The sequence below is a fragment of the Alligator mississippiensis genome, chromosome 11 (assembly GCF_030867095.1).
Source record: "Alligator mississippiensis isolate rAllMis1 chromosome 11, rAllMis1, whole genome shotgun sequence".
NCBI classification, from domain to species: Eukaryota; Metazoa; Chordata; order Crocodylia; family Alligatoridae; genus Alligator; species Alligator mississippiensis.
Window position 1 is genome coordinate 63,559,531 of NC_081834.1, and position 68,542 is coordinate 63,628,072.

General features: G+C 53.3%; 4 protein-coding genes and 1 long non-coding RNA gene across 6 annotated transcripts; all 5 read left to right on the plus strand.

Annotated features, from left to right (window-relative positions):
* The first annotated feature begins 2,345 nt into the window (after positions 1–2,345).
* On the plus strand, positions 2,346–7,245 carry LOC102568895 (class II histocompatibility antigen, M alpha chain). Its single transcript, XM_059715285.1, has 5 exons — positions 2,346–2,455; positions 3,908–4,165; positions 4,260–4,541; positions 6,448–6,576; positions 6,943–7,245. The coding sequence occupies exons 1-5, from the start codon at positions 2,398–2,400 to the stop codon at positions 6,963–6,965; spliced, it is 750 nt and encodes a 249-aa protein (XP_059571268.1). The 5' UTR covers positions 2,346–2,397; the 3' UTR covers positions 6,966–7,245.
* A 732-nt stretch (positions 7,246–7,977) lies between these two features.
* Positions 7,978–13,493, plus strand: LOC132244205 (HLA class II histocompatibility antigen, DM beta chain-like). The gene is made up of 6 exons (XM_059715284.1): positions 7,978–8,483; positions 9,665–9,946; positions 10,413–10,697; positions 11,124–11,237; positions 11,421–11,456; positions 12,650–13,493. Exons 1-6 carry the CDS (start codon positions 8,435–8,437, stop codon positions 12,658–12,660), a joined length of 777 nt encoding a protein of 258 aa, XP_059571267.1. The 5' UTR covers positions 7,978–8,434; the 3' UTR covers positions 12,661–13,493.
* Positions 13,494–29,717: 16,224 nt separating this feature from the next.
* LOC106739295 (uncharacterized) lies at positions 29,718–30,434 on the plus strand. Its single transcript, XR_002091518.1, has 2 exons — positions 29,718–29,766; positions 30,132–30,434. It is a non-coding gene; the product is annotated as an uncharacterized LOC106739295 (long non-coding RNA).
* A 1,058-nt stretch (positions 30,435–31,492) lies between these two features.
* Positions 31,493–42,798, plus strand: LOC109284170 (HLA class II histocompatibility antigen, DM beta chain). 2 transcript variants are annotated; one of them, XM_059715286.1, is made up of 6 exons: positions 31,493–31,663; positions 39,122–39,403; positions 40,123–40,407; positions 40,824–40,937; positions 41,135–41,170; positions 42,251–42,798. In XM_059715286.1, exons 1-6 carry the CDS (start codon positions 31,615–31,617, stop codon positions 42,259–42,261), a joined length of 777 nt encoding a protein of 258 aa, XP_059571269.1. In that variant the 5' UTR covers positions 31,493–31,614; the 3' UTR covers positions 42,262–42,798. The 2 variants fall into 2 exon arrangements, with proteins under 2 accessions (XP_059571269.1, XP_059571270.1); XM_059715287.1 differs by lacking the exon at positions 31,493–31,663 and adding an exon at positions 32,163–32,403.
* Positions 42,799–55,561: 12,763 nt separating this feature from the next.
* On the plus strand, positions 55,562–65,329 carry LOC102574471 (major histocompatibility complex class I-related gene protein). Its single transcript, XM_006274934.4, has 7 exons — positions 55,562–55,695; positions 61,044–61,304; positions 61,861–62,136; positions 62,273–62,548; positions 62,871–62,990; positions 63,995–64,027; positions 64,147–65,329. The coding sequence occupies exons 1-7, from the start codon at positions 55,608–55,610 to the stop codon at positions 64,191–64,193; spliced, it is 1,101 nt and encodes a 366-aa protein (XP_006274996.1). The 5' UTR covers positions 55,562–55,607; the 3' UTR covers positions 64,194–65,329.
* Positions 65,330–68,542: the final 3,213 nt, after the last annotated feature.

A 68,542-nucleotide genomic window follows, 5' to 3' on the forward strand; every position in this document is an offset into this window, starting at 1 on the left:
CCACAGCACGCTGATAGGCTTGTGATTACCTGATTTGACCCTTTTCCCATTTGTAAATACTGACTCACTGGCTTTCTTCCAGTCCTCTGGACCTCCTTGGTACTCCAGCACTTAAAAGAAAGTCAGCTTTACCAGTCCAGAGAGCACCTTGGCCAGCTCTTTTGCAACTCTTGTGTCTGCATTAGCTGGACCTGCTGATTGAAGAAAGCACCTGAGCTTTTAACATCCTCCCAATGTTATTGTTAGGATGGAAAGTGTCCATCCACATAGCCCCACCGTTGTGTTGCATCATCCGGTTTTTCTCTTGAATACAGAACAGAAACATTTAGTAAATGTTTTCTTCCTTTTCTGTGTTACTGTTAACAAATTTCTACCAGTTTCACTTAACAATGGACCAATACCATGGCTAGGATTCCTTCCGCCCTGCTCCCTCCAACATACTTAAATAAAGCCCTTTTCTAACTCTCCTTTCCTCTGCTGCCCATAGACTTCTTTTCTTGTCCTTTACCTTCCCTTATCACTTTTCTACAAGTCTCTGCTTCTCACTTCAGTTCACTGGTTTCCAATTATATACATTTATGCCTTAAAACTGCCGCCTCCTTCTGCTTAGGGGGCCGTCTGTCTGTCTGTCTAATGAATGGCAGTTCCAGTTCTGCAAAGCACAGCAAGTTGTGCCTCACTTAAAGCAAGCAGGGGGTCTTATTGAATTCAGTGGACCTGTCAGCAGCATTGGGCTTACACAGGACAGTTAATCTGAATTAACCTTTCAAGTGGATTGCAGGAACCTCTTATAAACACGGACATTCAATATTAAAGTGGCCCTAACTTGGTTTCATTTACTTTCAAGATTACAACAGAAAATAATCCACTAAACGGCATCTTTGAGGTTTTGTTCCTACCTGGGGAGACACTTACAATAATTATGATCAGGATAATTAGTCATGAAGATCAGCCGTCCTTTGGATAAATAAAGCTATTTTAACCTCGCAATTGGTTTATAATTAAGAGAAATCATTTACATTGAACAATTAACTGAAAGGACCAGTGGTGCCTTAGCTTCTCAATAATTAAGCCGATTCCTCAGCTACAGAATAATCACAAATGCTCTCAATGGGTTAATTAATACCTGCAACCCAGTTGTCCAAAGTCTTCTGCTGAGACCTAGCTACCCATGCATAATGAAAATACAGTTGTTCTTTTAAGATGGAAAAATCACTCGCAGGAAAGTAACAGTGAGAAATGCAGAATCCCTGGAAATTGGGATTTTTTGGGAATAAATGCAGACTAGTTGGAAATCAGGAACTTGTGGGAGTAAATGAAGGAATCCATGGAGAATCAGAAACCCCTGGAAATAAAGGCACAAAGAATTGGGAACTCCTGGAGTCAATGCACTCCTTTCCCAGTGCCCTGAGGTCTTTAATTCCTCTCTAGACAGCTTTGGGAAGAGCAAGTGGGGGTCCCCTTCCCAGCGTGCCCTGCCCCAGGCTGCCAGATGGGTAGAGTAGGACAGATGAGCTCAGACCCCCTTCCAGTAGAGGGGGGATTTGAAGCCAGGTGGCTCATGAACCACTAGCCACCTCCAACACCTCTTTCTTGCTCCAGCCCCCATCAAGCAGAAAAACCCGCTGTCTCCGGGTGCCTATGGGATGGGGAGTGAAGGGGAAAGATTCCCTAACTCTGCGGGTCAGGTGGCCCAGAGAGACCCCAATAGAGCACCACCTGCTTCCCAGCACGGCAATGGAGTACAGTGGGTAGAGCACTGGGGTGGCCCTGGGGGAGGGTGGGGCTTGGACCTCTTGCTTGGCCTCAGTTGACACACTTTGCCTCATTACCCTCTCTGCCTCAATTTCATCCTCAAGGTCCTGGCCTCCGTGGGGAAGCTATTCCAAATTAAGACCATGGGGTATAAATGTTAAAGGCCCCATGAGTTATCCCAAGATAATTATCCCAGTGGGCACTGAATCTGGGGTTGCTCCAGAGATTTCGGGGTCACACCTCCTCCCCTAACCCAGATGGGCGGGTGCCTCCACAGCCTGTCCACCTCCCTGATTTTTGGAGGCCCAGTTGGGACATTGAGACCCTGCACATGGCACTGTACAAACCAGTCATGGAGCAATAGTGGCTGAAAGGTTTTGCTCCAGGTGAGGGGTGGGGATGAGAGGATGTCCCCACCAGTGCCATGCCAGTGATCAGGCCAGGGGGACACAGGAGACCTACCCATACTCTACAGCCTTAGAGCTCATCAGTGCCCTGTGGCTCTCTGCCGGAAGCCTCTCCCTGGTAACAAGTGACAGGACGTAAAAGGGCCCAGCCATTGGCTGGAGGGAAAGAGAGTAGGGCTTGGCCTACTGGGCTGGCCCCAGAGCACAGGGATCGGGATCGGGACCCCGGAGGAGGATGTGGGGCTGGGGGCTGCTGGCCATGGTGCTGCTATGGGGGGCAGTGGCTCAAGACGGTAGGAGGGTGTGTGGGGGTGGAAGGGGTGGGTCACCTGTGCACGATTTAGGGGCTGGGGTGTGCACGGGGGCTGGGAGACAGTGTGGGCTAAGAGGGCATGCAAAGGTGTTACCGTGCATGTGCAGAGAGGTCATGTGCATGTGTGCAAAGGGGTTGTGTGTGTGTGTACAAAGGGGTTGCATGTGTGCGCGCAAAAAGGTCACAGGTAAGGGTGAGAACAGGAGCTGGGTGCGACAGCATGTACTGAAGTGGTGTATGGTTGTGTGGTTGTGGGAAGGGTGTGTGTGTGTGTGTGTGTGTGTGTGTGTGTGTGTGAAAGAGAGAGGGCAGCTGGGTGCATACCAGGGGATTGTGTGTGCATGTGTGACTGGGTGAATGGAGATTGTGTACGACTGTGTAAACAGGGATTGTGTGTGTGTGACTGGGTGCATGGGGACTGTGTATGTATGTGCGCACAGGAATTGCATGTGTGGGGCTGGGGATTGTGTGTGATTGTGTACACAGGGATTGTGTGTGTGAGAGAGAGAGAGAAAGAGACAGAGTGTGTGTAGAAGAGGAAGCACAGTGTGTATGTAGAGCAGGGACTCTGTGTGTGAGTCTGGAGCGTTGTGCATGCAAAGGGACTGCGTGTATGTACCTGTGTGTGTGCATGTGTACTTGGGATGTGTATATTAGCACAGCAGGCTGGCGCATGCATTGTGTGCCCAAGTGTGTGTCTGCAAGGGCCTGGTAAGTGTGTCTGTCTCTGGGTGCATGTGCAGTGCATGTGTAGGGGGCGTGTGTAGTGTGTCAGGTGGCTGCCCTTTGGCCTGACTCCTATGCCACATGTGTATTCTGCCAGTCAAATCCCCTGCCCCTGGGTTCATGCGTGTATGTGTGCATGTGTCTGTGCACACAAAATCCTGCTGTACACATGCCTTGGTGCATATGTGCACGCACATGCACATGTCTGCTCTGTGTGTGTGTATGTATGTGTGTGTACATGCCTGGGGAGATGCATATTCATTTGTGCACATGCTTGGTGTATATTTGTGTCTTTACATGTGCATGCACCAGGTTCATGCATATTCACATACGCAAGTACTTAGTGTGTGTTCACATATGCATATACCTGGCATGCATGAATGCTTATTCATGTGTTGCATGTGCCTGGCATTCATGTTCACGTATGTATGTGCCTAGTGTGTGCATGTGCATGTGTTCAAACCTGCTGTGTGTGTGTGTGTGCGCGCGTGCTCATGTGTGCACATGCCTGATGTGCATGTGCATGCATGCATGCTTTCATTTATGCATGTGGCAAGTGTGCGTACTGGTGTGTGCACGTCTTGCATGTGTGCATGTGTTCACATGTGGCCATGCCTGGCGTACACATGCACATACCCACACATGTGCTCCCAGGACAGGTGCTCCGGGATGCATACCAGACGCTGACCCCTTCCCCTCCCGACAGAGACACCCCACCTGCTGTCCCAGGTGCTGTTCTGCCAGCCAGATTCCCCGAGCTTGGGTCGGGCCGACACCTTTGATGAGGACCAGCTCTTCTGGTTTGACTTCCCCAGTTCGCACTGGTTGCCACGACTGCCTGACTTCGCCCCCCGCACCTCTGCCCAGTCGCCCCCTGCCCAGATTGTCGTTGAGGCTGGCCTGTGCAAGGAGCTCCTTCGTGGCCTCTCCCAAATGGCCCACGGTTTCTTGCCAGAGGCTAAAGGTACCCCCCATACCGATTTCACCACCCTGTTCCCTGCCCCAGTGCCCCTGCCCCACTCACCACCTTCTCCTGGTTCTCTTTCCCTCTTCTCCAGGCATCCCCATGGCCAACATCTTCACAGCGGAGCCACTGGAACTGGGCCAGCCCAACACGCTGATCTGCCAAGTGGGCAATATCTTCCCGGCCTCGGTGGCGGTGTCGTGGCAGCACAATGGGGTGCCAGTGACTCAGGGGGTCAACACCACACCCTACAACATCAATGAGGACCTGGCCTTAACAGTGTACTCGACACTGCCCTTCACACCGCACGAGGGCGATGTCTATGCCTGCAACATCACTCGACAGAGAGAGCGCTTCTCCACCCTCACCTACTGGGGTAAGGCTGGGGAAGATGGGGTGAGGACAGGGGGGCATGATATGATGACACCCCGCTTTGACTCCTGGTCTACCCTGACTATAAACCAACTGCCCTCGTTGTTTTCTATTCCAGTGTTTTTATGCAGGCAGCAGTGGGGGAGTTGATGGACTTCACGGTTTATTATAAATTCCCCGATTCCTGCTAATCTCTTCACTCCACAGGCATTAAATTCCCTCTCCCCTTGATATTCTGCTATTCCAACTATCCAGTCATCTGCAGTGTGGCTGTCTGTTAGCCCTTGATGGCCATATCTCTCTTCCATCGCGCCCCCCAGCAGGCTGGTTTATACCTGTAGCTTAAATAGCCTTCACTCTGTTGTGTTCAGGTTAACTCAGGTGTAGACATGACTTTCAGTGAAGTGCTGGGGGTGCTGTCTAGATGCTCAAGAAGGTGAGATTTTGTTTTAGGAACTTGAATACAGGACACATGTTCAAATGAAAACCAAAGAGAAACCAGCTATAAAGTTGTTACATGTTTTCAGGCATTAACTTGGTAGCTGGTTGGCTCTTTTTATACCTTGATGGACATTTTCATGACATGATCATTATTTTTTGTGTGTGGCTGGTCTACATTTATTGCACAATTGACCAGTGAATCGCATGAGCATTATTTTGCCCATGTGACCAGTCTACATTTATTGTGCAATTGTCTATTCATTGCCTGATAATTACTTTGCACACATGGCCAGTCTAAATTTGTTATGCAATAGACCAATTAATTGTGCAGTCATTACTTTGCCCATGTGCCCAGTCTCACTTTGCACATGTGGCCGGTCTAAATTTAATGAGCGATTTACCAGTGATTTGAATAATATATGTAACTCATGGCCGGGGCCCAAGAGACATGTATTGGACAGTCATGACTACAGCACTAAATGAGACAATATTTTGTGACCCTTTTGACTATTTTTTGCTCAGTTTGTTGTGGTTCATTTTAAAGGTTAATGCAGAACTTAGTAAATTTGTGCACATTCCACTAGATACATTTGTTTTGGGTTTCATAGATTTCATAGATTTCATAGACATTAGGGCTGGAAGGGACCTCGGAAGATCATCGAGTCCAGCCCCCCGCCCAAAGGGCAGGACGTCAGCTGGGGTCATAGGATCCCAGCAAGATAAGCATCCAGTTTCATCTTGAAGGTGTTCAATGAAGGCGCTTGAACAACCTCCAGTGGCAGGCTGTTCCAGACCTTGGGGGCTCGGACAGTAAAGAAATTCTTCCTTATGTCCAGCCTGAAACGGTCTTGTAGTAGTTTGTGACCATTCGTCCTCGTCATCCCTTGGGGTGCTCTGGTGAACAAACGTTCCCCTAGATACTGGTGATCACCCCTGATAAACTTGTAGGTGGCCATCAGATCACCCCTGAGCCTGCGCTTCTTCAGGCTAAAGAGCCCCAGGGCTCTCAGCCTGTCATCGTAGGGTCTGCTTCCCTGACCCCTGATCATGCGCGTGGCTCTTCTCTGGACTCTCTCAAGCTTCTCCACATCCTTTTTGAATTGTGGAGCCCAAAACTGGACGCAGTACTCCAGCTGTGGCCTCACTAAGGCCGAGTACAGGGGGAGAATGACGTCCCGGGATTTGCTTGAGAAGCATCTATGGATGCAAGCCAGCGTTTTGATCTCAAACTGAATCCTCTGGCATTAGAGTCTATGAGTAACACTTCTGCTTTCTCTTCAACTGGAAGAAAACAAGTGCTGAGTTATATCCCAGGCTGGAAGAGACCTGCAGAGGTCACACCTAGTCCAACCCCCTGCCCTAAGCAGGACCAGCCCAGGGAGATGCCATCTGCACCCCAAAATCTTCCCACGCACAGACTATCCCCTGGCCCTATCCCTCCCCTGTCTCATCCAGCTTGTTCTCCCCAGTGCCCCAGGACCCCATCCCATCCAAGCTGCTGGAGACCTCTATCTGTTACACCGCGATCGCCCTGGGCATTGTCCTTTTCGTTGCAGGGGTTGTTCTCCTCGTCCTGTCCCGCCGGCTCCGCAACCAAGGTGCCCCCTGTCCCCTGGGCTCTACCTCCCCCTGAGAGGGGTGGCAGGGAGGGGAATGAGGAATGGAGCCAAGATGCCTGGGCACCATTGCCAGCTCTGGGAGGAGATGGAGGGTCTGGGGTGGAGGGTAAAGCAGGGCTGGGAGCCAGGACACCTGGGTTCTCTCCCAGCTCTGGAAGGAGACTGAAGTTTTGGGAGGGTTAGAGCAAGGAGGTGCTGGGAGTCAGTTCTTTCCCGAGAGGGGATTGGGGTCTGGGGGGTTGGACCCAAGGGCTCGGGAAGCCCGGACGCCTGGAGTCTCTCCCAGATCTGGGAGGGGAGTGGGGGGTCCTCACCCCTGAATCTCTTTTGCCTCTTTTCCCTTAGATGAAGCTCAAAGCAGCTGGTAAGAACTGACCCAACCTGCCGTGAGAAGACCCAGATCCCCCCCACCCATCCTGACTCCCCACCTTTAGGACCTCTGGGCCAGCAGCGGGGAGTTCAGACTAGACACACTCGTTGCCTGCTGTGGGAACCCAGCGATTGCTGAGGAGATGGTGGCTGTCCCTACCTCCTCAATGGGGACTGGGAGAAACCCCCCATCCCTTCCTGCCTGGCTGGGCTCACCCCCAGCCCCAGGACATCCGTGCCTTGTCTTGTCCCCGTGACAATAAAGGTCTATTTTCTGGAGCTCTGTGGGTCTTCTTCACCTGGGTGTTCCCCGCCCCCCCAGACTCAGCCGCCCACCTTGGGGGACGTCTGGGCTTTGTGCCTCTTCTCTTCTCTCCCCCCACAGACTTAGCCACCCACCTAGGGGGAAGTGCAGTCTGTGGTTACCAGCTCCCCTGGGTGTGGGGCACTGCTACACGGCAAACTAGGCTAAGGCCTGAACAACTCATGACCCAGAGGGGAGCAATAGCCCTGGTGCAGGAGGCCCTGGGAGAGGACAGGCTGCTATCCCAGCCCCTCCTTGCCACGACACCATCCCCCCATCACACCCAAGGGGAAGTGCGGGTGCTGCTTTCAGCAAGCTGGTTTCACCTCCACCCCTCCCCGACCCCCCCGACATTGGGGGCCAGGAATGGGGAAGCTGCAGGGACTGTGATTTCAGCTTAGGGAAGTAAAGTAAAATCTAGAGTGGGGGAGGGTGGGAGAGATGGGGCCAAGGCCAGAGACACCTCCCCAGAGACCTGCCAGCCCACCTCCATCACTGGCCTGTGTCCCAGTTAGGGTCAGGAAGACACTGCAAGGATATGGGGGGAGGAGGGGAATTTTGTAAGTAAATTGCTTAATGATCCACTTTGCCTAATTGCAAAGGAGCTTGTCAAACCTGGAGGGGGGACGGGGAAGGGAGAGGGTAGAGCCTCCCTTGCTCTCCAGGAGCCCCAGGTCCCCACCATGACTTTGCCACTGACTCTCCCTGCCATGACCCGGTCAAATCCCTTAACAGACTGTCACAGGTGAGGTGGGGGGCTTCCTACCTGTCCTGGGGGGGGGGGTGCTGCTAGGAAAATACCCACCCCAGAGGCAGGCCAGGCCCCCTGAGGACCCAGCTCTGGTGTCCTGGGAAGACCCCCAAGACCTCCTGCTATGTCCTAACATCCGGCCTGCACCTGTCCTGAGTCCATTTCCCTGTTGAGGCCTGGGCTTAGCTGGCTTTACCTGGTGACTGATGATGCCCTGGGCTGCACCTGCTGTCATTGGGTGCTGGGTTGGTGAGGAGTAAAGTCTGGGGTGGGGGCATTGGGAGACACCAGGACAGGCAGACAGACAGATGCAGGAACAGGGGCAGGGATCCCGCTGAGAGGGTTGCTGCAGAGGAGGGGATCTCGGGGGGATTGCACCCTGAAGAGCCTGGGATCTCTCCCCCCAAGCCAGGATGCAGGTGCTGTGGCTACTGCTGGCAGGGCTGAGCTGCCACGGAGCAGGTGAGAGGCAGAGGCTGTGCAGCTGGAGGGGGGGAGGAGGGGGCCTGTACCCCACTTCTCTGGGGGGCATGGTCTGGGAGGTGTGGGACACCCCGCAGGCAATGGCAGCCACAGGAGATGCTGGCAGGGTGGGGCAGGAGGTGAGCAGCCCCCAGGAGGAGCAGGGGGCCATGCGTGGGTGGGGTGTGTCCGATGTGGAGGGGGTTTGACCTCCTGTCTAACCCAGTGATGACTCTGTCTGTGTGTGGATGGGGTCTGACCCCAGGTATAACCCTGGGCATGGGCCTGTCTGTGTGTGGATGAGGTGTAACTCAAGAGATAACCCAGGGGGTGGGGGCCTGTATCTGCATGCAGGGGGACTTTAACCTCATCTACAACCCCAGCTGGCTGGGGCTGCATGTAGGCAGGCATAACACCCTGTATAACCCTGCAAAAGTCATATCTGTGCATGGGCAGTGTGTAACCCCATCTATAACCCCAGGGGGCTGTGTCCATTTGTGGGAAGGGGTAGCCCTCTGTATAACACTGCAGGGCTACATCTGTGCATGCATGTGGGTGTAAATCCCAGCTGGAACCCAAAGGAGGCACTGTCTGTGTGTCGATGGGGAGAGGTAACCTCACCTATAACCTGAGTGGGGGGCTTTGTCCATGTGTTGTGGGCATCTAACCCCAGCTATAACCCCAGGGGGACTGTATCTGTGTGTGGAGGGACTGTAACTCTCTGTATAACCCTGCAGGGCCTGTGTCTGTGTGTGGAGGGGCTTTAATCCCAGTGACAAGTCCAGGGTGGGCTGACCACCTTTGTGTGTGGATGTGGGGTAACTGCACCTATAGCCCCAAGAAGCTTGTGTCTGTGTGTGGATAGAGTTTAACCCCAGCAATAACCCGAGGGTGGGCTGTGTCCATGTGTGTATGTTGGGAGCGGGGAGGGGGTAACCCCAGCTATAACCTAGGGAACCAATGTCTGTGTGTGGAGGGGGTTTATCTCCAGCTATAACCTCAGGGGGTCCATGTCTGTGTGTGGGGCAGACTAACCCCAGCTATAATACTGGGGGAGCTGTGTCTGTGTGTACATGGTGTTTAACCCTAGCAACAACCATAAGCTGGACTGTGTATGTGTGTGCAGGGGGTGGTAACCCTGGCACAGCCCCATTCACATGCGCCCCATGCCATTCCTGCAGGTGGCTTCATGATGCATCTGGTGACCGAGTGCCCAGTGGCTGCCAACGGGTCAGTGCTGGCCGTGGACGTCTACCTGGCCTTCAACAAGAACCGGCTGGTGTGCTACGACCCCAACAGCCACCTCTTCTATGGCTGTGACTCGGGGCTACTGCAAAATGTGGCCTTCGGCATTGCCAGCTCCCTCAATATGAACAGGACATTCATCCACCTGGCCGCCAGCAAGCAACAGGGCTGCCAGGACCAGATCCAGGGGCTGTGGGCCCAGACAGCACTCCGGAGACGTGCGTGGGACCACGGGGCAGCAGGGACAAGGAGGCGGGATGCTGGGGTAGAGGGGTCCATGCGGGGACAAAGAGACAGGAAATCAGGGTGGAGGGGCCTGTGGATGGGTCTGGGGGATGAGGAGACCTGATGCTGGGGTAAAGGGGCCTATGGATGGGTGTGGGAAGACAAAGAGACCAGACGCCAGGGTAGGGGGGCCCATGGGTGCATCTGGGAGAAAAGGAGACCAGATGCTGGGGTAGAGGGACACATGGGTGAAATCGTGAGCAATGAGGCTACAGGGTAGAGGGGCCTGTGGGTGGGTGTGGGGGATGAAAAGACCAGGTGCTGGGGTAGAGGGGCCTGTGGATGGATCAGGAGGAAGAGGAGAGCAGACACCAGGGTGGAGGAGCCCGTGGGTGGGCCCAGGGGATGCTGAGGGGCAGCCGCCACCCTCACCCATGCCGCTGTGTCCCCCTACCCCAGGCCCACCCCAGGTGCGTGTGGCAGCGCTGCCCATGCAGAGCCGGCTGGCGCCCACGCGGCTGGCCTGCTTCGTCTGGGACTTCTACCCAGCGAGTGTGCAGGTGTCGTGGCTGCGCAACGGGCACCCGCTGGACACCAACGAGACGGGTCCTGTGGCCACCATGCCCCGCGGCGACTGGACCTACCAGACCACCCGGATCCTGCCCGTGCACCTGAAGCCTGGAGACACCTACACCTGCGAAGTGAAGCACGCTAGCCTGTCTGAGCCCCTGCTGCGCCACTGGAGTAAGCCAATACTGCTGGGGGGGGGGGGCAGGCAGGGGCAGGGGCAAGGGTATAGGGGGCAGGACCCAGACGGCCAGGGGGGAAGTGGGGAGACCTCGATCTAGTAGGGTGGAAGGCACCTGGGAGCGTGGAGGGGGAAGGGGATAGAAGAGGGGGGTCTAGGTGCATGGGTGGAAAGAACGGGGCCTAGAGGCATGGGGAATAAGGGGGACAGAGGGGGAGGGGGAACCTGCGGGCATGGGGAAAGGGGCTTAAATGCATGGAGGAAGGGGGCAGAAGTGGGCCCAGAGGTGCAAGGGGAAAGGGGTTGGAAGAGTGGGGAAGGGGGGCCCAGAAGCAAGTGAGGAGGGCATTGAGATGCCTGGGGGCAGGGGGGAGGACCAGGGGGTGCAGCAAGCTCCCCTGAGGCCCCCCGCTTCCCGACAGGTCCCGGGCCATCGGACCAGCTGCTGTGGTGCTCGGCGGCTGCGGTGCTGGTCCTGGGGCTCCTGGTCTTCACAGCTGGCGCCTTGTGCTGGTGGAAGGCCCCTGTCCGCCATGGTGAGCACCGGGGCCCATATCTGAGGGGGAGGGGGGGTTGGCAGTCCCTGGGGCTGGGGGAAGTTTGGCTGGAGTCTGTGCCCCCTGGGGAAGATGGGAGCACTACTGTGGGGTCCAGGGCGAGGGAAGCTGGGGGGCTGTGGAGGCTGGACCCTGACTAACCTCCTGCCTCCCCTCCTGCAGGCTACACTCCTCTGGCTGGAGACAACTACCCCCGAGGTGAGTGCAGCTGTCCAACCATCCATCCATCTGTCCGTCTGTGACCCCCTCCTGCCTTTTACCCCCTCCATGGCTCATCCTCCTTCCATTTCTCCATCCTTCCCTATCCACTCACCTCTCTCTCCATCCATCCCCATGCACTTATCCTTCCTTCCTGCCATCCCTCCTTCCATCCTTCCCCATGTACTTACCCCTCCATTCCTTCTCCTCCTGTCCATCCATCCATCCATCCATCCATCCATCCATCCATCCATCCATCCATCCATCATCTCTCTCCCTTCCAAGTACACATCCATCCCTCTCTCCCTGTACAGACACCCCTCCATCCTTCCCTATGCGCTCATACTTCCATCCATCAATTCTTCCCCATGTGCACAGCCTTTCATCCAGCCATTCATCCCTCCTTCTGCCTCTCTCCCCCATATTCATCTCTCCATCCATCCATTCATTACTCCTTTCCTATGCACACACCTTTCCAGCACAGCATCCCTCTGTCCATCAACCTGTGTCCATACTTCAGCCCCAGCCCTCCCTCCCTCCCTCCCTCCCTCCCTCCCTCCCTCCCTCCCTCCCTCCCTCCATCCATCCATCCTGTGTCCAGTTCTAGGCACCACAATTAAAAAATATGTGGAGAATCTTAAAACGGTCCAGAGAATGGCCACAAAAATAGTTAAGGCCCTGTAGGACAAACCTTATGAAGAAAAATTAAGGGATCTGGGACTATTCAGCTTGGGGAAGAGGAGACTGAGGCGGGGCTTGATGGCCATCTATATGTATGTAGTGGGTGAATATCAGGAGCTGGGCAAATAAACTGTTTGCTAGGGCACCCCAGGGGAGGACAAGGAGCAATGGCCATAAGCTGTTAAAGGATGGTTTCAGGTTGGATGTAAGGAAAAACTTCTTTATGGTAAGGGTGACCAGGATGTGGAATAGACTTCCCAAGGAGGTGGTGCAGTCCCTAACCTTGGAAGCCTTCAAGAGGAGACTGGACAGACACCTTGCTGGGATCATTTGATCTCAGCAGTATTCCTGCCCAGACCCGGGGGGGGGGATTGGACTTGATGGTCTTTTGAGGTCCCTTCCAGCCCTTCATGTCTATGATTCTTTCTATGATCCATCCATTCATCCATCCCCCATCACAGACTCCTTCCTCCGGGTCTCTCATCCCCTTCTCACTCTCATTCCCCCTCTAGGCAACATCTAACACCAGGTCGCCAGGCCCCAGGGCTCCCATGGACTCTTCCCTCAGCTGCAGACCCTGGTGCTGCCCCTGTGCTTGGTGCCTGATCCTGGCAGTACTACGTGACCTGAGCCCAGGACAGCGGTGCTAAAAGACACCCACCCCCCGCAGATGCTCCCATCCCATATGGATGGGCATTCCCTGAATGAAGCTCTTGGGGGCCTCTATATGACCAGAGGGATCCTGAATAGAGTCCTCCATCCCGTATCCCCAGGCCATAGACGTACTGGGCCTATATAGGGATGGAGTGACCCAATTCTTGACCTGCCTTGGAGTCCACCAGCTTGTCCAGGCCCCGCAGCCTCCATAGATAGCTGGGTCTGTGTGGGATATAGAGATTGAATGCTGTCTCCACCTCAAGGCCGGCTGGCCTGTATGGACAAAGAGCTTCGAACTGTGATCCACCCCAGTCCACAGTCCCTCTAGCTTTGGGCAGCCACCGGTATGTATATCGCCCCGGCCAATGGAGGAGGCTGGACATGGACCCGCTCAGCTGCACCCCATCCCTGACTCAGACCTGACCTGCCAGTACAGACCAGCAGTCCCATATAGCAATATAGGCACTCAAATAGAGCCCCTGCCTCCCAACCCCCTCGCCCCTCTGCTGCATACCCCCAGGCTGACAGAAGCCCATAAGGGCCAAAAGGACCCTAGAGCACACCCCAGAAATCAGGGGGTGGGAAGGGTGTGGGCTGCGGGCAGCGTGCACGTATTTCAATGTACTGCACGTGGCAGGCAGGACAGCAAGATCTCGGCCCATGCCAGCTGCATGTCAATAAAAGGTGGCTTATTCCCCAGGCTCCGCGTCTGTCTGTCTGTGTGCTACACACCAGGGGAGGTGGAAACTGGGCTCTGCACTTCCAGCCTTGGCATTTCAAGGCCCCCTGCTCTCGGCCCGTGCTCTCGCCCCACTGCCCCCAGAGCTTGGAAGGGACCCGGGCATCCTGGTTCTCGGTCCCCCGCCCCCCTCCTCTCCCCGACCTCGAGAAAACCCAGGTGCCCGGGCTCCCAGCCTGAACCCAGCAGCTGTGGGTACTCCGGGTCCAGCAGAAGCAGTGCCAGGGCAGGGATTTCCAAGCCCTGAGTCACCGATGTTAGTGGGAAGGCGTGGGGGGGAAGTGAAACCCAGGCCTAGTGGGCTCAGGATGCAGAGGGACAGACATACAGACGGGGCTGGTAGCTCCCGATCGCTCCTCCAGGCAGGTGGGTGAGAACAGCTCTGCCAGGTTGATCGGTGGCAGCCGTGGGACATCTGCTGGCCACAGAGAGAAACTCCAGCAGCTACAAGGGATGGGACCCAGGAGTCCTGGCTCCAACCCACTTCACTCCGCTCCTCTTCCTGAGCTGCAGAGAGAGCCCGGGTGTCCTGGCCCCCAGCTCCAAGCCCCGCAAACCCAGTCCCCAGCCGTGGGGGAGCAGGACTCAGATGCCCCGAGTCCCAAAGCTGCAGGTCCCGAGCACGGAGGACAGGCACCTCCACACAGCCATGAACTAGGCATGGTTGGACTGAAGCCCCCTTGCCCCAGCTTCTCCAGCCTGGGAGAACCAGGGGTGCAGATTTAGCTGCATAAAATCAGGTGAACAGCTGGAAATGCTCCAGTCTGGAGTTAGCTGTGACATTCCCAGCTCCCAGGCTTCGGAGGCAGAGTCCATCCCATCTCCTCCTGCAAGCCCAGGGCTGTGGTAGAGCATACAGCCCCATCCAGCCCTGTGTCCCTGTGAGACCTGCTAGAGACCAGGGCACGGGCATCCTGCCTACCTCAAGGTCAAGGTCCAGGAAGCCAAGCATGGAGAGGAGTCAAGGTCAGGAAGTGAGAAATCAGAGCCTGAGAGCAGTTCGAGGATGGGCCCTGCAGCAAGAGCTAAAGGCAGGAGCAGGGATCCACCAGAGCCCTTTGCAGAGGGCTGGGCTCCTGCCCTGAGCCCACAGGGCACTCAGACCCAGCTGGTTGCGGTCAGTTCCTGCCTGAGGGTTATTGGGCTGTTTGAAAGGCCTGAACCCCAATGCCAACCTCCATCCCCCAACCCACAGGCGCATCTGACCCCATAGCTCCCTGAGCTTGTGTCCCCTGAAGGTCACGGGCCCCAACAGCCCTTTCCAGGGAAGTCCCCAGTGGCTTCTGTCCCCTTCTCCAGCTCTCCTTCCTTCTGCCCTGCTGTTGTCTGTTGGCTGCGCCGAGTCACATTGCTCCCATTTCCCAGCCCTACAGTCTGGTTTTTAACCCCAACTGACCCATGAACTCAAGAGTGGATGTTCAATAAGGACAAGTTCAATAGACTCAATAAGGACAAGTGCAAAGTTCTGCACTTGGGACAGATGATCCCATGTACTACTACAGCCTGGGGACTGACCGGCTATGCAGCAACTACAGAACAGGCCTGGGGGTTACAGCGGACAATAAGATGAATATGAGCCAGCAGTGTGCCCTTGTTGCAAGAAAGCTAATGACATCCTGGGCTGCATTGGTAGGAGTGTTGCCAGCAGATCGAGGGCAGTGATTCTTCCCCTCTACTCAGCACTGGTGAGGCCACATCTGGAGTCCCGTGTCCAGTTTTGCACCCCGCTCTACAGGAGGATGTGGTCACATTGGAGACAGTCCAGTGGAGAGTAACAAAAATGGTTCAGGGGTTGGAGTACATGACGTGTGAGGAGAGGCTGAGGGAACTGTGCTTACTTAGTCTGGAGAAGGGAAGACTGAGGGGGGTTTAATATCAGCCTTCAACTCCCAGAAGTGTGGTTCCAAAGAGGATGGCGCTGGACTGTTCTCGGTGGTGGCAGACAAGAGAACAAGGAGCAATGGGCTCAAGTTGCAGCATGGGATATTGAGGCTGGATATTAGGAAAAGTTTTCACACTAGGAGGGTAATAAAACACTGGCACAGGTTACCCAGAGAGGGTGAGGAATCTCCATCCTTAGAATATTTTAAGACTCGGGTAGACAAAGCCTTCTCTGGGATGATCTAATTAGGGTTGGTCTCTCTTTGAGCAGGGGGTTGGACTAGATGTGAGGTCCCTTCCAACCCTCATTTTCTATGAGTCTATGATTGTGTGATGCATTAACTCCGCTGAACATGAGCTCTGGCACAGAATCACTCACAATGAAGCACTGAGGCACTGTCCCATGCTCAAGAAAGCATTATTTTGTTTTATGAACATGAAGAAGAGACGTGCATCAAACTTGAAGGACTGCAGGACAAAGGACACAACGGCTTTGGAGTATGTTTGCCGCATTGGTTGTGTTTTTATATAGAATACCTGATAAAGCAAATGAACTCACCTGCCAATAAAGTTTTTTTTTTTTTTTGGCTTCAGTCTGAAATTGAATACTGCAGCTCTAGGCCGCTTATTAGCAAAACTGATAGTTTCTTTTTCACTGGAGAAAACTAGGTGTTGTGTTATATGGGGTGAGGCACCGTACCATCAGCACCCCCCTGTGCAGAGCCCTAGATCCACCTATGGTTCAGCATCACAGCCCTCCACAGCCCCACAACCCATGCATACAGCAGCACAGACCATCTCAGTCCTCATGGCACCTCTTCTGGGCATTGCCGCTAGCATTGGAGCTGCTGGCTATGGAGCATAGGGAAAGAGCAGCTGTGGGGTTTCAGTGGTCACAAAGAACAGCTAGGTTGCCCTCTCCTTTTGCCCAAACAACTCTGGAAAAACATCAGTCCAGAATTAGTGATTTTGGAGTTGTTCTGCAGAATGGCAGAGGAGCCAGAGTGGCCTGCAGGATCCGGGGTCCGGGAGCACAGAGAAGGGGCAGCATGTAGGACCAGGTGTCTGGGAGCCCGAAGAAGGGCTGGTGTGCAGGACCAGGGGCCCAAGAGCCCAGAGAAGGGGTGGCATGCAGGACCAAGGGGTCCGAACGCCCAAGGGGGCTGAATGCATAACTAGGCAACATCACAGAGAGAGAGCACCCACAAGGCTTGGGGCATGGTGTAGGAGAGGCATGGAGGCACACAAGGGGCCCTTAAAGTGCCAGGTGCCTGGCAGAAGTACAGACAGTCTGACAGAGCCTGCTTTCTGGGGGGCACAAGACTGTGACTGAGGGGACCCAAGACAGTCCTAGTGGGGATCAACACAGGCTCATGCAGAGCCTGTGGGGAAGGGAAGGCAGTTTTCCTTTTATGACCTTCATTAAGAGCAAGGCATGGTGGGTGAGATTCAAGGGAAGAGCTGCAGCCCAGCCTGAGCCAGACAGGGGCCACAGAGCTACCAGGGGGCATCAAAGCCACCCCTGGGGCTGTGGGCCTGCTATACCTGCTTCCCAGGAGGTAGGAGGGAGTTGTGGCTGGGTTCTCAGCTGCTGCCCTTGGCTGAGACCTATTTGATGAGCCGGCAGTGAGATGCTGTAGCCAGTCGGGCAAACAATACTCTGGCATGCATCAATCTATGCGTCTCCAGCAAAACCAAGGAAGTGATTCTTCTGCTCTACTCAGCAGCTGGAGTACTGCGTCCAGGTCTGGCACCGCACTTTAACAAGGACATGGACAAGCTTGAGAGAGTCCAGAGAAGAGCCACCACTGCCACACCGGGCAGGGGGAGGGAGCTGCTCTCGCTGCGTCAGGCAGGCAGGCAGAGGCGGGAGGCAGGGAGGGAGCCAGCCCCAGTGCAGACAGAGCGGCAGAGGTGGGCAGAGGAGAAGGAGCCACTGCTGCCACCTATGTCATGAGTTTTGCTTTCAGGATTTTGAGGTGCAGTTTTCCAGAAACCCCTGCACCTATCACCTTGAAGCTTGACATGCATCCTGCCCTCAGAAGCAGCTACCACCCCTGCAATTTTCATCCGAATCAGCCACAAAACAACAAAGTTATAGATATTGAATTTTTTCCCCATTACATCCTACAGCCGAATCTCTGAATCGCCAAATCTTTTCCAAATCTTTTCTGAATCGATTCAGCTAAATTGAATCAGAAAAGCAATTCAGATCTCTGAATCAAATCAGATGAATCTGAATAACCCGAATGCGAATTGAAAACTTGACTATTCGCGCAGGCCCAGTGGGGAGGGAGCTGCTACTGCTGCCGTCTCAGGCAGGGAGGCGGAGGGGCCAGGGGAGAGGGAGCCATCACCACTGCTGGCACCTCAGGCAGGGAGACGGAGGCAGAAGTGGGCAGCATGGAGGGAGCTGTCATCACCGCCACCTCGGGCAAGGAAGCGGAGGCGGCTGGGGAACAGGGAGTCGCTGAGATGGGTGGTTGGAGACTCCCTTCTGCAGGGCATGGAGGGATCTACCTGCCAGCCTCACTTGTCATCCCGGGAGGTCTGGTGCTTCAATGGAGCCTGGATACGAGATGTCACAGAAGGATTACCGACACTTGTCCAGCCCTCTGACTACCACCCCATGCTGCTCATCCATGTGGGCACCAATGATGCTGCCAGGGGTGACCCTGAGTAGATCAAGAATGACTTCAGGGCTCTGGGTGCAAGGGTGAAGGGGACAGGGGCACAGGTGGTCTTGTCTTCAATCCTTTTGGTCAAAGGAAAGGGCCCTGGCAGGAGCAGATGCATCCTGCAAATCAATGCATGGCTGTGCAGATGGTGTTGCCAGCAGGGATTCGACTTCTTCAACCATGGGATGTTGTTCCAAGAAGAAGGATTGCTAGGATGAGATGGGACCCACTTGACAGGTTACCAAGAGAGGTGGGGAGTGGAATCTCCACCTTGGCAGTTTGCAGGGCCCAGTTTGACAGATCCCTGGCTGGGATGATCTGGGTGGGGCTGGCTCTGCTTTGAGCAGTGGGGTTTGGACTACATATGACTTCCTGAGATCCCTTCCAACCCTCATTTTCTCTGACTCCATGGAGCTTCCACCACCTCTCTGAGTAACCTGCTCCAGTGCTTTACTACCCTCCTCGTGAAAAAGTCTTTCCTTCTTACCAAACTAAACTTCATTGCTCCTTGTCCTGTCATCTGCCACCATTGACATCAGTCTAGTACCATCCTCTCTGAAACAACCCTTCAGGTAGTTGAAGGCTGCTATTCAATTCCCTGCTCAGTCTTCTCTTCCCCAGACTAAACAAGCCCAGCTCCCTCAGCTTCTACTCAGAAGTCATGTGTCCCAGCCCCCAAACCATTTCATTGTCCTCTGCTGGACTATCTCCAGCTTGTCCACATCCTTTCTGTAGTGTGGGGCCCAAAACTGGACACAGGACTCCAGAAGTGGGCTCGCCAGTGCTGAAAAAAGGGGAAGAATCACTTACCTCCTCCCAAGGCAGCCCAGGATGCCCTTAACCTTCTTCACAACAAGGGCACACTGTTGGCTTTTACTTAGCTTATTGTCCACTGTAACCACCAGGTCCTTTTCTGCAGAGCTGCTGCTTAGCCTCTTGGTCCCCAGCTTGTAGCAGTGCACGGGATTGCTCCACACTAAGTGCAGGACTTTCCTTGTTGAACCTCAGGAGATTTCCTTTGGTCCAATCCTGGCTGAAAGTAGTCTTGGAGTCATTGCTGGCTCCAGGATGTACATGAGCCGCCAGTGCGAGGCAGTGGTCAGCAAGGCTAACCACACCTTGTCGTGTATCTACAGATGCATCACAAGCAGGTCCAGGGAGGTGATCCTTCCCCTCTATGCGGCGCTGATCAGGCCACAGCTGGAGTATTGCATCCAGTTCTGGGTGCCACACTTCAAGAGGGATGTGGGCAGCATGGAGAGGGTCCAGAGGAGGGTCACTCATATGGTCAGGGTTCAGCAGGCCAGGCCCTACAAAAATAGACTAAAGGACCTGAATCTATTCAGCCTCCACAAGACAAGACCGGGAGGGGATCTGGTGGCCGTCTATAAACTCACCGGGGAGACCAGCAGAAAATAGGTGAGGCTCTGTTCCCCCGAGCACCACCTGAGATAACAAAGAATAACAGCCACAAATTGATTGACAGCAGGTTCAGTCTTGATATCAGGAGGCATCACTTACTATTATTTACTATTACTTACTTATTATTTACGTTTAGGGCTGCCAGGCTCTGCAATGGGTTCCCAAGGGAGGTGGTGCTCTCCCCTACCTTGGGGGTCTTCAAGAGGAGGTTGGATAGATATTTGGCTAGGGTATTATGATCCCAGCATCCTTTCCTGCCCAGGGCAGGGGTCAGACTTGATGATCTGTTCAGGTCCCTTATTACCCTAGAAACTATGAAACTATGAATCCTCCAGTTTGTCTAGGTCTTTCTGAATCCTGACTGCTCCCTACCCTCCAGTGTGTCTACTACTTCCCCAGCTTGGTGTCATCTGCAAACTTGCTGAGGGTGCACTCTGTGTTGTCTTCCAGGTCATTGATGAAGGTATTGAACAAAACTGGCCCCAGGACCAATCTCTGGGGCACTCCACTTGACACCAGCTGTCAACTAGACATCAAGTCATTGACTACTACCCTCTGAGCCCGACAATCCACCAAGTTTTCTATCCACCTTACAATCCATTCATCCAACCTGTACTTCCTTATCTTGACTAAGAGACTGTTGTGGGAGACCGTATAAAACGCCTTGCTAAAGTCAAGTTATATCATGTCCACTGCTCTTCCCACATCCATAGAGCCTATCACCTCATCATAGAGGGTAATCAGGTTGGCCAGGCATGACTTGCCTCTGGTGAATCCACGCTGACTGTTCCCGATCACCTTCTTCTCCTCCAAGTGCCTCAAAATAGATTCCTTGAGGACTTGCTCCATGATTTTTCCAGGTGCTGAGGTGAAGCTGACTGGTCTGTAGTTCCCCAGATTCTCCTTCTTCCCTTTCTTAAATATATACACTTTCCTTGATCTTCCTCTTGTTGCTGACATGAACCTCAGGAGATGGTGTCCAGACAGGGAACATGTCTGTCACTCTCTGCTGGACTCTTTCCAATCCATTCACAACCTTCTTGAAGTCTGGGGCCCAACACCGGACTCCTGGGGAGACTTCTGCAGTGCTGAGTAGGGAGGAAGAATCACCTTGATTTCCCTTGAAGTCATGTTTCCTAGACCCCTAATCGTTAGAGACAATGGCAGAGATATCCCCATCCCTTGCAAGAGTACAGATTCACAGGTGATGCAAGCCTCCCCCACTGTGACACTAGGGATGGGATGTGGAGGCAGGAGGTGTCCCCTGTTATAGTGTCCCCCAACCTCTTCATCTCTGCCAGAGCTTGGTACGCAGATGAAGCTGGGCAGCAAAGAGCAGCAAATAATAGTCAACCCTAGGCTGGGAGGCTGGGGCCAGCCGGACGTGGGGACCAGCAAATGTGGGTGGAGCCACATAGAGGGTAAGAAACTCAGGAGCAGAGACCTGTGGGAGGAGAGGACTGGAGAAGAGACCTGCTGGAGGAGAGGACAGAGCCCAGCCAGTCCTCTCCTCCATGCACAGAAAGGACGGGAGGCCTGTGTTGTTCGCTTAGGTTTGGTTGTGGAGCCAAGGCTGCGGTGGCAAAGACTGAACTGTCCTGAAAGACTGGGAGCTGAGCTGCCTTCAGGCAGCAGGGAGACCAGTTTGCTTACATATGAGGTGGAGCAGGGATTTTGAGGACAATGGGAGCACAGCCTGTGAGGTGCCGCATTGCATATACCACAACCCCCTTTTTTCTCCAGGTTAAAACAAACAAGAAGCTTTACTAATATGCCATAGGCTGAGGGCTGTCTCTCTTTCATTTCAAAACAAAAATGAAGAAAACTTTATTGGCACGGGCGCTCATTTGCTAGATGAAATATTAAGTTACAAACCACAAGAGACCAGGCAAAGGAGTCCAAGGATATTGTTAGATTAGGCCTGTAATCAGAAGAATTAAATGGGCATCTCTCATACAGATTTAAATAACAAGAGCAAGCCTTTTTCAGCATCTGGACAGTGCCTCCAGTGCATCCCTGTCAGTCACTTCCACGATTGAGTTAATATTCCCCAGAGTTCACGTTACTCTCCTTGAGTTCAATTTAGCTAGGGTTAAACCCAGTTTGCAGGGCTGTGAAGCACAGGAGAGACATGGCCTGGCATAGCTAGCAGACAGCAACCGTGCAGAAGCAAGGATAACCTGATTAAGGGAATGCCACGGCCATTAAAAAGGAAAGGGGGTGGTTAGCACCTGAGATGAGCAGGAAGCAAATGCACATCACCTACTTCCACATAGATGATAATAAGCCATGAAATTAATTGACTCTCTCACTGCTGCCTGGTTAGAAACACTGCTGCCACCGCCAGGCTGTTGACTTTAAGGTTGTGGTGAAGTGGGAATGAAAGGGGGTGCAGCTGCACCACTGAAGCCCCCCTCTCCTCCACGGGACTCTACAGCTGCTTCAGCCGTCGGGGTTTAGTTGAATTACTGGTGGTGTCATTCAAACGGCAACAGCTTAGCAGCTTGTGTGGTTCTGTGTTTTTTCCTGATAGCAGTTGTGGTTCTTTCTTTGAACAGTTGTGTAACGGTGGTGTGAACATGTGATTACTCTCTGCCTCCTGATTGGAGACCTCACCTCCAAATCCAGGGCCAACAGCAGCAATGCAACACAGCTTGCTCTTCTTCCCAGCTCCTCCACCTGGGCACCCCTTCCTCCCCATATAGGCACTGAACAAATGTTCCTTAGACAGTCTGTAACAAGGTACCAAATTCAGGGGCTGAAACCTCAGGTGCAGGCAGGCAGCAGCTCCTAGGCTGCCTGGCAGGGGGGCTGGGAGCCAGCTGCAGCTCCTAAAATGGGTGGAGCTGTGCAAAAGGGGGTGAGGGGAAAGGCTGTGGTGCTGAGAAGCACAGAGCCTGGGTCGCCCTCTTAGGGTCTCAAGAAAGACCATGGGTCTTGGTGAATCCATCTGCACCACTTATTTTATTGTTGGTTTTGTTTCTGTGGGGACAAGTTTGCCCATGAAAGTAAACTGCCTGGAAAACCCAGAACATGGAGTGGAGCGGCCTTGAGAAGGAAGCCAGCTGAGTAACCCACTTAGAGACCCCCTCACACCCTATCCCCACCCCTTGGGTCAGCAGAGAGCAGCCTCCCCCACAAGTAATATCAGTGCATTGATTTTGCCTGGCAAACCCATGCCAGAGGTCATTCTCAGCTGTCACCCCTTGGCTCTGGAGCTCATGGTCCCAGTCCTTCAAAGTAGCTTCCAGGTCTGCTGTGCTGCTATCCTATCTAAGCCAGCATTTAGCAACTAGGATGCTGCCCTGGGAGTTTTTGTTGTGTATTTTATTTGAATCATCTACCAGCTGCTACAAGTGATTTTATCTCTAAATACAGGTGCCCTGAGGCTTCTTTGGGCTTTGAAGGGTGGTGTATCCATCAGATATTGAAATAAACAGAATAAATAGAGGTGTACTCCTCTTCTGTGAGTCTATGGCTCTGCCACACATTACCTGTATTTCACAATTTACTGGTTAAATGGCACAACAAATTTAGATTGGCCACCTGTGCAAAGTAATTATTATGCTATAACAATGGCTATCCAGCTACAAAAGAGCACACCTTCTATGAAGTTACTGCTTAAACATGTGTAACAGCTACTTTGTATACAGCTGTAATCTGACAGTATGGTAGGGCCTTACAGTGCTGCATCCCAGCAGGACCTTGAGGCAGTTGGCCAGCAGAGGACATTAGAAACCAGTAGAGACCAGTGCAGTTCCTGCGAGTCCAGCGGCGGTTGTATGATTTGGGACTGCTCATCTCACTGCCCCAGGAGCTCAGGCCACAGCTCCAGGCTGCTCCACCCTGGCCTTTGCTCTCATCCCTCTGTGGTTATTCAATGAGCCCCAAACAAGGAAACCTCCCAAGCCTCACCTGCTGGCCAGAGAGAGAAAGCTAGTCTTTGTTCTGCTGTCTGTGAGCTGCTCCTGATACCAGAGCTCCTATTACACAGCCCTGAAGACTGTCTTTAACTTTAGCTAGAAGCATTAACTCAGGAGTGGAAATGCTAATGTTAGGTGAGCATTAACTTAGATGTGAAACGATTTTTAAGTGAAGCATTGGAGACACTACCAAGATGCTCTCCTAGGCAAGATTTTCGTTTTATGGAACTGCAAGAGATGTGCATTTACTTCCAATGGTTACAGGACCAAAGAAACAACATGGGTTGATTAGGTTCTCCCTAATCAACCCATGTTGAGCATGAATAACAGCTCCTTTCTATCTTGTTGGGAAGGGATGGCCTCCACCTCACCCGGAAAGGGAAGAAGCTCTTGTCGGCCAGAATGGCTGACCTACTCAACAGGGCTGTGAACTAAGATTGCTGGGGGGCGGGCAGTCAATGAACAGTTGTAGCCCAGGTCATGGCAACCACAGTAGGAACAGCTTAGGGAGCCCAAGGGAACCCACTCCGACGACAGCCCAAGGAAAGGTCACATCCCATCACATAGGGAAGACAATGGCTTCCCATGGCAGACTCAGCTGCCTGTACACAAATGCCAGGAGCTCGGGAAACAAGCAAGAGGAACTGGCCCTTCTCTTGTGTGACAAAGAGTAGTCTCATAGGGATAACAGAGACGTGGTGGGACTCCACCTACTGTAGGTATAGAAGCCTATACCTTGTAGAGGAGAGACCGCATTGGGAAGGGGGGTGGGCGTAGCTCTTTAAGTCAAAGAGCAGTACACTTCCCTTCAAACTGCGTTCACTAACCAAGAAGGGCATCTTGAGACCCTCTGGGTCAATATAAGGGGAGAGCATGAGGAAGGGGATATAATTGTAGGAATCTATTATATTCCTCGCAACCAAGAACTGGCTCGTGTATTCAATAGGGAACTGGCTGAGGCCGCACACTCCTGTTGCATGATCGTCATGGAGGACTTCAACCTCCCTGACATCCTCTGGGAAGAGCACATGGCCAAATCTGACCTGTCGTGTCCCTTTCTCACTTGCATTGATGACCTCTACCTAATGCAAGAGGTCCACAGGCTGACTAGGGGAGAGGCACTGCTGGCTCTGGCTCTGGCTCTGGCCAAAGGGATGATCTGGTGAGCGATCTGAGGATCAAGGAGAAGCTTGGTGACAGTGACCATAAACTGATCGTTTTCTCTATCCAACGCTGGATGGGCAAATCCCTCAGTAAAATAGAAACGCTCATCTTTCGACAGCCAGACTGTCACAAACTCAGGAGACTAGTGCATCAGGCACTAAGAGACCATAGCCCCTTAGAAAGGGGAGTCCACGAGGAAGATTATTTCTTAAGAAAGCAATCCTTGAAAAGCAAGGAAAGTCCATCCTGTCCTGCAGGAAATGCAGTCAGTAGGCAGGGAAGCCCACTTGGCTAAATGGGGAACTTTTGGACCTCCTGAAACTTAAAAGAGAAGCCTGCACCAGATGGAAAAGGGAATCATCATCAAGGAGGACTACTCAGCACTAGCCCACACTTGTAGAGTGTGGTCCAGAAAAGCCAAGGGAGAAACCGAACTTAGGCTAGCCACAGGAATCAAGAACAACAAAAAGTCCTTCTTCAGATATGTGGGAAGTCAGAGAAAGAACAAAGGCAACACTGAGCCCCTGTGAGATCAAATGGGGCAGCTGACGTCTGATGCATAAAAAAAAGCCAATCTCTTAAATGATTAATTTGCGTCAGTTTTCCACCCGTCCAAGGGGGTCGCACTGTCAGACAGGACACAAAACATCCAGGAAGCAGGAGATGGGCCCACAATGGATGTAGATCAAGTGAGGGAACACCTCGAGACGCTTGACATCCCTTCCTCTTTCCCGTCCTCAACAGAGACGTCCCACCTGCTGTCCCAGATGCTGTTCTGGTAGCCAGACTCCCCAAGTCTGGGTCCATGTTTTTATGCAGGCAGCAGTGGGGGAGTTGATGGACTTCATGGTTTATTATAAGTTCCCTGATTCCTGCTAATCTCTTCACTCCTCAGGTGTTAACCTCCCTCCCTCCTTGATATTCTGCTATTCCAACCATCCAGTCTTCTGCAGTGTGGCTGTCTGTTAGCCCTTGCTGGTCGTGTCTCTCTTCCATTGTGCATCCCAGCAGGATGGTTTATAGCTCTAGCTTAAAAAGGCTTCACTTTGGTGTGGTCAAGTTAACTCAGGAGTAGACATGACTTTCAGTGAAGTGCTGGGGGCACTTTTTAGATGCTAAAGGTGAGATTTTGTGTTAGGAACCTGAATACAGGCCACATGTTCAAATGAAATCTAGAGAAAGCTTTTACACATTTTCAGGCACTAACTTGGTAGCTGGTTGTCTCTTTTTATAGCTTGATGAACGTTTTCATGACATGATCATTACTTTCCATGTGTGGCCAGCCTACACTTATTGCACAATTGACCATTGAATTGCATGATCATTATTTTGTCCATGTGGCCAGTCTGCATTTATTGCGCGATTGTCCATTCATTGCCTGATTATTACTTTGCACACATGGCAGTCTAAATTTATTGTGCAATGGACCAATTAATTGTGCAATCATTACTTTGCCCATGTGCCCGGTCTCACTTTGCACATGTAGCTGGTCTAAATTTAATGAGTGATTCACCAGTGATTTGCGTAATACATGTGTAACAGGCTGCCAGTGTGGGCTCACCAGATTGGCTTGAAATACTTATCCTGGGCTAGAAACAGTGCCAGTGAACTCTGAGCGAGCCCAAGGGTGGAGCGGGGAGCCCTGCCCTGTGGAGGAGAAACCAAGCCAAAGAAGGGGTTTTCAATCCCCTCATTCGCATGGAAGGGGGATGGCCGGGGTTGGGGGCCAGCCACCCTGAGCCCTGGCTGGCTGGTTTGCAAGCCAGGGAGGGACTGCCGGAGGGGATAAAAGCAGCAGTCGAACAAGCACGTGGGACCTGCTGACAGTGACTCCAGGGAAGGATGCAGGAGGCCTAAGAAGAGCTGGGGTGAGCTAACCCAGAGGAGGGAGCAGAGAGACCCCTCTGAAGAGCCTTGAAGGCCCTGGGAGAAGAAGGCAGCAGCAGTCGGCCGTGCCTCCAGCCCTGCAGCAGAGATGGAGCAGCACCCAGGGCTTAGGGTAGAGAGTTGGTGCCCCAGGGCTCCATCGCAGTGTGCTGGACGTGCCGGGTGTCCCAGAGGCTAGGGGTGGCATTCGGCCCCCCACTGCACTGTGGAGAAGAGACAGCACGCAGGAGCACAGGCAGCATCCTTATCCAGAGCGGGGAGCTGGGCCAGTGAGTTGAGGAAACCCTTCACCTTCCCTGGGGAAGCGGGACAGCAGCAGGCAAGGCATTGGGATCCTGAGGAGCAGCAGAGTATCAGGACGAGGGTCTCCGGGAGCTTGGGGTGCAGGCCGTCGCTCAGAGCAGGATTGGTGAGCCATGAGGCATGTGCAGTGCCTGGCCAGTCATCTGGAACAGGGGTTTAGAGCAGCGACCCCTGGGAGCTGCCTGTGCTGCTGACCCTCTGCCACTGACTGCCCCAGAGGGGACTCAGTCCTGTCCCTTATTCTGCAGCTGATTGTCATCAGATGGAGTCCCTGAGCTTTGTTCTTGGGTCATGCTGATTGCTGCAGGAGCCTACTCTGTTACTGGTTGCTTGCCTTTTTGGTTGCCACGGAGGGTCACCCTTCAGCCCCTTTGTCGGGTTGGGGTTTGATACGATTTGATTGCTGCAGATCAGAAGAGCTGAACCTGTTGCAGTCTGTCGCTTATTGGGAAGCCTATGGGAGCTGCTGGGAGTGAGCACCTTGCTTCCTTGTGGTAGCGTCTCAGCAGCGGCTGAAAGCTGCCGGTTCCCCTACCTGTGGTTCCTGAGTCAAGGGTTGACTAATGCATTCTGGTTTGTTTTGTGGTTCTGGTTATGCCATTGAAGTTCACTTGTAACTAACCTTTCCTGTTATTCTTGTTTTGTAAATAAAGTGTAAATAGTTAAATCAGTTAAGTGTTAGACCTTCTTGGGACCACGGGCTGCTCTGTGGGGAGCAGGGGCCAGCTGGGAAGTAAATTGGTGCTGGCTAGAAGCCCTGCCCCACTCACCACACCATCCCTGATATTGGGCAGGGGTGGCAGCTATTGGGCCATCACCGGGGTTACACATGTAACTTGTGGCAGGGGCCCAAGAGACATGCATTGGACTGTCATGACTACAGGACTAAACTAGACAATATTTTTTGACCCTTTTGACAATTTTTTGCTCAGTTTGTTGTGGTGTGTTTTAAAGTTTAATGTAGAATTTAGTAAATTTGTGCACATTCCACTAGATACATTTGTTTTGAGTTTGATCTCAAACTGAATCCTCTAGCACTAGAGCCAGAGTCTGTGAGTAACACTTCTGCTTTCTCTTCAACTAGAGAAAAACACGTGCTGAGTTATATCCTAGAGAAGCCAGGTTGGAAGGGACCTGCAGAGGTCACACTTAGTCCAGCCCCCTGCCCGAAGCAGGACCAGCCCAGGGAGGTGCCATCTGCACCCTTAAATCTGCCCATGCACAGATACCACCCCCTGCCCCTATTCCTCCCCTGTCTCATCCAGCGTGTTCTCACCAGTGCCCCAGGACCCCATCCCATCCAAGCTGCTGGAGACCTCTATCCGCTACACTGCAATCACCCTGGGCATCGTCCTCTTGGTTTCATGGTTTCATAGTTGGTCAGGTCAGAAGAGACGTGAGCAGATCATCAAGTCTGACCCACTGCCATGGCAGGAAAGAGTACTGGGGACAGGAAACGACCCTGGCAAGGTGATTGTCTAGCCTCCTTTTGAAGACCCCCAGTGTAGGAGCGAGCACCACTTCCCTTGGAAGCTGGTGTCGCAGGGCACTAGGATGTCCTGCTCCTTTAAAGAGCTGACACTGCTAGGAAGAGAGCCCTAGCAGTGAGTGGGGAGCCCCAGCTGCTGGCTACCAGGACAGCCAGAGTGAGCTAGTGGCCCACACCTGCCTGCGGTCAGCTGCGCGGAAGGGGCAGGGCCGGACTCATATATAAACCCCAGGGCTGAGGCCAAGAGAGCAGTTCCCTGCCAGCCGCCAAGGCGGAAGGAGCTCTCCTGGAGCAAGCAAAGGGGAGAGGCCTGACTGCAGGTACAGCCTCTGATACTGGTGAGGGATGGAGTACCCCGGCGTGGCTTGAATGATGTTATAGCCGGGCAGCTTGAATTTATGTTACAGCCCAGGGGCTTGTGTTTTGTTTGCTGTTGTATAAGACCGGTGGTTTGGGTGAGGCTATTAAGGGAAGGAGGAGGCCTCATAGGGGACTCACGGCAGCGTGGGGACTCTGGCGCCAGACAGTGTGCAGCATTTGGGGTGCACAAACCCTGGCGCCAGTGAGGGCGCAGCACTTTGCAGGGCTGTGGAGAGCCCAGGGAGGACAGGGGAGCCAAATTACAACAAGGCCCAGACCGGACAACGTCGGTACCATCTGCAAGGCTTGGGGCATGGTAAAGGGGAGGTTGGAGTCACGCATAGCTCATAAGGCCAGTGTGCCCCAAAACACCCATCGTGGCATCTATTTTGAACTGGGATGCACCAGGGGTCCAGGAACCCACAGGGTTCAGAGAACCAATCAAAACCGTGTCCGAGAGGACTTAAAGGCACCCTCCCTATTAATCCTTTCCTCAGAGATGTGGCAGGAGAGAACAGAGGGTGCCCATTGGGCCAACTTGGCATGGTAAAGGGGCCTTGGGGAGATCACGGCCATCCTTAAGGACCCCATCCTGTGACAGCTGGTTCCAGATACTAGCCACACTGACTGTGAAGTAGCGCTTCCTGATATCTAGCCTGAACCTACTCTCAATCAACTTGTGGTTGTTATCCCTGGTTACTCCGGGAGGCGCTTGGGGAAACGGGGACTCTCCCATTCCCTGCTGGTCCCCCCTGGTATAGACAGCCACCAGGTCCCCTCTCAGCCTTCTCCTGTGGAGGCTGAACAGGTTCAGGTCCTGTACCCACTCCTCGTAAGGCCTGCCTTGCTGCTCCTTGACCATGTGAGTGGCCCTCCTGGACCCTCTCGACGCAGTCCTCATCCCTCCTGAAGTGTGGCACCAAGAACTGGATGCAGTACTGCAACTGCGGCCTGACCAGTGCTGCACAGAAGGGGAGGATCACCTCCTTGCACCTGCTCATGATGTATGTGTGGATGCATGACACAGTGTGGTTAGCCTTACTGACCGCTTCCCCACACTGGTGGCTCATGTTCATAGTTGGAGGGGTTGTCCTCCTCATCCTGTCCCGCCGGCTCCGCAACCAAGGTGCCCCCTGTCCCCTGGGCTCTACCTCCCCCTGAGAGGGGTGGCAGGGAGGGGAATGAGGAATGGAGCCAAGATGCCTGGGCACCATTGCCAGCTCTGGGAGGAGATGGAGGGTCTGGGGTGGAGGGTAAAGCAGGGCTGGGAGCCAGGACACCTGGGTTCTCTCCCAGCTCTGGAAGGAGACTGAAGTTTTGGGGGGTTAGAGCAGGGAGGTGATGGGAGTCAGTTCTTTCCCGAGAGGGGATTGGGGTCTGGTGGGTTGGACCCAAGGGCTCGGGAAGCCCGGACGCCTGGAGTCTCTCCCAGATCTGGGAAGGGAGTGGGGGGTCCTCACCCCTGAATCTCTTTTGCCTCTTTTCCCTTAGATGAAGCTCAAAGCAGCTGGTAAGAACTGACCCAACCTGCCGTGAGAAGACCCAGATCCCCCCCACCCATCCTGACTCCCCACCTTTAGGACCTCTGGGCCAGCAGCGGGGAGTTCAGACTAGACACACTCGTTGCCTGCTGTGGGAACCCAGCGATTGCTGAGGAGATGGTGGCTGTCCCTACCTCCTCAATGGGGACTGGGAGAAACCCCCCATCCCTTCCTGCCTGGCTGGGCTCACCCCCAGCCCCAGGACATCCGTGCCTTGTCTTGTCCCCGTGACAATAAAGGTCTATTTTCTGGAGCTCTGTGGGTCTTCTTCACCTGGGTGTTCCCCGCCCCCCCAGACTCAGCCGCCCACCTTGGGGGACGTCTGGGCTTTGTGCCTCTTCTCTTCTCTCCCCCCACAGACTTAGCCACCCACCTAAGGGGAAGTGCAGTCTGCGGTTACCAGCTCCCCTGGGTGTGGGGCACTGCTACACGGCAAACTAGGCTAAGGCCTGAACAACTCATGACCCAGAGGGGAGCAATAGCCCTGGTGCAGGAGGCCCTGGGAGAGGACAGGCTGTTATCCCAGCCCCTCCTTGCCACGACACCATCCCCCCATCACACCCAAGGGGAAGTGCGGGTGCTGCTTTCAGCAAGCTGGTTTCACCTCCACCCCTCCCCGACCCCCCCGACATTGGGGGCCAGGAATGGGGAAGCTGCAGGGACTGTGATTTCAGCTTAGGGAAGTAAAGTAAAATCTAGAGTGGGGGAGGGTGGGAGAGATGGGGCCAAGGCCAGAGACACCTCCCCAGAGACCTGCCAGCCCACCTCCATCGCTGCCCTGTGTCCCAGTTAGGGTCAGGAAGACACTGCAAGGATATGGGGGGAGGAGGGGAATTTTGTAAGTAAATTGCTTAATGATCCACTTTGCCTAATTGCAAAGGAGCTTGTCAAACCTGGAGGGGGGACGGGGAAGGGAGAGGGTAGAGCCTCCTTTGTTCTCCAGGAGCTCCAGGTCCCCACCATGACTTTGCCACTGACTCCCTGCCATGACCTGGTCAAATCCCTTAACAGACTGTCACAGGTGGGGTGGGGGGCTTCCTACCTGTCCGGGGGGGCTGCTGGGAAAATACCCACCCCAGAGGCAGGCCAGGCCCCCTGAGGGCCCAGCTCTGGTGTCCTGGCAAGATCCCCAAGACCTCCTGCTATGTCCTAACATCGGGCTGCCACATGCCCTGAGTCCATTTCCCTGTTGAGGCTTGGGCTTAGCTGGCTTTACCCGGTGACTGATGATGCCCTGGGCTGCACCTGCTGTCATTGGGTGCTGGGTTGGTGAGGAGTAAAGTCTGGGGTGGGGGCATTGGGAGACACCAGGACAGGCAGACAGACAGACGCAGGAACAGGGGCAGGGATCCCGCTGAGGGGGTTGCTGCAGAGGAGGGGATCTCGGGGGGATTGCACCCTGAAGAGCCTGGGATCTCTCCCCCCAAGCCAGGATGCAGGTGCTGTGGCTACTGCTGGCAGGGCTGAGCTGCCACGGAGCAGGTGAGAGGCAGAGGCTGTGCAGCTGGAGGGGGGGAGGAGGGGGCCTGTACCCCACTTCCCTGGGGGGCATGGTCTGGGAGGCGTGGGACACCCCGCAGGCAATGGCAGCCACAGGAGATGCTGGCAGGGTGGGGCAGGAGGTGAGCAGCCCCCAGGAGGAGCAGGGGGCCATACGTGGGTGGGGTGTGTCAGATGAGGAGGGGGTTTGACCTCCTGTCTAACCCAGCGATGACTCTGTCTGTGTGTGGATGGGGTCTGACCTCAGGTATAACCCTGGGCATGGGCCTGTCTGTGTGTGGATGAGGTGTAACTCAAGAGATAACCCAGGGGGTGGGGGCCTGTGTCTGCATGCAGGGGGACTTTAACCTCATCTACAACCCCAGCTGGCTGGGGCTGCATGTAGGCAGGCATAACACTCTGTATAACCCTGCAAAAGTCATGTCTGTGTGTGGGCAGTGTGTAACCCCACTGTAACAGGGAACCCTAGCCGTGTTACCAGGAAGCAGAGCGGCCCCTTTAAATGCTGAAGCTTGCGGGCGCAGCCAGCTGGTCAAGCGGGGCTTAAGGACCAGCGCTGCCGGCTGGTCAGGCGACAGGAAGGGGACGGACAGAGCCATATAAACCTCAAGCAGAGAAGGGCAGGGAGGCAGCAGAGAGGGAGACTCCCAACGACTGTGGAGCAGCTGCAGCAGCCTCCTTGGAGGAATACGCCAGGTTGTGAGACAGAAGCACAATCACATGTAAGCGGCACTCTGCTGCTCTTGTTTTTTTTATTTTAATTATATGTTCATAGGGGCCTATGATTTATGGTTAATGTTAAAAAAAAAAAGACCTGTGATTTGCGGCTGAGACTGTAGGGAGGGAGGCGGCCCCATTAGCGCCGAGGAGCGCCGGGGTAGAGGGCTCAAGGAGCCCTGCTGCACTAGGGGTGCAACACTACCGGCCATGAGCCCGTTGTCTCTTGGAGGGGAGATAGGAGTCTTGAAGCCAGGTCTGGTGGCTGGACTGAGGTGAAAGGCCCTAACTACAGAAAAAGGGGTGAAGCCAGAGGGGCTGAGGCCCCAACAGCCTGGTGCCATAGGGGCGCAGTGTAGAGGGGCCAGTAGGCCTGGTGTATGGACCGAAGAGCCTTGAGCCTGAGTGAGTTAGAGAGCTAGAGCCTCAGAGCCAAGCCCTGCTTAGTTGGTTTTGACTGACGGGCCTAGCTAGAGAGAGAGAGGGTAAACCCACAGTGGCTGAGACCCCAACATAAAGAGAAATTTATAAACCATAGACTCATAGATGTTAGGGTCGGAAGGGACCACAATGGATCATCGTGTCCGACCCCCTGCCCCGGCAGGAAAGAGGGCCGAGGTCAGATGACCCCAGCCAGGTGACTATCTAGCCTCCTCTTGAAGACCTCCAAGCTAGGTGACAGCACCACCTCTCTTGGGAGCCCATTCCAGATCCTGGCCACCCTTACTGTGAAACATTTCTTCCTAATATCTAACCAAATCCACTATCAAATAGTTTACACCCGTTATTCTTAGTCGCTCCCTGGGGCGCCTTAGGAAACAGTGCTTCCCCTATTCCCCGTTGACCTCCCCTAATAAATGTATAGGCAGCCACAAGATCTCCCCTCAGCCGTCTCTTGTGAAGGCTGAAGAGATTCAGCTCTCTCAACCTCCCCCCTGTAGGGTCTTTCCCGAAGGCCACTAATCATGCGAGTGACCCTCCTCTGGACCTCTCCAGATTCTCCGCGTCCCTCTTGAAGTGCAGCGCCCAAAACTGGACACAGTACTCCACCTGCGGCCTGACCAGTGCCGCATAGAGGGGGAGCATCACCTCCTTTGTTCTATAAGTCATGCACCTGCTAATGCACGGCAAGGTGTGATTGGCCTTGTTGATGGCCTCGTTACACTGCCGGCTTATGTTCATCTTGGAGTCAATTATGACTCCAAGATCCCTCTCTGCCTCCGAGATGCTGAGAAGGACACTCCCTAACCTATATGTGTGCTGGGGAGGTGTGTTCCTCCTTCCCAGGAGGAGTACCTTATATTTATCTTTATTAAATTGCATCCTATTTCTCTCTACCCATTGATCCAACCTGTCCAGGTCAGCCTGAATCTGCTCCCTGCCCTCCGGTGTACTAGCTTTGCCCCATAACTTGGTATCATCAGTGAACTTGGAGAGGGTGCTCTCCATGCCCTCATCCAAATTGCTGATGAGGATATTAAATAATATCGGTCTGAGGCCCGAACCCTGCGGGACCACACTGCCCACCTCCCTCCAGGCCGAGAAGGAAACATCCACCACCACTCTCTGGTGCAGTCCCTAAACCAGTTGGCCACCCACCTGACCGTGTAGGCGTCCACTCCACAGTCTGCTAGCTTCCCAATGAGGATAGGGTGCGAAACTGTGTCAAAGGCCTTCCTAAAGTCCAGGAAGATGACATCAGCCTCAGCTCCCACGTCCAGGCAGTGTGTGACCTGGTCATAGAAGGCTACAAGGTTTGTCAGGCAGGATCTACCAGTGACAAACCCGTGCTGGTTTCCCCTCAGCATCGTTTCCCCTGCTGGGCCTGCACAAATGTGTTCGTTGATTATTTTCTCTATCATTTTAACATCTGTGAGGCACAGGGTACGTCAAGGCGAGGTAGGAGTGTGCATTTTGGCCCTTAATGCAACAGATCATTATCCTATGGGTGGTGAGCCTGGAGCCTGTCTGGGAGCCTGTGGGTTAGCCTCCCTCTTTTTTTTAGAACCAAGTAACATCAAGTCATGGCAGGAAAGTAAAAGTGGAGGGGAAGCTGATCCCCAGGGAAGAAAAATTCAGCAAGACTTGACGGGGGCACACTCACTGGCCTATTTAAAGAAAGAAAAGAAAAGAAAAGTGCAGCCAAAGATGGCACCCTGTCACATTGGTGCACTGGTCAGGAAACTTCATATGGCAGTATGTGTCATAAAACGGTGGTTCGTTCATGTGAAAGAAAGAGCCCTTGGGTCTAAAAAGAAGCCAGAGAAGCAGGGGCAGGTGCTAACCCCAGACCTTGAACCTCAGCAACAAATCTTGGGCTGGCTACACCAAATAAATACAAAGCCTACAAGACCAAGCTGCAAGACAACAGGCACTGTTAGCCAAGATGGTGGGAAACATACACCCGCGAGCAACGACCCAGGTGGGGATGTGCGGCTATGGGGCCAGGGTTGATTTTGTGTCAGGACATGAGCAGCCTGCATTGACGGTAGACATGACGATAGAGAGACAAAGAGTACGTGCTATGCTGGACTCAGGCTCATCACAGACCATGGTGTGGAGAAATGTGTTACTGGAAAGAGAGAGGGAAGGAGCAGACCATATAATTACGTGATGCTGGTGCGGGGAACCCATTGAATTGGACAGAGTGTGGGCCATTCTGCAAATGGGCGATAAGACCCACTGGATGCTAGTTGCACCGGGTAGTATTACCCTACCCGATAATACTGGGATGTGACTGGCCAGAGTTGTTGACAGAGATAGCCAGTGTGAGACCGAAAGAGGAAGCCTTGAAAGAGGCGACCGAGGTGAGAGAAAGTTGCCGTTGGAGGCCCCGGGAGGCAAGAACACAAAGATGCAAGGCGAGAGAGCACAAGGCTGGATGGGAAGATGATCCTATGACTGAGGGGTTCACAGGTGAAGCCGAACAACCTCCACCAGAGGAAGAGGCTGAACAGGAGGTGGATGTCGCACATTTGTGGGACAATGAACATTTCCAGTTGGAGCAGAGCCGGGAGGCAGTTTTTCGGTATGCTTTATAGGAACACCTAGCTCAACGTAATGGTGAGGCATTACAACCAGAACTGATGAAGACGACCCCGAGGTTCGAAATGATCTCCTATACCAAAGTGAGCAAGGAAAGCCGGCAGGAGAGGAGGTCATACAGTTGCTGGTACCTTGGTGATATTGAAGGGCTCTGTTGAAGGTGGCTCATGAGCTCCCTATGGGCAGACATTTGGGCAGCGACAAAACAGAAGCCTGCATTTGGGCAAGATTTTTTTGGCCAGGACTCCTACAGCAAGTGGCGAGGTATTGTGCTTCATGTCCTGTGTGCCAAAAAATAAACCCAAGACATCCTCCAAAGGCTCCCTTAATTCCATTGCCCTTGGTGGAGGTTCCCTTTGAGCATGTGGCTGTGGACATTGTGGGGCCACTGACCAGAAGCAGCGCTAGAAACCAGTGTATTTTAGTTTTACTGGATTATGCAATGAGGTACCCAGAGTCTGCGCTGATGCGGACAGTATCTGCTCAAAAAGTGGCAAATGAGCTATTGAAAATAGTCTCATGCGTGGGACTCCCCAGGGAACTGCTGACAGACCAGGGAACACATTTTACATCACGCGTGTTTGAAGAAATGAGTAAAGCTTTGGGAATTAAACACCTAAAGATGGCAGTGTATCATCCACAAATGGATGGGCTTGTGGAGTGATTTAATTGGACGTTGAAGGAGATGTTAAAGAAGTTCATGGTAGAGAGTCCTCAGAACTGGGATAAAATGTTACTGCCTTTGCTTTTTGCCATAAGGGAGGCACCCCAGGCTTCGACTGGGTTTTCACTCTTTGAACTATTGTATGGCTGGTAACCAAGGGGAATCCTTGATTTGATTAAAGAGAGTTTGGAAGAACAGCATAGTAAAGACCAGAACTTGATTCAATACGTAATACAACTGTGGGAACACGTTGAAGCAGCTCAGAGAGCGGTTTTTGGAAATCTCAGAGGCCCAGAAATGTCACGTGATGCATTATAACCGAGGTGCACGGGAAAGGAAGTTTGGCCTGAGGGACCATGTGTTGGTTCTGTTGCCCAACCGTGAGAGTAACTTGCCCGGTGGCAGGGACCCTATGAAATTACATGCCATGTGGGGCCCATAGACTATGAGGTGTACTAGACAGACAAACAAAAACAGAAGCAAATGTATCATGTCAACATGTTGAAGTGGGAAGAGCAAGAGTGTATGTATCTGGCCCTTCATCCTGAGGAATTAGAATTGGGACCCTCTTTGGTGGAAGGAAAGGGACCAGGTGACGTAGAACTGGCCCCACGACTATCCAAAGAGCAGAGAAGGCAGGCCGCTGAGCTAGTCAGGGAATATGGAGATGTGTTCCAAGAAACTCCTGGGGAAGCTCGGGGTGTGATATATTGAATAAAAATGCCTCCGGGCCAGGTGATCCGCAAGAGCTGGAGACGGATTCCACAGCAGCTGCAGAGTCAGATAAAAACAGAGATTGAGATGATGCTGGAGAAAGGCATAATACACAAGTCCCACCGTGACTGGCGGAGCCCCATTGTAGCAGTGCCCAAGCCAGATGGGAAAATCCGATTTCCGGAAGGTAAATGCAGTGGCTAAGTTCAATGCCTATCCAATGCCGAGAGTAGATGAACTAGTGGAAAACATCGGGCAAGCCTGCCACATTTCCACTTTGGACCTAACAAAAGGTTATTGGCAGGTCCCAGTAGCACCTGAAGATCAAGAAAAGACAGTGTTTGCCACCCCTTGGGGTCTATTCCAATTTCAAAGTAGAGGCGTAACGTAAGTGCCAAGCTCCTCATACAAAAGAACAGGAGCGGGCTTTTCTGGGACTAGTTAGTTATTATAAAAAGTTTGTACCTCATTTTGCAGACTTAGTAGTACCTTTGATGGAGATGATAAAGGCTAGGGCCCCAACCAAGGTGAGGTGGACACCAGAAGTGGAAAAGGTATTTCCAGTGGTGAAGGACACGCTATGTTTGCAGCCCCTACTATATACACTGGATTTTAATAAACCCTTCCTGGTGCAAACAAACGAGTCAAATATGGCTATTGGAGCAGTGTTGGTCCAGAAAGGGGGAGAAGAAGAGCATTCCATAGCGTACGTAAGTAGGAAATTACACCCACCAGAAAGGAATTACTCTATGATAGAAAAAGAGTGTTTGGCGATTAAGTGGGCAGTTGTAGCACTCCAATATTATCTATTAAGGCAAAAGTTCACGCTGATCACAGATCACGTGCCTCTACGCTGGCTGCAGAGCATGAAGATGGATAATGCGAGGCTGATGAGATGGGGTCTTAGCCTTCAACTGTATTGTTTTGAGGTGGAGCATCGCCCAGGAACTGAGAATGTAAGTGGGTTATGACTGACGGGCCTAGCTAGAGAGAGAGAGGGTAAGCCCATGGCAGCTGAGACTCTACCCTAAAGAGAAATTTATAAAACATTTGTGAGGCACAGGGCATGTCAAGGGAAGGTAGGAGCATGCATGTTGGCCCTTAATGCAACAGCTCATTACCCTTTGAGTGGCGAGCCTGGAGCCTGTCTGGGAGCCTGTGGGTCAGCCTCCCTCTTTTTTTTAGAACCAAGTAACATCGAGTCATGGCAGACAAGTAAAATGTGGGGGGGGGGAAGCTGATCCCCAGAGAAGGAAAATTCAGCAAGACTTGCTGGGGGCACACTCACGAGCCTATTCAGAGAAAAAAAAGGAAAAGAAAAATGCAGCCGAAGACAGCACCTTGTCGCACACATCCATAACCCCAGGGGGCTGTGTCCATTTGTGGAATGGGGTAGCTCCTTGTATAACCCTGCAGAGCTATAGCTGTGTGTGGATGGGGTAAATCCCAGCTATAACCCTAGGGAGACACTGTCTGTGTGTAGATGGGAGGGAAACCCTCAGCTATAACCTGGGGGGTAGGCTGTGTCTGTGTGTTGAGGGCATCTAACTTCAGTTATAACCCCAGGGGAGTGATGTGCCTGTGGATGGGTTTTAAACCCAGCTATAACCCCAGGGGGACTGCACCTGTGTGTGGAGGGACTGTAACTCCCTGTATAACTCTCCATGACCTGTGCCTGTGTGTGGAGGGGGTTTAATCCCAGTGACAAGTCCAGGGGGCACCACATCGGTGTGTGGATGGCGGGGTAACCCCACCAAGGAGATTGTGTCTGTGTGTGGATAGAGTTTAACCCTAGCAATAACCCCATGGTGGGCTGTGTCCATGTGTATATGTCTGGAGGGGATGACCCCAGCTATAACCATATGGAACCAATGTCTGTGTGTGGATGGGGTTTAACCCCAACAATAACCCCAGGGTGGGCTGCGTCCATGTGTGGACAGGGGGGTAGCCCCAGCTATAACCCTGGAGGAGCTGTGTCTGGATGGGCACTGCATCTGCATGTTGAGGGAGTGTAACTCCCTGTGTAACCCTTCAGGGCTCAAGTCTATGTGTGGAGGTGTTTTAACACAGCTATAACCCCAGGGGGCCCATGTCTGTGTGTTGATATGAAGTCATGCCAGGTATAACCTCAGGGGGTCCACATCTGCGTGTGGGGCAGGGTAACCCCAGCTATAATCCTGAGGGAGCTGTGTCGGTGTGTAAATGGGGCTCAACCCCAGCAACAACCCGAAGGAAGACTGTGTCTGTGCGTGTACACCTGGCACAGCCCCATTCACATGCGCCCCATGCCATCCCTGCAGGTGGCTTCATGATGCATCTAGTGACCGAGTGCCCCGTGGCTGCCAACGGGTCAGTGCTGGCCGTGGACGTCTACCTGGCCTTCAACAAGAACCGGCTGGTGTGCTACGACCCTAACAGCCACCTCTTCTATGGCTGTGACCCTGGACTGCTGCAAAATGCGTCCAACCACATTGCCAGCGCCCTCAATATGAACAGGACATTCATCCACCTGGCCGCCAGCAAGCAACAGGGCTGCCAGGACCAGATCCAGGGGCTGTGGGCCCAGACAGCACTCCGGAGACGTGCGTGGGACCACGGGGCAGCAGGGACAAGGAGGCGGGATGCCGGGGTGGAGGGGTCCATGCGGGGACAAAGAGACAGGACATCAGGGTGGAAGGTCCCGTGGATGGGTCTGGGGGATGAGAAGACCAGATGCTGGGACAGAGGGGCCCCTGGGTGGGTCTGGGGGATGAGGAGACCTGATGCTGGGGTAAAGGGGCCCGTGGATGGGTGTGGGGAGACAAAGAGACCAGACACCGGGGTAGGGGGGCCCATGGGTGCATCTGGGAGAAAAGGAGACCAGATGCTGGGGTAGAGGGGACCATGGGTGGAGCTGGGGGAAGAGAACAGCAGACGAAGGTGTAAAGGGACCCATGGGTAGGTCTGGAAGGACAAAGGGACCAGAAGCTAGGGTAGAGGGGCGCATGGGTGGAGTCCAGGGGGATGAGAAGACCAGATGCCAAGGTATAGGGACCTGCGGGTAGATCTGAGGGACAAGGAGACCACACACTGGGGTAGAGGGACACATGGGTGAAATCATGAGTGATGAGGCTACAGGGTAGAGGGGCCTGTGGGTGGGTGTGGGGGATGAAAAGACCAGGCGCTGGGGTAGAGGGGCCTGTGGATGGATCAGGAGGAAGAGGAGAGCAGACACCAGGGTGGAGGAGCCCGTGGGTGGGCCCAGGGGATGCTGAGGGGCAGCCGCCACCCTCACCCATGCCGCTGTGTCCCCCTACCCCAGGCCCACCCCAGGTGCGTGTGGCAGCGCTGCCCATGCAGAGCCGGCTGGCGCCCACGCGGCTGGCCTGCTTCATCTGGGACTTCTACCCAGCGAGCGTGCAGGTGTCGTGGCTGCGCAACGGGCACCCGCTGAACACCAACGAGACGGGTCCCGTGGCCACCGTGCCCCACGGCGACTGGACCTACCAGACCACCCAGATCCTGCCCGTGCACCTGAAGCCTGGAGACATCTACACCTGCGAAGTGAAGCACGCTAGCCTGTCTGAGCCCCTGCTGCGCCAATGGAGTAAGCCGATACTGGTGGGGGGGGGCAGGCAGGGGCAGGGGCAGGGGCAGGGGCAGGGGCAAGGGTATGGGGGGCAGGACCCAGACGGTCAGGGGGAAGTGAGACCTCGATCTAGTAGGGTGGAAGGCACCTGGGAGCATGGAGGAGGTAGAAGAGGAGGGGGAGGGATGCTCGGGGGGAAGGGGAGGAAGAAGGGGGCCTAGAGGCTTGGGGAATAAGGGGGATAGAAGTGAGAGGGGGACCTGGAGGCATGGGGGAAAGGGGCTTAAATGCATGGAGGAAGGGGGCAGAGTTGGGCCCAGAGGCACAAGGCGGAAGGGGGTAGAAGAGTGGGGAAGGGCTCTGAGATGCCTGGGGGCAGGGAGGAGGACCAGGGGGTGCAGCAATCTCCCCTGATTGCCACCCCTTCCTGACAGGCCCTGGGCCATCGGACCAGCTGCTGTGGGGCTCGGCGGCTGCGGTGCTGGTCCTGGGGCTCCTGGTCTTCGCAGCTGGCACCTTGTGCTGGTGGAGGGCCCCTGTCCGCCATGGTGAGCACTGGGGCCCATATCTGAGGGCAATGGCGGGGGGTGCTGGGGGGTTCGGTGGTCCCTGGGGCTGGGGGAAGCTTGGCTGGAGTCTGTGCCCCCTGGGGAAGATGGGAGCAGTACTGTGGAGTCCAGGGCGAGGGAAGCTGGGGGGCTGTGAGGGCTGGACCCTGACTAACTTCCTGCCTCCCCTCCTGCAGGCTACACTCCTCTGGCTGGAGACAACTACCCCCGAGGTGAGTGTAACTGTCCAACCATCCATCCATCTGTCCGTCTGTGTCCCCCTCCCCACTTTTACCCCCTCCATGGCTCATCCTCCTTCCATTTCTCCATCCTTCCCTATCCACTCACCTCTCTCTCCATCCATCCCCATGCACTTATCCTTCCTTCCTGCCATCCCTCCTTCCATCCTTCCCCATGCACTTGCCCCTCCATTCCTTCTCCTCCTGTCCATCCATCCATCCATCCATCCATCCATCCATCCATCCAACCCTCCTTCCCCTTCCAAGTACACATCCATCCCTCTCTCCCTGTACAGACACCCCTCCATCCTTCCCTATGCGCTCATACTTCCATCCATCAATTCTTCCTCATGTGCACAGCCTTTCATCCAGCCATTCATCCCTCCTTCTGCCTCTCTCCCTCATATTCATCTCTCCATCCATCCATCCATCCATCCATCCATCCATCCATCCATCCATCCATCCTGTGTCCAGGTCTGGGCGCCACACTTCAAAAAAGATGTGGAGACTCTTGAAAGGGTCTAGAGAAGGGCCGCAAAAATAGTTAAGGGCCTGGAGGACAAAGCTTATGAAGAACAATTAAGGGATCTGGGACTATTCAGCTTGGGGAAAAGGAGACTGAGAGGGGAGCTTGGTGGCCATCTATAAGTACGTAGTGAGTGAATATCAGGAGCTGGGCAATAAAAACTGTTCACTGGTGCGCCCCAGGGGAGGACAAGGAGCAATGGCCATAAGCTGTTAAAGGATGGTTTCAGGTTAGATGTAAAGAAAAACTTCTTTATGGAAAGGGTGACCAGGATGTGGAATAGACTTCCCAAGGAGGTGGTGCAGTCCCTAACCTTGGAAGCCTTCAAGAGGAGACTAGACAGACACCTTGCAGGGATCACTTGATCTCAGCAGTATTCCTGCCCAGACCCGGGGGTGGGGTGGGGATTGGACTCGATGGTCTTTTGAGGTCCCTTCCACCCCTTAATGTCTATGATTCTTTCTATGATCCATCCATCCATCCACCCCTCATCACAGACTCCTTCCTCCGGGTCTCTCATCCCCTTCTCACTCTCATTCCCCCTCTAGGCAACATCTAACACTGGGTCGCCAGGCCCCAGGGCTCCCATGGACTCTTCCCTCAGCTGCAGACCCTGGTGCTGCCCCTGTGCTTGGTGCCTGATCCTGGCAGTACTACGTGACCTGAGCCCAGGACAGCGGTACTACAAGACACCCACCCCAGTGGATGTCCGCAACCCATGTGGGCGGGCATCCCTGTTTCATGCAGCCACCGATCTGTATATCGCCCCAGCCAATGAAGGAGGCTGGACATGGACCCTCTGAGCTGCGCCCCATCTCTGACCTCCCAGTACAGACCAGCAGTGCCACATAGCAATATAAGGACTCAAATAGAGCCCCTGACCCCCAACCCCTCGCCCCTCTGTTGCATGCCCCCAGGCTGACAGAAGTCCATAAGAACCAAAAAGACACTAGAGCATGCCCCAGAAGTGGGCAGTGGGGGTTTGGGCCCTGCGCGCTGCACATGTGGGCCAGGGTGCTGCACGTGTGGCAGGGGGGACAGCAAGATCTCGGCCCCTGCCAACTGCCCCTGAATAAAAGGTGGCTTGTTCCCCAGGCTCCACATCTGTCTGTCTGTGTGCTATGCACCGGGGTAGGTAGAAACTGGGCTCTGCACTTCCAGCCTTGGCATTTCAAGGCCCCCTGCTCTTGTCCCGTGCTCTCACCCCACTGCCCCCAGAGCTTGGAAGGGACCCGGGCATCCTGGCTCTCGATCCCCCGCCCCCCTCCTCTCCCCGACCTTGAGAAAACCCAGGTGCCCGGGCTCCCAGCCTGAACCCAGCAGCTGTGGGTACTCCGGGTCCAGCAGAAGCAGTGCCAGGGCAGGGATTTCCAAGCCCTGAGTCACCGATGTTAGTGGGAAGGCGTGGGGGGGAAGTGAAACCCAGGCCTAGTGGGCTCAGGATGCAGAGGGACAGACATACAGACGGGGCTGGTAGCTCCCGATCGCTCCTCCAGGCAGGTGGGTGAGAACAGCTCTGCCAGGTTGATCGGTGGCAGCCGTGAGACATCTGCTGGCCACAGAGAGAAACTCCAGCAGCTACAAGGGATGGGACCCAGGAGTCCTGGCTCCAACCCACTTCACTCCGCTCCTCTTCCTGAGCTGCAGAGAGAGCCCAGGTGTCCTGGCCCCCAGCTCCAAGCCCCGCAAACCCAGTCCCCAGCCGTGGGGGAGCAGGACTCAGATGCCCCGAGTCCCAAAGCTGCAGGTCCCGAGCACAGAGGACAGGCACCCCCACACAGCCATGAACTAGGCACGGTTGGACTGAAGCCCCCTTGCCCTTGCTTTCCCATCCTGGGAGAACCAGGGGTGCAGATTTAGCTGCATAAAATCGGGAACAGCTGGAAATGCTCCAGTCTGGAGCTGGCTGTGATCTTCTCAGCTCCCAGGCTCCAGAGGTCGAGTCCATCCCATCTCCTCCCCCAAACCCAGGGCCGTGGTGGAGAGTACAGCCCCATCCAGCCCTGTGCCCCTGTGGTGCTTGCTAGAGACCAGGGTACGGGCATCCTGCTTGCCCCAAGGTCAAGGTCCAGGAAGCCAAGCATGGAGAGGAGTCAAGGTCAGGAAGTGAGAAGCCAGAGCCTGAGAGCAGGTCGAGCATGGGCCCTGCAGGAAGAGCTAAAGGCAGGAGCAGGGAACAACCAGAGCCCTTTGCAGAGGGCTGGGCTCCTGCCCTGAGCCCACAGGGCACTCAGACCCAGCTGGATGTTGTCAGTTCCTGCCTGAGGGTTATTGGGCTGTTTGAAAGGCCTGAACCCTAATGTCCCCAACCCACAGGCCCATCTGACCCCATATCTCCCTGAGTTGTGTCCCCTCAAGGTCATCAGCCTCTACAGCCCTTTCCAGGGAAATCCCCAATGGCTTCTGTCCCCCTTCTCCAGCTCTCCTTCCTTCTCCTTCCTTCCTCTCCTCCCATCTGTTGACTGCTCCAAGTCACATCATTCATGTTTCTCAGCCGTGCAGCCTGTTTTTTAACCACAACTGAATCCATGAATGCAAGGGTGGAAGTTCAATAAGGACAAGTTCAATAGGCTCAATAAGGACAAGTGCAAAGTCCTGCACTTGAGACAGAAGGATCTCATTCACCAGTAGAAGCTGGGGGCTAACTGGCTGGGCAGAAGGTCTGCAAAAATGGACCTGGGGGTTACAGTGGACAATAAGATGGATATGAGCCAGCAGTGTGCCCTTGTTGCAAGAAGGCCAATGACATACTGCACTGTATTGGGAGTAGTGTTGGCAGCAGATTGAGGGTTGTGCCTTTTCATAGGAGGTGCACTGCCATGCTTAGGGGATATAAGTGCACCCACATGCACCCCCTATGCGTCACCAATGGTCTGGAGAAGAGGAGACCGAGGGGGATTGAATAGCAGCCTTCAGCTCCCTGCAGGATGGTTAGAAGATGGAGCTGGACTGTTCTCAGTGGTGGCAGATGACAAAACAAAAAGAGATGCTCTCAAGTTGCACAAGGGAAGTTGAGGTTGGATAGTAGGAAAAGCTTTCTCAGTAGGAGGTTACTAAAGCACTGGAACAGGTTACCCAAAGAATATGAGGAATCTCCATCCTTAGCATTTTTTAAGACTCGGGTAGACAAAGCCCTGGCTGGGATGATCTAGTTGGGGATGGTCCTGCTTTGAGCAGAGGGTTGGACTAGATGTGAGGTCCCTTCCAACCCCCATTCTCTATGAGTCTATGGTTATGTGATGCATTAACTCAGCTGAGCTTGAGCTCTTGGGAGGAATCGCTCACAATGAAGCAATGAGGCACTGTCCAGATGCTCAAGAAAGCAACATTTTATTTTATGAATGTGAAAAAAGAGATGTGCCTCATACTCTAATGATTCCAGGACAAAGGACACAACGGCTTTGGAGTATGTTTGCCACATTGGTTGTACTTTTATATAGAATACCTGATAAGGTAAATGAACTCACCTGCCAATAAAGCTTTATTTTTGTTGGCTTCAGTCTGAAATTGAATACTGCAGCTCTAGGCCGCTTATTAGCAAAGCTGCTAGTTTCTTTTTCACTGGAGAAAACTAGGTGTTGTGTTATATGGGGTGAGGCACCGTACCATCAGCACCCCCCTGTGCAGAATCCTAGATCCACCTCTGGTTCAGCATCACAGCCCACCGCAGACCCCACAGCCCATGCATACCACAGCACAGACCAGCTGGAGTACTGCGTCCAGTTCTGGGCACCGCACTTTAACAAGGACATGGTAAAGCTTGAGAGAATCCAGAGAAGAGCCATCTGTATGATCAGCGTCTTACATGGCAAGACATACAAGGAAAGGCTGAGGGATCTGGGACTCTTCAGCCTGAAGAAAAGAAAGCCGAGAGGGAACCTGGTAGCAGATTACCACTACACCAGGGGAGTACATCAAGGGGTCAGTGAACAACTGTTCACCAGGGAACTCGAGGGGAAAACCAGGAGTAATGGCCACAAACTCCTGGAAGGCCAATTCAGGTTCAACATTAAGAAAAACTTCTTCACAGTCAGGGTGTCCAGACTGTGGAAGAAGCTCCCTCCAGATGTGGTGCAATCACCTACCCTGGAAATCCTCAAAAGGAGACTGGACGGTCTCCACGCTGGGGTCACCTCACCCCAGTTACCTTTCCTGCCTGGTGCAGGGGGCTGGACCCGATGATCTTTCAAGGTCCCTTCTGGTCTTACAATCTATGAATCTATTAATCTATGAATATATGATGCACAGCGGGAACTGCCCTGGGCTTAGGTGGGAGATAGACTCCATTTGCTGGCTGAGGCCAGCAGCTACGGATGCAGAGTTGGAAAAAACTGGGCTGTTTCTATCCCTGTTCTTTGTCTGCCCCCCTGTTCCCAATAGAGCTGCTGGCGCTGGATGGGAGCAGTGAGGTGATGGGGGGAGAAGAAAGAAGTCCTATGCAGGCGACTTGTGATGGAATGGGATGGGGGTTGGCAGCCAGGGCTCCAGGGTTGTAGCCCGCTCTCTGCAGAGGAGTGGGGTCTGGGATATACAGGGGGAAGGGGGAATTGGGGAGCTCGTGGTATTTCTCCATGAGCCCCCCAGTTGCTTAGATGCTGAGACCAAGGCAAAGCATCGTGTCCATTGTCTCTGTGGCCTCCAGGCTGTATCACCCACTCCACCCAGTCTCATTGTGGGTAAGTGTGACACCCCTCCTCTCTCTTCATGATCTTTGGGCCTTGCTTCTGCTATACAGGCCTCCCCCAAGGTCCACGGCAGTGTTTCACCCTCCTGTGAGTTGAGCAGATCTCTGGGGTCAGTGCAAACTGGTGGCAAGGGGTTCTACAGCCCAAATCCATCTGGGGAAGCAGGGCTTGATCTACCCTTTCCTAGCATCAGAAAAATGCACTCCCCCAGCCTGGGATCCAAGGGGTGCAGCTGCACCCCGATTTGACTCCTGCTCCGCCAGAACTACAAACCAACTGCCCTGGAGAGGCAACAACATTTCTATCTGGGCAGCTCTGAGGGAGGCAATTGAATTCACAGCTCACAATAAGGTATCTGATTCCTGCTAATTTCTTCCCTCCACAGATGTTAACCACCTCCTCTCCTCTTTCAAGCCATTGATTATGTTCTTGCTGTTCCACTGTTCAAACCATCTTCTCTTCTGCAATGTTGCTGTCTGTCAGCCCTTGCTGGGAATATGTCTTTCCTATCTCTCAGCCCTGCTGACACTTTGCAGCTCTAGCTACAAACTTCTTCACTCTGTGGTCACATGAACTCAGGTGTAGACATGACTGGCAGTGGAGTATTGGATGCTCCAGAAGGTGAGATTTTGTTTTATTCCTCTGTATGAGAGAAGCACATTTAATAACCATAATGGCTACAGGACTAATGATGTAATATCTTTTGACCACTTTTCCCCCTTCCCAGTACAGTTGCTGGGCTCCATCCCAGTGCTCCCTGCCCCACCCATTGGCTACTCCCCTAGGTCCTGACTCACTGCAGCCCATTGCTACTGCCATGGGCCACCAACCAGCCCCCAGAGCAAGCACCCAGGCCACGGTCCCCACTGCAGGGTGTTGCCCATATTCATAGACTCGTTCTAATATAATAAAAGGCTTAGTCCATTTGGCTGTGTGTCTGTCTGTCTGTAATGCGTTTGGGCAACTGCACATGCACCGCTGAGAGGGCCGGGAGTGATTGGCTGCATGGGCTCTGCCTCCTCAGGCAGGGAGGTGGAGATGGAGGCGGGCAGGGAGGAGGGAGCCGCCCTCTCTGCCTCTGGCAGGGAATCAGAGATGGAGATGGGCGGGGGGGGAGCTGCTGCCACCACCACAGGCAGGGCGGCAGAGGTGGGCAGGGGAGAAGGAGCCACCGCTTCTGCCTCCACCTCAGGCAGGGAGGTGGGGAGGAGGTGGAGGCAGGCGGGCGGGAGGGACGGAGCTCCCACCGTTGCTGCTGCCTAAGGCAGGGAGGCAGAGGCGAGTGGGAAGAGGAGATGCCACTGCCGCTGTCCCAGGCAGGGAGGCAGAGGAGGCCAAAGGAATGGGAGCCATCACCATCACCACCACCACCACCACTGCTGCCACCTGAGGCAGGGAGGCAGAGGCAGAAGTGGGCAGCACGGAGGGAGCTGTCATCACCACCACCTCGGGCAGGGAAGTGGAGGCAGCCTGGGGTGAGGGAGTTGTCACCATCTCCATCACTGCAGGGGGAGGCAGCCACCATGCTGGAAGGTGGAGAAAGAGAAGGTGGCGCCAGTGGTGGAGGGACTGTTTTCACGGCCGACCCTCAAGGGTGGGGTGGGAGAGGGGCGGACCATGTAAATATTCCCTGAAACACTCCTTCATTCATGATGGGCAATTGGCAATCATAAAATCATACACAATGAGGGTTGGAAGGGACCCTCACGAGGTCACATCTAGTCCAACCCCTGCTCAAAGCAGGACTAGTGCCAACTAGATCATCCCAGCTAAGGCTTTGTCTAGCCGGGTCTTAAAAACCTCCAAGGATGGGAAAATGCCTGCAATATGAGTGGTGCCTTCTGGTGGTGTCCCTTGTGGAGCAGGCAAGAGAGCTACAGGAGGAGGTAGTGAGGCTATGAAGCATCCTCCATCCCAAGGCCTTCATCTATTTGATGCTGGAAGAAACCTCTAGCACTGTGGAGGAAGGACTGCCAGAGGTGGTGCTAGAAAAGGAAGAGGGCATGGACTCCCAGGAAGGTGTAAGCTGAAAGCTTTTATCTTCTGACAGCAAGAAGAAGCCATCACCCTCACCTGCAGTGGTTTGCCTGGAGAACAGATATGCAGCGCTACCAATGGAGGAGGAGAAGCACACTCCAGTGATGAAAGAGGCCAGGCCAGAAATCCCCAAGCGAGGGAGGATCGAGACCACAGCCACAAAGAGGAAGAGATGGGTGGTGGTGGTTGGAGACTCCCTTCTGCAGGGCATGAAGGGATCTATCTGCCAGCCTCACTTGTCATCCCGGGAGGTCTAGTGCTTGCATGGAGCCTGGATACGAGATGTCACAGAAGGATTACCGACACTTGTCCAGCCCTCTGACTGCCACCCCATGCTGCTCATCCATGTGGGCACCAATGATGTTGCCAGGGGTGACCCTGAGTAGATCAAGAATGACTTCAGGGCTCTGGGTGCAAGGGTGAAGGGGACAGGGGCACAGGTGGTCTTGTCTTCAATCCTTTTGGTCAAGGGAAAGGGCCCTGGCAGGAGCAGATGCATCCTGCAAATCAATGCATGGCTGTGCAGATGGTGTTGCCAGCAGGGATTCGACTTCTTCAACCATGGGATGTTGTTCCAAGAAGAAGGATTGCTAGGATGAGATGGGACCCACTTGACAGGTTACCAAGAGAGATGGGGAGTGGAATCTCCACCTTGGCAGTTTGCAGGGCCCAGTTTGACAGATCCCTGGCTGGGATGATCTGGGTGGGGCTGGCTCTGCTTTGAGCAGTGGGGTTTGGACTACATATGACTTCCTGAGATCCCTTCCAACCCTCATTTTCTCTGACTCCATGGAGCTTCCACCACCTCTCTGAGTAACCTGCTCCAGTGCTTTACTACCCTCCTCGTGAAAAAGTCTTTCCTTCTTACCAAACTAAACTTCATTGCTCCTTGTCCTGTCATCTGCCACCACTGACATCAGTCTAGTACCATCCTCTCTGAAACAACCCTTCAGGTAGTTGAAGGCTGCTATTCAATTCCCTGCTCAGTCTTCTCTTCCCCAGACTAAACAAGCCCAGCTCCCTCAGCTTCTACTCAGAAGTCATGTGTCCCAGCCCCCAAACCATTTCATTGTCCTCTGCTGGACTATCTCCAGCTTGTCCACATCCTTTCTGTAGTGTGGGGCCCAAAACTGGACACAGGACTCCAGATGTGGGCTCGCCAGTGCTGAAAAAAGGGGAAGAATCACTTACCTCCTCCAAAGGCAGCCCAGGATGCCCTTAACCTTCTTCACAACAAGGGCACACTGTTGGCTTTTACTTAGCTTATTGTCCACTGTAACCACCAGGTCCTTTTCTGCAGAGCTGCTGCTTAGCCTGTTGGTCCCCAGCTTGTAGCAGTGCACGGGATTGCTCCACACTAAGTGCAGGACTTTCCTTGTTGAACCTCAGATTTCTTTTGGTCCAATCCTGGCTGAAAGGGATCTTGGAGTCATTGCTGACTCCAGGATGGAGATAAGCCACCAATGCAAGGAAGCGGTCAGTAAGGCTAACCACACCTTGTTGTGTATCTACAGATGCATCACAAGCGGACCCAGGGAGGTGATCCTTCCCCTCTTTGCGGCGCTGGTCACCTAGTATGAAGTTACTGCGTGAACATGTGTAACAGCTACTTTGTATACAGCTGTAATCTGACAGTATGGTAGGGCCTTATAGTGCTGCTTCCCAGCAGGACCTTGAGGGGGTCGGCCAGCAGAGGGCATTAGAGACCAGTAGAGACCAGTGCAGTTCCTGCGAGTCCAGCGGCGGTTGTATGATTTGGGACTGCTCATCTCACTGCCCCAGGAGCTCAGGCCACAGCTCCGGGCTGCTCCACCCTGGCCTTTCCTCTCATCCCTCTGTGGTCATTCAATGAACTCCAAACAAGGAAACCTTCCTAGCTTCATCTGCTGGCCAGAGAGAGAAAGCTAGTCTTTCTTCTGCTGTCTGTGAGCTGCTCCTGATTCCAGAGCTCCTATTACACAGCCCTGAAGACTGTCTTTAACTTTAGCTAGAAAGTGGAGTGGAAATGCTAATGTTAGGTGAGCATTAACTTAGATGTGAAACGATTTTTAAGTGAAGCATTGGAGACACTACCAAAATGCTCTCCTAGGCAAGATTTTCGTTTTATGAAACTGCAAGAGAGATGCATTTACTTCCAATGGCTACAGGACCAAAGAAACAACATGGGTTGATTAGGTTCTTCCTAATCAACCCATGTTGAGCATGAATAACAGCTCCTTTCTATCTTGTTGGGAAGAGATGGCCTCCACCTCACCCGGAAAGGGAAGAAGCTCTTGTCGGCCAGAATGGCTGACCTACTCAACAGGGCTGTGAACTAAGATTGCTGGGGGGCGGGCAGTCAATGAACAGTTGTAGCCCAGGTCATGGCAACCACAGTAGGAACAGCTTAGGTAGCCCGAGGGAACCCAGCCCAAGGAAAGGTCACATCCCATCACATAGGGAAGCCAATGGCTTCCCATGGCAGACTCAGCTGCCTGTACACAAACGCCAGGAGCTCGGGAAACAAGCAAGAGGAACTGGCCCTTCTCTTGTGTGACAAAGAGTACAATCTCATAGGGATAATGGGGACCTGGTGGGACTCCACCTACTGTAGATATAGAAGCCTATACCTTGTAGAGGAGAAACTGCGTTGGGAAGAGGGGTGGGGCATAGCTCTTTACGTCAAAGAGCAGTACACTTCCCTTCAAACTGAGTTCACTAACCAAGAAGGGCATCTTGAGACCCTCTGGATCAATATACGGGGAGAGCATGAGGAAGGGGATATAATTGTAGGAATCTATTATATTCCTCCCAACCAAGAACTGGCTCGTGTATTCAATAGGGAACTGGCTGAGGCCGCACACTCCTGTTGCATGATCGTCATGGAGGACTTCAACCTCCCTGACATCCTCTGGGAAGAGCACATGGCCAAATCTGACTGGTCGTGTCCCTTTCTCACTTGCATTGATGACCTCTACCTAATGCAAGAGGTCCACAGGCTGACTAGGGGAGAGGCACTGCTGGCTCTGGCTCTGGCTCTGGCCAAAGGGATGATCTGGTGAGCGATCTGAGGATCAAGGAGAAGCTTGGTGACAGTGACCATAAACTGATCACTTTCTCTATCCAAAGCTGGATGGACAAATCCCTCAGTAAAATAGAAATGCTCATCTTTGGGCAGCCAGACTGTCACAAACTCAGGAGACTAGTGCATCAGACACTAAAAGACCATAGCCCCTTAGAAAGGGGAGTCCATGAGGAAAGCTATTCCTTAAGAATGCAATCCTTGAAGCACAAGTAAAGTCCATCCCCTCCTACAGGAAATGCAGTCAGTGGGCAGGGAAGCCCCCTTGGCTAAACAGGGAACTTTTGGATCTTGTGAAACTTAAAAGAGAAGCTTACATCAGATGGAAAATGGGAATCATCACCAAGGAGGACCACTCAGCACTAGCTAGGTTATTCAGGTGCCACACTTGTAGAGAGTGGTCCAGAAAAGCCAAGGGAGAAACCAAACTCAGGCTAGCCACGGGAATCAAGGACAACAAAAAGTCCTTCTTCAGATATGTGGGAAGTCAGAGAAAGAACAAAGGCAACACTGAGCCCCTGTGAGATCAAATGGGGCAGCTGACGTCTGAAGCCCAAGGAAAGGCCAATCTCTAAATGATTACTTTGCGTCAGTTTTCCACCCACCCAGTTTTCCACCCATACTGTCAGACAGGACGCAAAACATCCAGGAAGCAGGAGATGGGCCCACAATTGTAGATCAAGTGAGGGAACACCTCGAGATGCTCAATGTCCACAAGTCCATAGGCCCGGACAAGAGTCTTGAAGGAGCTGGCAGACATCATAGCACAACCTATGGCAAAGATGTTTGAGAATTCATGGTGTTTGGGTGAGGTACCGGAAGACTGGAAAAGAGCCAACATGTTTCCAATCTTTAAGAAAGGAAGGAAGGAAGATCCAGGGAATTACAGGCCAATCACTGTGATGTCCAGACCTGGAAAGATCTTGGAGAAAATCCTCAAGGGATACATCAGTAACAGCATGAATGAAGCTAAAAGAAGGAGGCTAGATGAACACCTTGCCAGGGTCGTTTGACCCCAGTACTCTTTCTTGCCATGGCAGGGGGTTGAACTTGATGATCTGCTCAGGTCCTTTCTGACCCTACCTACTATGAAACTATGAGGCGTGCCCCTGACAGGTGAGGGGGCATGGTGGCAGTGGGAGAGTGGCGGCAGTGGTGTGAGTGTGGTGTTGGTACGCAGGGGAGCTCCCACAGATGCCGCCAGTGCTTTCAGCGGTGGGAGGGGGCAGGGGTGCCGAGAGCCGACCAGGGGTCGGTGACCACCCACTGATGCCGCCAACAGTGTCAGCAGTGGCCATTGGGGATCACAGACCACCCGCAGATGCCGCTGACAGAGGGGTGGCAAGTGGTAACCACCCACAGGCGTTGCTGACAGTGTCTGCAGCACCTTTTTATAGGGGGTGCACTGCCATACTCAGGGGGTGCACGTGCACCCCCTATACATTGCCCCTGAGTAACAGGCTAACGGAAGGCAACCTTCTGAATGGCTTTGTTACTGGAAGGTCTTGCCTGACCAACCTCGTCTCCTTTTATGACCAGGTAACACATTTCCTAGACAAGGGAGACGAGGTTGATGTCAAATATCTGGATTTCAAGAAAGCCTTTGACTTGCTCTCCCATAATGTCCTCGTGGCTAAGCTGGGAACTGCGGTATCAGGGTCTGATGGCTGGGGAACTGGCTCTGGGGTTTGGAGCTAAGGAGTACTAGTTGATGGCAACAAATCAATGTGGCACAAGGTGACCAGTAGAGTCCCTCAGGACTCAGTGCTCATGCCAGTACTCTTCAACATCCTCAATAACGATCTGAATTTGGGTGTCAGATGCAGACTGGCAAAGTTCATGGATGACACTAAACTATGGGGGAAGGTGGTCACACTGAAGGATAGGTTTGGGATATAGGTTGACGGGGATGTGCTCCCAAGGAGGGTGTGCCAAAACCTGATGGCATTTAATATAGAGAAGTGCAGGATGCTCCACTTTGGGAGAAAAAGCCAGCATCATACTTACAGGCTCAGCAGTGCTATGCTCGCTAGCACCATGACCAAAAGAGACCTGGGGGTCTTGATTGACTACCCAATGAACATGAGCCACCAATGCAATGCCATGGCCGGCAAAGCAAACCAAACGCTGGCATGCATCTACCAATGCATCTCAAGCAAAACCAGAGATGTCATCCTCCTGCTTTACTCAGCCCTAGTGAGGCTGTAGCTAGAGTACTGCATCCAGTTTTGGGCCAAGAGAGCAAGCCTTACAAAGTGAGGCTGAGGGACATGGGACTCTTCAGCCTGGAGAAGAGAAGGCTCAAGAGTGACTTGGTGGCAGCCTATACATATATAAGCGGGGTGCACCAGGATCTGAGAGAACAGTTGTTCACCAGGGCACGCCAAGGGATAACAAGGTCTGACAGCCACAAACTCCTGAAAGGCCAGTTTAGATTGGATGCAAGGAAAAACTTTACAGTCCGAGTGTCCAGGGTCTGGAACAGACTCCCCTGAGAGGTGGTGCAAGCACCTATTCTGGACTCATTCAAAAGGCGTTTGGATGTTTATCTTGCTGGGATCACTTGACCCCAGCAGACTTCCTGCCTATGGCAGGGGGGCTGGACTCGATGATCTTGCGACAGGAGTGGATAATTACATTTGGGCAGGGGGCCTCTTACTGAGTCTTGGCAAGCCATCGAGGGCCACATGACAGGCAGACAGGGGCAGATAAATATTAATTTTCTGATTTTTTTAGGGGTCTTGCAGGCCGGATAGAATGGCCTGAAGTCCCGCATCTGGCCCCTGGGCTGCATTTTGCCCACCCCTGTCTTGCAAGGTCCCTTCCAGCCCCTAATGTCTATGAAATCTATGAAATAATTGTTGCCTTTTTTAATACAGAGTGCATGACACAGCATATTAGTCCATCTCCCAATAAAGATAGATTTGTTTTTGCCTCAATCTTAAACTGAGTTATATATCCCTGGGTCCACAGAGGTATATCCATCAGCCAAAGCTGCTGTCTCAGAGCCCAAAGCCAAGATGTAACAAAAAGGTCCCCAAAACTCATCCACCTCTTCCACTGCTTCCTCATTCTGCCGGTCCATGTGGTCACTCACGATACTGGAGTGATCCTCGGCAGATCCGAAGTGGCTCCAGGGCTCCACGCACCAAGGATGGAGGGGCCTGGGTCTCCGGTTATGTCCTCATCCACCCTCCTGGGCAAGGGGACAGACCCTGGGGAGCATCATCAAGGAATCCACCTCTCAGCACCTTGAAGATAAAGCGGGGGCCAGGAGCAGCCAACACGGGTTTGTCAAGAGCAAGCCATGCTCAACCAGCCCGATGTCCGTCTGCGACAAAGCGGTGAGCAAAGGGGACTGATGTGCTGTATTTCACACTGCCTCCTGGGTTGTTCTTATGAGGAGGGGGAAAAAAATCTCAATGTGGTGAGACGAGCATTACTTGTCTGTAGCAGGGGACCCTAACCCTGTTCCGGGGGGGGAAAGAGAGAGAGGGACAGAGGCAGGAGCCGGGAGGTAGGGGGAGGCCCTGTGGCAATGGGCAGGACACGAGGACTGGCCATTAACAAAGCTGAGACTTGCCTGCGAGGGGCGGGGAAGCAGGCAACGGGCGAGACGTGCCCTCTGGCTTGTGACAAGCCTGGGCAGAAGCCAGGCACGGGGGAGGGGGAGGGGGCGGACCAGAGAGGGAGGGGCGCCGAGGCAGATGCACTGGGACTCAGCACCCCCCGCCCCTGGGGCGGCCTGCCTGCGGGGAACCCGCCCCCAGCCCGCCGGGGAAGGCAGAGGCACGGAGCAGCGGGTCCCAGGCGGGGATTCCCACTGGAAATCCCCCGGGCGGGGCGGGGCGGGGCGGGGCGGCACCCTGCCCTGCGGCTGGAAGCTCCCGCGCAGCGCATCCTCCCCCTACTCGGGCCCCGGCCTGTCCGCGCGCGCCTTTCACTTTCCTGCCTGCGCGGGATTCGCCCGGCCACCGGTGACGCGCAGCTCGGCGCGCTGCCATTGGGTGGGCGGTGTCACAACGACCAATGCGGGCGGGGGGGCGGGGCCAGTATAAAATGGAGCGCCCGAGCTACCTTCCGCACAGAGCGCCGGGCGGGCTGGCCGGATGCGGGACGGACATGGGCGCGGGCGGGGACGGGAGCCCCGCGGCTGTCCGCACGGTCTTAGGTCTCCTGCTCCTGCTCCTGGCGGCCGCCGCCGGTGCCGGTGAGTGCGGGCGGGCGGTGCGGGATCCGGGCTTCCTGCGCGGCGGCAGGGCTCTCGCCGCGCTCCCCCCGCACCGCCGAGCCCGGGACCTCGGGGCCTGGCCCAGTTGCCCTGCACCTGCACCTTGCCCGGCGGCCGTGCAGTGTCGGGGTGGTGTGCGCGTTCAAGGGCTGCCGTGCGCCGTGCCCCCTGGCCCTCAGCCCGCCCCGTTGTCTCTCGTCGCCCCGGGCACTCGGGTGTCCCGAGCTAGTGCCCTCCCTTTGAGAGAGGCCGGTAGTGAGCGTCTCCGGGCGGGCCGGGGTGGGCAGCGCTCACCTGCCCCGTGGGCGACGCCGCCTCCTGCGCCGGGCCGGCCGCTCTTGCTGCGGGGCGTTTTCTGCAGCTTGCAGCAGCGTTGCCGTGAGACGGCCGCGTGATGGGGAGCTCGCCAGGAAGCAGCCACGTCGTGGTATTTCGTTGCAAAAAAGCATTTTTCATGGAAATCACTTGATTTCGTGATCTTCACCAAAAAAAGGAAAACCAGGCGCTAGTTGTAGCGCAGCGATTCCCCAGCTGGGGTTGGTGCGTCGGGGTGCCCGCGGGCCAGCCGTTGAGCGCTGCTAGGCGTGCAGACAGGACTCGTGAGAGAAACCCACAGTGTGTGACAGGAGCCCAGTCTGTCGCCAGCACCCTGCCCTGGTCCGAGGTCTCTGCCCCCGGGAGCTGCTCTGGTGTCTCTGTCCTTGGGCGCGGTGAGAACAAAGAGGTGGCATTTCCTGGGGGGCCTTGGGCTCACGGCTGAGCACCGCTGTGGTGGGTTCGGGGCAGGGGCAGGGGCTGGTGTGGGAGAAGTTGGAAGCAGCTAGAGGTTGCTCTGGGCTTTGCCTGCTGTGCTCTGCTGTGCTGGGATCAGCAGGGACCAGGGCAGATACCAGCCCAGAGCAGTAATTAGCATTGTGGGGCCAGCTCTGGTGCATTAACCCCTTCCTAGCATGGAGGGGGGGGGGGGGGGAAGTGGCCCAAGTGGACACTTTTGTTCCAAGTCTTCCCTGCTCAGGTGCATTTAAATTGGCATCTGTCACTGCCGTGCAGCACCCTGTCCCAGGCAGGACCTGCTTGGAAGCACCTGAACTGGCTGAACAGTCTCTCAGGCTGCAATACAAGTCTGCACACTCCCACGTGCTCAGGGGAGATAACTTTTGATGCTGATCAACTGTAGTCCCTGTTCTTAAATTTACCTGTCATAGTTTTCAGCCCAGGTGGTTTTACTTTTCTGGTGGGGAGATCCCCTTCTTCTCTGCCTTGAATGACTTGGCCCAGGGTGGAGACCAGTCCCTTATACTGTGGCAGGCAAAAGTCTACTAAAGTTTCCCACTGGGAGGATCTCTACAATTGCTCTAGCTTGCTTCTATGGCCTTTTGGCTAGGGGCAAGCAAGACCAGGGGACATCTGGACCCCAAGGCCCCTGGCTTGGGGCTTGCACCTAGAATGCCTGCAGTGGGTTTGGGAGTATTGGAAGCCACAGGCTGAAGAGTCTGTGAGTTTGGAGGCTGGGGCCAGATGTGGTCAGCTAATGAGGGTAGAGCCACAAATAAGGTTAGAAACCCAGGAGCAGAGATGTGGGGGGAAAGGATAGAGCCCAGCCAGCCCCCTCCTACATACGCAGAAAGGACAGGAAGTCTGTGTTGTTTGGTTTTGTTGGGCTGTGGATCCAAGGCTGCAGAGGCAGAGGATGAACTGTCCTGGGAAAACAAGAGCTGGGCTGACTTGAGGCAGCAGGGGAAGCAGCTAGCTTGCATATGAGGGTGGATCGGGGATTTTGGCAGGGACAAGCAGGTGCACAGACTTTGTGGTGCCTTGTCCCATGCAACACAACTCCCATTTTTCTCCAGGTAAAACACAAGAAGCTTTACTGCTATGCTTGGGGCCTAGGGCTATCCACCTTCAGTTTCAGATCAAAGCAAAACTGAAGAGAACTTTATTGGCACACGCACTCACTTGCTAGATGAAATGTTAAGTTAAGAATCACAGCAGACCAGGCAAAGTAGTCCAAGGCTCTTGTTTGATTACTCCTGTGGTTGGCAGAGTTAGATGTGCTTCTCTCATTCAGATTTGCACAACAAGGGCTACCCTTCTTCACCATCTGGACACTGCCTCCAGCACAACCCTGTTAGTCATTTTCACACTTGAGTTAGTATTTCCCAGAGTTCATGTTACCCTCCCTGAGTTCAGTTCAGCTAGGACTAAACCCAGTCTGCGGGGGTGTGAAGCAGAAGAGAGACATGACCTGGCATGGCTAACAGATAGCAACACTGCAGAAGCAAGGATAACCTGATTACCTGATAACCTGAACTAAAACGGAGAGGGGGTCAGTAAACACCTCGGATGACCAGGGAACAGGTAGATGATAATGAGGCATGATGTTACTTGACTCCCTTGCTGCTGCCTGGATAGAAATGTTGCTGCCTGTCAAACCCACGTGGGAGGCTGTTCTGAGCTGTCACTCCTCGGTTCTGGAGCTACCAGCCCCTTGATGCCCACCATAGCCCAAGTTTGGACATCTTCCAGGTGTAGGGTGAAACCATCCTATCTGAGTTAGCATTTAGGCACTGGAATATTGCCAAGGGAGTTTTGACTGTGTATTTTATTTTAATCTTCTCCATGCTCCTGCAAGTGATCCTGTCTCCAACTGTAGACTGCCCTGTGCATTTGTTGGACTGGGAAGGGCATCATATACATCTAATACAGAAATAAACAGAATAATTACAGGTACTGTTCTGTGAGGCTAGGGCCCTGCCACACATTAAATGTATTGCACAATTCACTGGTGAATGGCACAATACATTTAGACTGGCCACACATGCAAAGTAATTATTATTCCATAAAAATGGCAAAGGTACTGCTTGAACATGTGTAACAGCTGCTTTCTGTACAGTTTTAACCTGGAAGTATGGTAGGGCCTTACAGTGCTGCATCCCAGCAGGACCGTGAGGCGGTCGGCCAGCAGGGGGCATTGGAGACCAGTAGAGACTGGTGCAGTTCCTGGGAGTCCAGTGGAGATGATATGATTTGGGACTTCTCATCCCACTGCCCCAGGAGCTCAGGGCACTGCAGCTCCCTGCTGCTCGCCACTGCACTTTGCTTTCATCCGCTGTGGTCATTCAATGAGCCCCAGACAAGGGAACCTCTCCTGGGCTCTTCTACAGTTCTGCCATCTGGGAGCTGCTCCTGATACTGTAGCTCCTATTTCACAGCCCTGCAGCCTGTGTTCAACTCTAGCGAGAAGCATTAACTCAGTAGTGGAAATGTTAACTCTCTTGAGCATGAACTCGGATGTGAAACTAATTTTCAGTGAAGCATTGGAGGCACTGCTAAGATGCTCAAGTAGGCAAGCTTTTTTGTTTTATGAGCCTGAAAGAGATGTGCATTTATTTCCAGTGGATATAGGACCAAAGAAACAACAGAGGTCTATTAGTTTTGACCTAATTGTTGCATCTCTAAATACAGAGTACATGATGTAGCATATTAGTGCACCTCCTAATAAAGTTATATTTGTTTTTGCTTCAATCTTAAACTGAATTATATATCTATAAGTCCACAGACGCATTTGTCAGCCAGAGCTATTGTCTCAGAGCCTGAAGCCAAGATGTAGCAAAAAGGCCCCCAAAATGCATCCCGCTCTTCCTTGCTCCCCCATTCTGCCCATCCAAGTGACCACTCATGATACTGGAGTTAATCCTGAGCAGATCCAAAGTGGCTCCAAGGCTTGAGGCACCAAGAACAAAGGGATCTGGGTCTCAGGTTGTGTTCTCATCCACCCTTCTTGTCAAGGGGAAGGAGCATGTCATCAAGGAATCCATTTCTAAGCACCTGGAAAATAAAGCAGTGGCCAGGTACAGTCAACCTTGGTTTGTCAAGAGCAAGTCATGCTCAACCAATCCGTTCTCCTTCCGTGATAAGGCAGTGAGCTCTGTGGACAAGCAGGGAATAACAGATGTGCTGTATTAGTAGGTCAGCAAGGCTTTGCATACTGTCTCCTGGGTTATTCTTGTAAGGAAATCCCAATTAGGTGAAATGATCATTAGCGGTCCAATAACTGGTTGGCTGCCATCCACAGCTCAGCATATCATTGAGAGGAGGCATTGGCTAAAGACAGATGATCAAAAAGCCCAAGGCTGAATTCATTCAGTTTTTATAAGTTAGTCTAAGCTGCAAAGATTGAACCAATAAGCAAATGAAGAATGAATTAACTTTTGATTCAGGAAATGCAGCCACGTGCCTGCAGTGGCTCACACCAGAAGCCAGGGGGTGCAAGAGCATGTCTCTCCTGCAGTAGCCAGCATGGGCTGTGTGTTCGCCTCCTCTTCCTGCTGCCCCCAAGTCTCGAATTTGCAGTCCAGTTGCAACAGCAGGACTCTGCAGGGTTGCCTGTCATCTCCCCTTCCTGCTTCCAGGTGCCTCTGGGAATTGTAGTTCACAGTTGTAGCCAGCACTAAGCAAGCAGACCAGGGCAGCTCCATACTCTGGTAAAGGGAAGGTTAATTCTTCTCTCCCTGGCCCCAGACCCTAGCAGGGGTTTGCCACAGGGAGGGTTGAAGGCAGTGAGCCAGCCTTCACTGCTTCAGGTAGGAAGCAGAAGGCAGAGCCAGCCCTACTCTCTGGAGCAGACAGCAAAGACAAGCCTTGGGCTACAAAGCATGCTGGGATGCTGGGGGACTCTGATTTAACTTGAATCAGGAAGGGTTTGGGGACAGAAGTTTTATAAACTGGTTTGAGCTAAATCAGTTAAGTCTGATACTACATTCAACCAGTTATCTTAACCAGCCACTTTGAAACTGGTTTATATGCACTGAACATCTGTTCTGTTACAGCTTTAAACCAGTTTCTGATCACTTAAACTGGTTTGTGTGTAACTTCTGTCCCTAGCCATTGAGTGGGGTTCCCCAGAAATCTGTTTGCGGTTTCGGTACCATTCAATGCCTTTATTGATGACTAGAAGGATGGACTTGTGCACACATATAGTAAGCTTGCAGATGACACCAAGCCAAGTTGGGTAAGCATCAGAAGTTTGAAGCATCAGATCAGGATTAAAATTAAGTTAATACCAGCACTAGACTGTGCTGTTACACCTTCCTTGTGAGGGCACTGCCCATCAGGCTAGGTAATATCTTCTCTGTACATTCCCATCAGTCTGCCTCTTGTCCCAAGACTTCTTTGTTAGCCATCAGCTGAGTCAGGGACTCTTTTCATTCCATGCATGTGTAGCCCCAGCCCCTGAAGTCTTGGTCTGTTGCTGCGGTTCTCAGGCAGTCAGGTTGTGCAATGCAGTATACATCATGTTAACCCTTGATGTCTCGTCTGCATTTCAGGTTATCACCGCCTAGATGTTCAGGTCATTGGAACTGATGAGGAAGAGGGGGACTATAACTACTTCATGATTGCCAGAGTGGATGACTTTGTATTCGCCACGTACCAGAGTGAAACCCAAGAGTTCAGACCCACCCAGGACTGGGTGAAGCGGGCTCTGGGCGCTGGCTATGTGCGGGAACAGACCCGGGAGTTCCGGGGATACGCGAAAGGCTCCAAAGCTAACGTAAAGAGCTGGATGAAGCTGTATAACCAGACAAGTGGTGAGTGCCCCAGGCTTGTTCTTGACAAACTTGTACATTGAAAGTGTCCACAGCTGCCATGAAGCACACCCAATTCATCAGCTCTTCCTTGCAATTGGTAGCAAACACAAGGGCAAGGAGGCTTGCGTGCTCACAGCTGCATCTCCCTGGGAGAGCAGAGAACCAAGCAATAAGGGCAGGTAGCATTGAAGTGAGATGGCCACATAAGTGCCTGAGTAAGTGCAAGCAAAGGGAACCTACCCATGGATAGATATCAGTATGATGGATCAATATCATGGATGTTTTTAATTTATTACTTAATCCCTTACTTATATAATATGCATAACAGGTGACAGGGGCCTCAGGTGCTGTGCCTCGGGAAGAGAACCCAAATGCACACTGGTTGGGGGGTAGCTGGCCAGGTCGCAGCACAGCCCAGAAGTACCTGGGGTTGCAGTGGATCCTGTGGAGGTGGGTGTAGACGAGACTTGAGGCTATTGGCTGGACTGTCTGTCCTGCTGGAAAGTAGCATATGTAATAGGAGGTTGCCGCGTGCTGACCAGATGCTTCCGTGCAGGGCTCCATGTTGAACAGGTCCATGTGGGCTGCTCTCTTAGCAGTGATGTTTTGGGGGACCAGAAGTTCCAGTATGCCTACGACGGGGAGGATTTCATCAGCTTCGACATCCAGCGGCAAACATGGGTGGCAGCAGTTCCAGTGGCGTTTGCCCAGAAGTTGTGGTGGGAAAATAGCAAGACCTGGACCCAATTTGTCCAGTGGTACCTGAAGGAGAAGTGTCTGGAAACTTTGAAGAGCTTGCTCCAAGAGGGAAGGGCAATCCTGGCCCAGAAGGGTGAGCAAAGGGTTCTGGTGACACAGGCATGGGGCTTCTAGTACACAACAGGCCTTGTGCACACATGTCGTTGCTCTCTGAGGCTGTTCCAGACCCAGGCTTGTCACTAACTCCTTGTCTTTCTGCTTCCCCACAGTCTCCCCCGTGGTGTCAGTGTCCCGCAGAAATGGCCCGGATGGGTCTGTCAGCCTGTCCTGCCACGTGAGGGGCTTCTACCCACGTCCCATCCAAGTCTCGTGGGTGCAAGAGGGAGGGGAGATACTCCCAGAGACCTTCACCAGTGGGATCCTTCCCACTACCAATGACACGTTCTACCTTTGGACGTCCCTGGAGCTTGCACCCACATCAGCCATGCGCCGCTATGCCTGCCAAGTGGAGCACAGCAGCCTACCGGAGACTTTGCTCACATGGGGTGAGGGTTGCTTGGGGTTGTCCCAGTCCCTTGGAAAATAATGGAGTAGGGGAGGGACTGTCTGCACTGTGTGACCTCAGACATCCCTGCTCATGGGCTGCATTCACTGCTCTTGCCCAGGCCCTGCCATGACCCAGAGAGACAGTTCTCAGCCTAGAGCACGTCCTGTGGCAGGGAGTTCCACAGGCCAAGTTCACATTCAGGGTGAGGGCAGGGTCCAGGTGGTGGAGACTGAACAGCAGTGGTACATAATCCTGTCCCTAGAAGGTGCATCTGTGGCATGTGCCTCCCCCAGTAACTTCTCCTCTTCTCTACCCTGCAGTCCCCGATCGGATGGACACTCCACCCCCTGGGGTCTTAGCTACCTTCATTGTAGCCGGAGGTCTGATTCTGGTTGTTGCTATCCTGGGCGTTGTCATCTTCTGGAGGAAGAAGTCAGGAGGTAAGAGGGTCTTTGTGGCAGCAAGGAAAGAGGTGGCAGAAGAGGGTGGAACAGTCCCTCCCCAGCATGGCACAGTGTGTGTCTGGGGCAGAGCTGGGGCACTATTGTTGTACCCACCCCATCAGCCATGAGAGCCCAGGGAGCCCTCCAGCAGCCGCAGCACAGCTCCCTGCTGGTCTGCATATTTACCTATTGTGTGTGCCAGGACCAGAAGAGGAGATGAGTCACAGCAGTGGTGTTCCTAGAAGGGCTCTGTTGAGGGACCAGGAAGCACCCTTGCATGGAGCCTTTTTAGGAAAACGTTGTCCCACAGCTTTTTTGTCATGCATGCCATGCACCCGTTACTAGCCACTTGTTGGGGACGGGCAGCTCTCCTGGGTGGCAACTGGGGAGGAGGGCCCTTAGGGCTGACCCTAACTGTAGGGGTAGAGGTAACACAAATTCCTTTCCCTGGTGGCTCGGGTAAGAGCTGCTGGAAAAGGCGGCTGGGTCAGGGGCCAGCCTGGTCCTGCCTGCTACTGCAGAGGGCTATCCTGGAGAGAGCAGTTGAGGTGAATCGGGGCCACCGCCCCAGGCCCTGCGCTTTGGGGGCCCTGTGGACAGTCCCATACAGGCCCTGCCACTGTTTGCCACTGCCTCCCCCCCACCCCCTCCCAGCTCCACCAGCTCTGGCCATTCGCCACCCCCTTTCCCCAGGCCCTGCACAGCCCTAGGGGTGGCTTTGCCTGTAGACAGTCTGAGCCACGGCTCTGAGGGGTGGGAGTTCCTTGCAACAAGGCTGCCTGAGGAGGGAGCCTGAGTTGATTGCTCTGGGGCAGGTCCCATGTGCCTCATGCTCTGCAGCCTTGGCCCTGTGCCACTGGTTGTGACACCGGTGGCTCTTGTTAGGACAGTGCCTATGGGTGAACAGGGGGTATTGTCTGCCCTTGGGCTCATCGAGTAGGATTAGCCCCTGTCGCCAATTCCTCTGCAGTGACGAACCTTTCTCTCCACTTGGCTTCCAGGCATCACCAAACCCAGCTATGCTCCAGCAAGCAGTGAGTACATCCTGGGCCCACCTCCCAGGGCCTTTGTGGTAGAGGGTGTGGGAGCCCTTTGTCTTGCTGGGAACCTTTAGGCCATCACCACCTCTAAATCATGTTTCCTCTCTTGGCAGCTGAGATGATTCCCGAAAGCAGCCTTGTCATCAGGAACAGCAACTGAAAACCAAAATTGTGATGAAATAAATGAACTGTCATAGCCCAAGTTCTCAACGTTGAGCTAAAGAGAAATGTAGAACGTGTGCCGACTGTCCTGAAGCCTATTTCTATAGCCTTGAACAAAGTGCAGGGATACTGCTATTTTATTGCCGATGCTGTTGAAATGTGAAGGAACTGAGTGAGACTGTGAAAAGAGAAAATCGCAATGACAGAGTTAAATTGCAGTCATTTAAAAAACAAATAGATCAAGCACCATCTCCAGTTCGTTTTCTTGCCAATATTTTCAGTACTCAGTACCAGGGTCAGTCCTTAACTGCGGAAGAAGAGTTGGCTATGACATGGGCATCCAGCAGTCATCCCTCTCTAACACCAACTACAATAAATTCCAGGGGTAAGGGTGAACCATTCAAGAAATACATATTTGCTGATGAGGTTTGAAAGAGAGTCACACCAGTGAACTGGTGGAAGTCACTTCAGCACCTGGCTCCATCAGAGACTACTGAAGTGATAATCCAGCTTTTAACTGGAAGACTGAGTTGCTGCATAACCCAATATTTTACGTTTTGCATGTTGATCTGGCTGAAATAATTTATTACATTTTTGTTGAAAACACGTTTCACATAACTAAAATAGTTAAAAATTCAAAAACATATATACTTTGTTAAAATAATTATATGTTTGTTGTTGAAGAAAAATGTCCAAAATACACAAGCTTGTTGTCTTAGTTAAAACAATTTAAATGTCATAATTCAGTTTTCTGATATAGCTACAAAATTAATTTGAAAAAGATTAAAAATCACTGCTTTAAAAAGTATAGGGTGTGCCTTCTAAAAATTAAATCTAGATCTATAGGTTGAGAATAATACATATTAAGGCTATATCAAACAACAAGAACACTTTTTTTAGAAAGCAGTGATTAAATTGAGGCTTCCTGACCAGTGATTTAAATCATGATTTTAATCATGTTTTAAATTGATTTCATTTACATCAAATCCACCCTGCCAGTTTCCTTCTCTCCTCTGCGTCCTCTGGCCAGTAGAGCTGAGAATCTGTCTTGTGCTGCTGCAGGGAGTTGGACAGGCACAGGCACAACTTATTTTTATGCTCTGGGTATCATCATCAATAAAAGATTGGGTTATAGACCTGCCTCTGATCTCTGTATCTGATGTGGGTGGTAGGAAAGCCTTCCCTATCACAGGGGAATGGCGGATCCCTGGGAAATGGGGACTGCATCATGACTGGGTGAACCACAAGAGGAATAAGTAAAGGAAGGTGTAACTGTCCCTGAGTTTTGTGTCTCAGCTTGCAAAAGAGCCCTGATCACAGACAGGCTGGAGTCTTGTCTCAAAAGACCGAACAGTGCCAGGTTCCTGGTAAGAGTCCCCTGTTCCAGGCAGGACTGTCCCTGACTAAACCATCCAACCCCGTGTCTTTCCAACCTGTCCTCAAAAACTTCCAGGGATGGAGACTCCCCCGCGTCTCTGGGCAGCCTGTTCTGATGCTTGATCCACCTTCAGAATCACAGTTTCTCCTCATCTCCAGTCTCCGTTTCCCCTGCTGCAGCTGCAGGCCATTGCTCCCAGTCTTGTCCCCTGATGCCCCAGAGAAAAGCCCATCTCCATCCTTCTGTCATTGCCCCTAAGGGATATGAAGGCTGTGATCTCATCCCCACCCAGTCTTCTCCAGACTCGGTTACCCCAGTTCTTTCCCTAGCATCAGTCTTGCCTCCCAGGCCCCTGATCATGGTTGTTGCTCTGCACCTGACTCTGTCTACTCTATCCAGTCTTTCTAGAAGTGCGGGGCCCAACACTGCACATGTGACTCCAGGGGGAGGCCTTCCCAGTGCTGAATGGAGTGGAAGAAACATGGCCTTGGATTTGCAAATGATGCTTTGGTTCATACAGCCCAGGAGGCTGCTGGCACATCAACAACCTGCCAAAGTGAGAGAGTTTGGTGGGGGGGTCTCGCTCCTGGAATAAGCTTTTCTTGCTTATTCCTCTTCTGTTTAGGCCCAGAGCATCTCCTGAGGGTGAGCCCACTGTCTCTTGCTCTGATATGTGCACAGCTCTCCTGACAGTGCAGGCTCCTACCCACCTGGCTGCCACCCCTCGGGGCCTGGCCTAGCCAAGCCCCCTCTGCCTAAGGGTCCCTACAGCCCCATTCCCCCACCACATCTGCTGGGATCCAACAGCCCAGGGCTCAGCAGTGCCCCTGCCTATGTGCAAAGGGGCCAGGGACATCAGGGCCAGGGGGGGAGGGGTGGGAGGGCAGTTCCTTAGGGTTTCTGGGAGCAGGGAGGGGCTGTGGACTCCGGGCCATGGCCTGGTGCCTATATAAAAGCATGATTTCTTGGAAATCAGCTCGGATCCTGCCAGCACCTGTGGTTGCAGCTGGCAGAGGGCACCCATATCTCAGGAATAGGGACTGGGAGCCTGGGGGCAGGGACCATGAACGGGGATGGGAAGGGGTGTGCTGGGTGTCCCAGGGCTAGGAGCTGCTAGTGGCCGGGGTTGTGGGAGCCAGGAAAGCTGCTCCAGCACTGACTCTGGGATGCAGGGAGGCAGGATAAGATGTATGCAGGCCGTCTCCAAACTGCTGCCAGATGCTGTGGACGGGAGCTGACCTTGCTTGTGAAGACTGAGGTGAGAAAGGCATTGAGCACTGCAGCTTCTTCTGCATCATCTGTCCCTAGGTTGCCTCCCCTATTCAGTAAGGGACGCACATTTTACCTAATCTTCTTGTTGCTGACATAATGCTCTAGGCGATGGTGTCCAGATGGGGGATCATGTTTGTCACTCTGCTGGACTCTTTCCAATCCATCCACATCCTTCTTGAAATATGAAGACCAACACTGGGCCCAGGGCTCCAGGGGACACCTCCCCGGTGCTGAATAGAGGAAGAATCACCACTCTGATATCCCTTGAAGTCGTGTTTCCCAGGCCTCTAATCCTTTAGACACAATGGTAAAAATGTCCTACATCCCTTAATTAGGAAGAGATTAATGTACAGATGTCACATACAATACAAACCTTCCCCACTGTGACACAAGGGGATGGGAGGTGGAGACGGGGGGAATGTCCCCTGTTATAGTGTCCCCCAACCTATTCATCTCCAGAGCTTGGTACCCAGCTGCAGCTGGTCAGCAAAGAGCAGCAGCTAATAGTCAACCCGAGCTGGGAGGGAGGCTGGGGCCAGCTGGACGTGGTGACAAGCTGATGAGAGTGGAGCCACAAAGAAGGTGAAAACCCCAGGAGCACAGAGCTGCGGAAGGAGAGGACAGAGCCTAGCCAGCCCTCTCCTATGTGCACAGAAAGGAAGGGAGGTCTGTGTTGTTTGGTTGTGGACCCAAGGCTGTGGTGGCAAAGACAAAACTGTTCTGGGAAACTAGGAGCCGGGCTGACAACAGGCAGCAGGGAAATTAGTTTGCTCACGTGGGAGGGTGGATCAGGGATTTTGGGAGCAAGGTGGGGGGTGGTACAGATTACATGGTGCCTCATCCCATATAGCACAACTCCCATTTTTCTCTAGGTAAAAAAGAACAACAAGTGTCACTACTATGCCAGGGGCCTAGGGCTGTGTCTCTCCAGTTTCAGATCAAAGCAAAAAAGAAAGAGAACTTTACTGACAGGCATGCTCATTTGCTGGGTGGAATATTAAGTTAAAAACCACAACAGACCAGGCAAATAATGCAAGGATATTGTTTGATTGCTCCTGTGGTCGAGAGAGTTAAATGAGCATCTCTCATTCAGATTTGCACAACAAGAGGTACCCTTCTTCAGCATCTGGATGCTGCCTCCAGTGTGTCTCTGCCAATCGCTTCCACGCTTGAGTTAATATTCCCCAGAGGTCACATTACCTTCCCTGAGTTCAGTTTTTTAGCTAGGACTCAACCCAGTCTGCAGGGCTGTGAAGCAGAGGAGAGGCATGGCCTGGCATGGCTAACAGATAGCAACAGTCCAGAAGCAAGATTAACCTGATCAAGGGAAAACCAAGTTGTCCATTAAAAAGGCAAGTGGTGTTGTTAGCACCTGAGATGAGAAGGAGGCAGGGTTTTGTTTTGCTTATTTAATGAAAATTTTCTATATTCCTAGCCAAATTAGCCAAATCAATTCCAAATCTGAGGCAGTCCAGAACCATAAGTGGGCCTACTACCGGCAAACATCCTCCACCCCTGCCTGGGGCTTCAGATGTTTCCAAATCCCTTGGCTGGGCATCCTATTTGCAGGCCCAAGCCCAGAGACTTGGGGTCTGCATGCCCTCAAGTTTTGCTTGCCCTTAACCATAAGGCTGCAAAAGCAAGCTAGGAGTCTCCAATTTCCATAAAGTGGGCATAAAGCCAAGATCTTCCCACTC

Bases quoted from the DNA above. Each gene is read 5' to 3' on its own strand.
- LOC102574471 (XM_006274934.4), top strand. From the start codon at position 55,608: ATGGGCGCGGGCGGGGACGGGAGCCCCGCGGCTGTCCGCACGGTCTTA. The intron at 61,305-61,860 runs GTGAGTGCCCCA...GCTTCCGTGCAG, and splicing joins GCTGTATAACCAGACAAGTG to GGCTCCATGTTGAACAGGTC. The intron at 62,137-62,272 runs GTGAGCAAAGGG...GCTTCCCCACAG, and splicing joins GGCAATCCTGGCCCAGAAGG to TCTCCCCCGTGGTGTCAGTG.
- LOC132244205 (XM_059715284.1), top strand. From the start codon at position 8,435: ATGCAGGTGCTGTGGCTACTGCTGGCAGGGCTGAGCTGCCACGGAGCA. The intron at 10,698-11,123 runs GTAAGCCAATAC...GCTTCCCGACAG, and splicing joins GCCCCTGCTGCGCCACTGGA to GTCCCGGGCCATCGGACCAG. The intron at 11,238-11,420 runs GTGAGCACCGGG...CCCCTCCTGCAG, and splicing joins GAAGGCCCCTGTCCGCCATG to GCTACACTCCTCTGGCTGGA.
- LOC102568895 (XM_059715285.1), top strand. From the start codon at position 2,398: ATGTGGGGCTGGGGGCTGCTGGCCATGGTGCTGCTATGGGGGGCAGTG. The intron at 4,166-4,259 runs GTACCCCCCATA...CCTCTTCTCCAG, and splicing joins TTTCTTGCCAGAGGCTAAAG to GCATCCCCATGGCCAACATC. The intron at 6,577-6,942 runs GTGCCCCCTGTC...CTTTTCCCTTAG, and splicing joins CCGCCGGCTCCGCAACCAAG to ATGAAGCTCAAAGCAGCTGG.
- LOC109284170 (XM_059715286.1), top strand. From the start codon at position 31,615: ATGCAGGTGCTGTGGCTACTGCTGGCAGGGCTGAGCTGCCACGGAGCA. The intron at 39,404-40,122 runs GTGCGTGGGACC...CCCCTACCCCAG, and splicing joins CCAGACAGCACTCCGGAGAC to GCCCACCCCAGGTGCGTGTG. The intron at 40,938-41,134 runs GTGAGCACTGGG...CCCCTCCTGCAG, and splicing joins GAGGGCCCCTGTCCGCCATG to GCTACACTCCTCTGGCTGGA.